General features: G+C 44.3%; 1 long non-coding RNA gene across 1 annotated transcript; it reads left to right on the forward strand.

Annotated features, from left to right (window-relative positions):
• Positions 1–8,676: 8,676 nt before the first annotated feature.
• On the forward strand, positions 8,677–47,179 carry LOC140458540 (uncharacterized). Its single transcript, XR_011953505.1, has 5 exons — positions 8,677–8,742; positions 16,482–16,588; positions 22,913–23,019; positions 25,421–25,520; positions 44,172–47,179. It is a non-coding gene; the product is annotated as an uncharacterized lncRNA (long non-coding RNA).
• The last annotated feature ends 24,910 nt before the right edge of the window (positions 47,180–72,089 follow it).

Raw genomic sequence — 72,089 nt, forward strand, 5'->3', positions numbered from 1 at the left:
CACCTTTCTCACCAGGTAATGAAGGCACACTGTCTCTGCGGATCGAGTCGTAGAACACTGTTTGAACCACCTCCTCAATAGAGCTATTTCCCTTTTGTGTGGCCAGAGGTTCTGCTTTCCTCCAAGAATGGTAAGGGTGAGCTGCCTTATTTACTGCTGCCGCTGCTGCTCCTATAGCAATGTCACAGAACAACACAGATGCATTGTTTCAGGACACAAAAACAGGTTCTCAGTATTTGTGATTTACACAGGCTTCCTTCCCAACCTAAACCCATCAACATAGTTTTCTTCGATTTCTTATATTCCAAGCTCCTCCTTGAATTCATCTGTTATTTGCTTCAATTATTCCTGATGAAGTAAGTTCTACATTCAAACCCCTTTTTGTTAAAGACTTTGTCGCCCTCTGCAAATTCCCCATTAGATTTAATAATGATTACAATTATATCCCCAGATCCAGTGGATTCTGTCATTCACAAGCAGAAACATCTTTTCCATGTCTACCCGATCAAACGTAACTGGACCATGTCACTCTTTTTCAATGAGACAACACTGCCCAATCTTACTTGATGAATTCAAACTCAGTTTGGATATAATCCCAGTAACTATTCTTTACCTTCCCCGATCCGAACTGTGTGCAGTGCTCCAAGGGTGACCTGTCCATGGTCCGACACATATCGAACACATTTCCATTCTGTCGCCCCAGAAATAAACCCATGATCTACTTCTCCATCTAACCTCACAAAACGGTGCCATTTGCTGCCAGTGACTCATTCCTATCTCCAGATCCCTCTGCCCTATTTAAGGACATATTTCCAAAGAGGAAGTGGTCTCTTTAGTCTTTTGACCACAGTGTACGACCTCACACATGGGTGGAGGTTAATCTTCCACAGCTTTGACTGCAATATTCCCTTAACCAAATCTTCCCAACAGTAAATCTTCCTAAAAACAAAACTCCAATATATTAATGTACTTAATCTCATCAACTATTTCTTATTTGAAAAGCACTAACCGTCCAGCTCAGTTTTGAACAAACATCCTCTGCCACAGTTATTAAAATGGCACAAGCTGAACTCCAACCACTATTTGTATTCATATTCATTGCAGCCCAAGAATGAGAGGTGGTATCATTGAGGGTCTATAAAATGATCAAGGGATTGACCAAGTAGATGCAGAGAAGATGATTCAATCTACAATGAGTCATCATAAGTTTACAATGAAAGGGAAAGTTGGAGGAATTACTTCTCTCAGAGGATGGTGAATCTTGGGAACTCACTACCTCAGAACAATGTGGATTCTGGGACATGAAGTAAATTTAAATAAGAGACACACGGGTTTTTTAATTAGTAATGGGTTGAAGAGTTAAGGAGAGCTGGCAGGAAAGTGGTATTCAGGCCAAGATGAGATTAACTATGTCTGTATCAAATGGCAGAGCAGGTAAAAGGGGCTGGATTAATAATCCTGCTCCTAATTATGATGCTCTAATATTCTTATTTCAAAAGGAGGAAGTAAGAGGAATGGACTAATACAAGGTGTTTAATGGGCCTGGTATTGGAAAGACTATGGTGAGAGGCTGTTTGATTTGGTGAGGTGAGGCACAATATCTCTACAGTAGTGTCAGCAGACCAGCTGAGCCCAGCACAGAGTAAAGACCATGATGTCTTTTTGGCAGCATCTTTCCCCACCTATCCGTTTCTAGCCACTACCTTATTCCTCTCTCCCTAGCTTTCACCCTGAAGCTCCTTCACCAAAAACCTTGCAGCCTCTTTCTTCAAACCCACCATCACCGAATCCCCCACCATCAACATTCTGGGGGTTTACTATTGACTAGAAATTGAAGTGGACTTTCCATATAACTACGGTAAGTAAACCACCCTCCAAATCTCTGAAGCCTGTCCACCATCTACAAGAATCAACTCAGTAGTGCAATAGGATATTCACTACTTGGCTAGGTTTGGGTGCAGCTCAAAGAACAATCAAGAAGTTTTCTCTGACACCTCGCTCCCCTTCCTGGACCTCTCCATCTCTATTCGTGACGACCGACTTGACACTGACATTTTTTACAAACCCACTGACTCCCATAGCTACCTGGATTACACCTCTTCCCACCCTATCTCTTGCAAAAATGCCATCCCGTATTCCCAATTTCTCCGCCTCCGCCGTATCTGCTCCCAGGAGGACCAGTTCCACCATAGGACACACCAGATGGCCTCCTTCTTTAGAGACTGCAATTTCCCTTCCCACGTGATTAAAGATGCCCTCCAACGCATCTCGTCCACATCCCGCACCTCCGCCCTCAGACCCCACCCCTCCAACCATAACAAGGACAGAACGCCCCGGTGCTCACCTTCCACCCTACAAACCTTCGCATCAACCAAATCATCCACCGACATTTCCGCCACCTCCAAAAAGACCCCACCACCAGGGATATATTTCCCTCCCCACCCCTTTCCGCAGACCGCAAAGACCGTTCCCTCCGTGACTACCTGGTCAGGTCCACACCCCCCAACGACACACCCTCCCATTCTGGCACTTTCCCCTGCCACCGCAGGAACTGTAAAACCTGTGCCCACACCTCCTCCCTCACCTCTGTCCAAGGCCCTAAAGGAGCCTTCCACATCCATCAAAGTTTCACCTGCACATCCACCAATATCATTTATTGTATCCGTTGCTCCCGATGTGGTCTCCTCTACATTGGGGAGACTGGGCGCCTCCTAGCAGAGCGCTTTAGGGAACATCTCCGAGACACCCGCACCAATCAACCAAACCGCCCCGTGGCCCAACATTTCAACTCCCCCTCCCACTCTGCCAAGGACATGGAGGTCCTGGGCCTCTTTCACCACCGCTCCCTCACCACCAGACGCCTGGAGGAAGAACGCCTCATCTTCCGCCTCGGAACACTTCAACCCCAGGGCATCAATGTGGACTTCAACAGCTTCCTCATTTCCCCTTCCCCCACCTCATCCTAGTTTCAAATTTTCAGCTCAGTTACTGTCTCGTTGACTTGTCTGACCTGCCTATCTTCTTTTCCACCTATCCACTCCACCCTCTCCTCCTTGACCTATCACCTTCATCTCCTCCCCCACTCACCCATTGTACTCTATGCTACTCCCTCCCCACCCCCATCCTCCTCTAGCTTATCTCTCCATGCTTCAGGCTCACTGCCTTTATTCCTGATGAAGGGCTTTTGCCCGAAACGTCGATTTTGCTGCTCGTTGGATGCTGCCTTAACTGCTGTGCTCTTCCAGCACCACTAATCCAGTATATGGTTTTCAGCATCTGCAGTCATTGTTTTTACCTCGTGTCAGGGAAAAGCAGACTGCTTGACTCGCACCACATTCACTCCCTCCTCCACTGAATCCCAGAGCAGCACTATATACTATCTTCAAGATACATTACATCAATTCATAACACTTCAATAGCATCTTCCAAACCTATGACCAATACCAAATAAAAGGAAAAGGGAAGCAGATTCATGGGAACATCACCTCCTGCAGGTTCCCTTCCAAGCCACTACCATCTGGAGTTGAAAATCTTTCAGCAGTCCTGAAGTGTCATTGAGCCAAAGTTCTGGAATTCCCTCCCAACAGCACTACCAATAGGCCTACAACCCACACGGACTGCAGTGATTCAAAAAGGGAGCTCACAACCACCTTCTCAAGGGCATTAGAATGAGGCAATAAATGTTTGCACAGCCAGTGACACCCACATTCCATAAATTCATTAATTCCTTCATGCCTCCTCCTTCCTTCCACAACACCCCACCCATAGACAGCTGCACTGCACAAACACAAAGCCTTGAGCAGCATGTGGTAACCCACAAGGAGGCCCAAGCTACATTCAAGCAGTGCTCAGACAGGGGTGGTCTTGAACGAACAATCATCCCCAGTGATTCACACACCGTAGTCAACAGTGAAACTATCAGTTGCTATCATTTTCACAAAGAGATTTGTTGCTACATGGGATAAACGGCCAGAGGAAGTGGTAGATGCAAGTACAGTTACAACATTTAAAAGACATTTGGAGAGGTACATGAATAGGATAGGTTGATGAATATGATCCAAATGCAGGCAAACCGCACTGGCATAGTTTGGGAAATTTGGTTGACATGGATGGGTTGGACCGAAGGGTTCATTTCCATGTTGATGACTATGATTCTATTCTTTTCAGTCACAGTGGCATTTTGCAATTGTCCTAAACTATGGTGTAATTGAACAAATTAATGGAGGCTTTTGACACCAGAGCCACAGTACTCTGTAGGTAAGGTGTTGAGTAGTAGCTGCAATTTAGTGGACATTTAATAAACAACATAATGAAGAAGTATAGAAAGAAATTCCTACAGATGGTGGAACCTGTACTGAAAACAGCAAATGCTGGAGCTGACAGCAGGTCAGAAAGCATCCATGGAGACCAAGCAAGCTAACGATGTGTCTCGATGACTCGATCAGAGATCTGATGTAGCATCATCTGGACTCAAAATGTTAGCTTGGTCTCTCCATCGATTTTTTCTTTTAAAAAGAAGTTCATGGGATGAGGGTGTCATTGGCTCAGCAGCATTCATTGCTCATCCCTAATTGCCCAATGGGCAGTTAAAAGTCAAGCTCATTGCTATGTGGCTGGAGTCACATGTAGCACAAACTAGGTAAGGATGGTAGCTTCTTACTTCAAGCACGTTAGTGAACCAGATGGGTTTTCCGTAACCCGACAAAGGATTCATGGTCATGAGATTCTTAATTCCAGATATTCACTGAATTCAAATTCCACCATTTCCTGTGGCACAATTCGAACCTGGTTCTCCAGAAAGTAACCTGGATCTTTGGATAAACAGTCTAGCAGTAATACCACTCAGCCATTGGCTCCCTTCTGTGATCTTCAGTATTTGTTGTTTTCAGTTCTCAAGAAATATGTTATGCATTAATTTTGAACTCTTGTAAAAGCATCCACAGTGAACACAAAAAGTCCATCTCCAGTCATGATGTTTGAGTCTGGATGACTCAGACAGACTGGCTAATGAAGCAGAGTTACGCATTTTAATATCTGGCAGTTTCTCTGCAGTTTCGGCTGGTGTTGGGCTGGTCTCATTCCTTCTGCGATGAAACAAACAAAGAGATAACAGTTGATACTCCCCACTAAATCTCTAAATTCAATTGCACCGCAACCAAAGTAATTTATTTTAATTAAAAAATGTTTCAGTTAAAGACATTCCAGCAGGTTCACCACCTCCTGTCTCAGTTTAATGGGAAATGGGATAAATTCTCTAGCACCTACTGTCCCAGTGGAAAAGGCCACTGATTTAAGCCATTGAACAGGTTATCAGCTGATCTGAATTTTCAATCTTGTTCTTTGACAGATTGCAACATGTTTTGCACAAGGGGGCATGCAGACAGGACAAACATCAATTATATTCAACACAAGAAAAGGCAATTCCATTTAAATGAGGCAGATTAATTGAGATCAGGCCTCAGGTGAAGATACAAAACAGTCATGTTTGGAATTTCCAGAGACCATCAACATTGTCCATTCAACTACTGAAGTTTGTCTCAGTATTGCTTTCGCAATCAACCTATTTCAATGCATTATGACACCTCTGGAGCAGGTGGGACAGTTCCAGGCCTTCTGGCTCAAAGTTGGAGACACGAACACAGCATCACAAGAGCACTTTGTTTTAGGCTGAGTAATTGGTGGGTTAATTTGCCCAATTATTTTACTAATCCGGAAGATACTGTTACCATCCTCATGCTGGGAAATAAGCAAGGTATTAATGGGAGCAAAGATGTTACAACAGTCTCTCTGACAAGGGACAAAATATCTTCCATCTGTTGTTTTGTTCATCCTTCGATAGTTTGAAATTTTTAAACCTTCTGGTCTACCATCATCTTTGCAGTTTTGTACATGTTTTCTTTCAATTTGATGTCACTCATAATTCCCTCACCTATGCACTGCTGTTCATCGTGCATTTCTTTTACAAGTTAATAGATATTGTTGAGAATGATAAAATAACTGAATATATTCTTCTGCTTTAACATTCTAACTAGAGTCCCATTCCAGTTTAGCGAACTACTACCTTATCCCCTTGTGATTGCCTTTAAGTTTAGATACTAGTTGAAGAACCAAATTCCTCACCCTAAAGCTAAATTCTATCATGCTGCATTGCATCTTTCCAAAATGGTCTTTTACATTGAGCTCATTAATCAATCATATTGTCAGGTCTAAAATAGCTGTTCCATGATTGGTTCCAGAGCATCTGTTCTGTGAAATTGTACAGAGCAGTCAACCTCAAACTGCTTCAGAAGGTAACATAAGCTGAGTGCACAATACTATTTTAACTAACAGAGAACCATCTGAATACCAGGATTCTATTAGATCTCCAAATTTACTCAGAGCATGAAATACTTACATTGTGGAAACAGGCCCTTCAGCCCAACAAATCCACACCAACCCTCCAAAGAGTATCCCAACCAAACCTATTCCGCAATGTTTACCCCTGATTAATGCACCGAAACTGTGCTTCGCTGGATACTGTGGCAATTTAGCATGACCAATTCACCGAACCTGCAGTTCTTCGGATTGTGGGTTTGCAGCCCTGGTTCGCAGTTGCTTCGTGAAGTCTGAATGTTGTTGCCTCTATTAGTCCAACAACACTGTCACTGACACAGGAGCTGTTCCCCCAAATCGTTTTGTGGCAGTCAGAGATCCTGCTACAACCTGCGCACATGCCAACCCAGTCATCTCAATTCGAAAGAATTAGTACAGCACAGATTCGAAGACAACTTGGATCACATTGTGCTTTTGAAATCAGAGGCTTTTGAAATGTTATAACAGTCTTTGTTACAAGGGACAAAGTATTGACCAACTAATAGGACTAAAGGCAGACAGGACCTAATGGCCTGGTTCAAACATTTTTAAGGCAACTGACAGGCATCGATTGGAATATTCCAGAATCAGGAGATACAGGAAGCATCCAGTGGATTGACGCACCTGTTCAAGAAGGGCAGGGAGACAGAAATCAGGAAACTATAGACTAGTTAGTTTAATATCTGTTTTTGTAATACGGCAGAGTCGAATATTAAAGCAATAAACAGCAGGACATTTAGAAAAGCTTATCATTAAACATGTAGACTGGGTTTTGTGAAAGAGACACGATGACAAATTTGCGACAGTTCATTGAGGAGATAACAAGCAGGGCTGATAAAGGGCAATCCAATGATGTTCTGTATTTGGATTTTAGAAATGCAAATGATCAGGTGCTACAGAAAAGTTAATTGCATAATACAGGAGCTCACTGTTTCAGGAGTGACATATTTGCATGGAGTGAGGATTGGTTAACCACACTGGCTGTTGCTGAGACCTCACTTGGAGTACTGTATGCAATGTTAGCTCCCATATTTAATAAGGGATAAACCAGTATTGGAGACCATTCAAAACAAGATTCAGCTAGCTGCTTCGAGGACAAAAAGGTTGACCTATCAAGAATAGCTAAACAGGTTAGGTCATTATACAATAGAATCTCAACAAACAGATTACATACAAGTCCAAACCGATCCGCCGAAGCACAACCCACCCAGACCCATTCCCCTACATTTACCCCTTCACCTAACACTACAGGCAATTTAGCATTGCCAATTCACCTAACCTGCACTTTTTTTTGGATTGTGGGAGGATACCGGAGCACCCAGAGGAAAGCCACGCAGACAACGTGCAAACTCCACACAGAGAGTCACGTGAGGCAGGAATTCAACCCAGGTCTCTGGCACTGTGAGACATCAGTGCTAACCACTGTGCCACCCACATAATATAAGGGGTCATCTTATGGAAACAAGATTCTGAGGAGCTTGACAGGGTACATGTTGACTAGATCTTCTAGCACCAATGAAGTCTCAAACCGGGGACATTACATAAGGGAACATTCATTTTGTAAAAAATGTAAAGAATTTTTTTCTCTCTGTGAATGGCTAGAATTTTCTAGCCCAATCAATTGTGAAAGTTAAATGTGATAGGGGAATGGATCTGGTTGGGTTACTCTTCAGAGGGTTGTGTGGCTTGTTGGGCCGAAGTGTCCTGTTTCCACACAGTAGGCAATTTATGATTCTATCTCAAGTTATTCTAAAAGAGGGCAGATAGATTTTTGAAATATTGAGCAGTTGAGGGCTATGCAGATCAAGCATAAAAAAGGTGTTGAGGTCTGGGTGGGCCCAGCCATGATTTGATAGAATGGGGGAACAAGCTGGAGGGGATGAATGCCCTTCTCCTGCTCCAATTCCTTGAGGCTCCATTTCATGCTTTTTTTATCTCCAAAGAAGAGTGTGATACAATGTGCTGAAGATCTCAGATGTTGTGAAAATGGTGTGTTTATGTACTGGTTCAGATGGCATTGTTTCATCAATCACAGCTATACAGTCATGAGTAAGAAGGCAATTCCTTCCATGAATAAAGGAAATCTACTGCAGAGCTCACACAAATGGATCCTTCCCCTCAGTAAACTCTCTCATCACATTACCCAGCATATCAGCTTAAGCAGGACGCACTGCGCATGCTCTAGCCAATAAAGGGACCCCGGGTGATTGATGTCAGCACCGGACCAATGAAAGGACGGTGGGCGGATCTGGAGGACCTGACGGGAGGTTGGTCCTCCAACCAATCAAAGTGAACTAGGGGCAGAACTAGACTAAACCACGTGATCACCCTCGCGCGCGGCGGAGAGTCGCTGTAATGGATGCTCAGGAAGTTACGGAGCGAAAGGATACGGTAAGGATAGAAATAAATAAACAGGGGGAAACGGGAGAAAAACTGTGTTGCTATGAGGGGAGAGGTCTTACAAACAAATTGTGCACGTCGGAAAACACAAATTTGAACGTCCCAGTCCCGTGTTTATAGTAAAAGGGGAATTGCCTCAGCGCAGCTTCAGGCCTGAGTGAGCGCCGCCATCTTTATTTGGGGCAACGATTCAGTGGACATGTGCGCAGCCGCCATCTTTATAGGGGGCAAGGTGCAGCCAGGCGCATGTGCAGCCTTTCTCTGGTACAGAGTCATTGGGCAGGATTTACACAGAGCACATTCAAACTCGGAGAAATGGATGTTCATTTCGGGATTTGTTTCGTCATTCATTTAAATGATTTGCTGTCGTAACTGAGTTTGCAGGTCATTCAAAATTGGAGGTATTTTGCATAGTGAAGAAGGTTACCTCCGGTTACAGTGAGATATTGATCAGATACGGATTAATTTAGATAAATGTGAGGTGCTGCATTTTGGAAAAGCAAGTCAGGGCAGGACTTATACACTAGGGGAAAGTGAAGACTGCAGATGCTGGAGATCAGAGCTGAAAAATGTGTTGCTGGAAAATCACAGCAGGTCAAGCAGCATCCAAAAATCAGGAGAATCGACATTTCGGGCATGAGCCGAATCAGGAATCAGGAATCCTGAAGTAGGGCTCATGCCCGAAACGTCGATTCTCCTGATCTTTGGATGCTGCCTGACCTGCTGTGATTTTCCAGCACCACGTTTTTCAGCCCAGGGCTTATACGCTGAATGGCAAGGCCTGGAGACACTTGCGGAACAAAGAGACCTTGGACTGCAGGTTCATCGTCCTTGCAAGTCAAGTTGCAGGTAGATAGGATGATGAAGAAGGTGTTCAGTGTGTGAGAAACAAAGCTCACACAGTTCAATAATTTCAGTCCGAGACAAGATCTGAATCAATAGTGTCATTTATTTTACACTTGCAAGTGGGTGTGATGTCCTGTGTCTAAAAGGCAGAAGACATACACACCCCAGGTTCAATTCATACATAATATTTATATGATTTAATGTCCATTGTTTTACACTGCTCCCTCCCCTGCTTACATCATCCACTTCCCTAAGACCGGCCCCCATTACCCCTGTTTGCCTCTTGCCTTATCCAGCCTTGTTTGTGATAAAATGCTTATTTCTGGCCTCACAAGGCTGTTTGACCTTACCCTGTTATAGGTCATTGTTAGGCATATCCCTTCTTCATCATTATCTACCCCCTTCATCTGTGCCTTTCCCGAGGCCGTTCTGATACCTATGACCCTTTTAATTGGGGTTTGTTCCTGTGTTTTCATAAAAGTGGGAAGCAGATGTTTATACCTACTGTTTGTACAGGCGTATCTAGCTTAACTTCATCCTCTCACAACATCTTATCTATTTGCCCACCGTGCCTACTATTGTTCATTGGCACATTTCATTCTGACATACAATTTTAGCTAATACAAAAACAATTCTACATTTCCTCTACATCGTTTCCATTCTTGTTGACTCAGCTCTTGACTAAAACAATTACCCACTGGTGTGAGTTCACCTCCTTTGTAAAATGGAATTGCAGAAGTAACACTAATCCACCTATATCCCACAATTCCCCCTCTTTCTTTTAGTTACCATTTGTTATCTTCTGCAAATGTTTTATTTTTAAGCATCGCTCCCGAAATTCGCAAGCATCATCCCGGAGATTTCATCCATCTTGGTCTCACTCATCTCCTCATTATTTAGTCGATAAAGTCCTTCAGCCTGATTCCCTTTTAGGGGCATCTGTTTCATTAAGGCTGTTTCAATCAACCTTTGGGTGAGTCCTCGTATACAGGGTATGATACAGCAGCCAATGGCTACTAATACCCCGACTACTACTATCAGGGAAGTAAGGATAGAAACCACCACCCCCTTCCATTTCCCAAACCATGATTCCAGCCATCCTGTGAGAGATGTATCTACTCCTGAATTCTCAGCCAGTTCCTCTGCTAAGGTAGTCAATCCCCTTAAGGCCCGAGTAATTGAACCATCAGGTGCAGTGTTATTAGGAATAAAGGTACAATAGCTTCCTCCTAACATCACACACACACACCCTTTTTCTGCTAAAATCATATCAAGGGCTATTCTATTTTCCCATGCCATCCTACTTGTCGCATCAAGCTGTTCTGATATTCCTTTAATCGCATCTCTTGTATAATTTATAAATCGCTGTTGATTATAGAAAATGTAATTTATCCAATCTACATTTTTATTAATTGTTACCCACCAAAAGAGAGCTGACTCAAAGCCTGCTGCAATCTGGTTACGAGCCTTAAATTCATCCGGTACTCCCCTAGGGACTCCTACCGAATCAAGATAAATCCTGTCATCGAAAGAAGTGTCTAACAGTAATCTCTTACCCCTTCCCTTTTTCCCTCCTTTGTTTTCCTTCTCAAATGCCAGGGTAAATGGAATTGCCAATTGTACAATTGCACATATCCCTCTCCAATCTGGAGGTAGCGTGGGTCTCAATATTTTGCCTCCACAGTCCCACCACAGATCCGCTCGGGGAACCTTTAATGCTGAGTAGTTCCCTCCCTTCTCCGTTTCGGTGACATTCTTAATCTCTGTACATAGTTTCAGCTCCCCCAAATCTTTCGACCGACTTGTACCTCGTCTACGCACACACGAGGTGTGATTTCCAACTGCGGCAGAAAACAGGGGGGGAACTTTTACATCTTTCTTCTCCAAGGGAGGGAACATCTGAGATAGGGAGGTACAATTCCTATCATTCCATGCAGTCTCATCCTGATACAGGGCTATCATACATTTCATGCCCTTCCTGTCTCGCTTCCACCCGAGCGGAAAGGGAACCACCTGGGCCACTGGCCGACCGGAGGCACATGCATAACAATTGCTTTTGTTCAGACTTTTCACAGTATACTTTACCCATTCAACCCAGGCATTTGCATCCCCGTACCCAGTTTCTATTTCAATGGTCTGTTTCAAGTCCTTTACCTCTATAAATTTTACTACTTTAGGATCATCGGGAGGGGTGAAAGATTGTATCTTATTACCCAGTAGTTCTACCCGTTTTCCCCGTCCTACACTAATTCGGAAACAACAGCCCAAGAAATCCTTCCCATTTGCTTTCATTTCTATCCCAAATGTTTCATTTAATTGTATCTTATAGGTGGCCCCACCCAGGATTGTTTCGTGCCATGTGGTTTTCCTTATTGTTAGGTATATTGGGTTACACTTTTTATCAGGGCAATCGCGAGCTGGTCGGAAGGGGGCCTGGTGTACTGTGACAAGACCGTTATACCAAGTACCGTCCCCAAGGCCATCCCCATAGGACTTAAGATGTATCTCAGAGCTGCGATACTGTCTCTGATTATCTACGTCCCCACAATTTACTAAGCTACATACATCAGCGTCTATTACTTGTGGGTTATCAGATTCAGGAACCGTTAATAATACATATGAAAATGATATTTGATGAAATGCCAATACTAAGAGAGCTAGCATCATAACTCTAAGCATTCCCAGTATTCTAAACATCATGCTGAAGCAGAAAAAGACTTAATATACAATCTTACAGAAATAATCCCGCGCTCGCATCGCCACTGTATAATTAGTTACTCAAAGTCTCTTTAGTCTGAGTTTCAGCGGATCTTGCGTTGATTCGGCTGTCCAGACTTCTTTCTCCACGGGAGGGTCCACTGGCCCTTTGATCCGAGTGTAGTGAGTCCAGCCTTTCTCCGCTGTCCTTATTGCTGTTTCGGTAGTCAAAAGATCCTGGTACGGCCCTTCCCAGTCCGGCTGTAATTTAGTCTCTGTCCATGATTTTACTAAGATCCAATCGCCCGGCCGGATGGAATGAACGGTGAATTCAAGGGGTGGAGTCTGTGCCAATAAACCCTGTTTCCTTAGGAAAGACAAAGAGGAGGACAAACCCAGTATGTACTTCTTTTAAAAACAAATCTTTAGTTTCGGGAATTGGCAATTCTCCATTCGTTCCCAAGTAAGGTAATCCAAATAAGATTTCATAGGGGGATAGTCCCAAGTATTTCCTTGGGGCTGTTCGTACTCGCAAGAGAGCTATAGGTAAACATTTGGTCCAAGGGTGTTTAGCTTTTATTATCAATTTAGAGAGCTGTCGTTTGAGTGTTTGGTTCATTCTCTCAACCCTTCCCGATGATGGCGGGTGACACGGAGTATGGAACTCCCAGGAAATTCCCAACCCTTTCATTACCCCCTGTAACACTTTAGAAGTAAAGTGAGTTCCTTGATCGGAATCAATATGGTTCACGAGCCCATATCGGGAATTATGTGCTCCAATATTGTTTTAGACACTCCACTTGCAGTGGCGGTAGCTAGGGGGTATGCCTCAACCCAACCAGATAAATGATCTACTATGGCCAACATATATTTTAGTCTGCCTACCCTGGGGAGTTCAGTATAATCTACTTGTATACTCTGGAAAGGTCTCAATCCTGGGTCTCTTCCTCCCGGGGTCTGTTTTCTCAAGACTTTCTTATTTACCTTTTTGCATATGATACATCCCTCACATATTTGTTTAGCAATTGTATATATTCCTTTACATCCATATTCCCTAAGAACTAAATCACACATTGCTTGTACTCCCGAATGGCTGCCTTGGTGTAGGACAGCCATAATCTCTCGCATCATCATTTTGTTCAACATTCTCCTTCCATCAGGTAACCTCCAATGCCCGTCTGCTGTTTTTACAGCCCCTAAATCTCTCAATTCATTTTCTTCGCTTTCAGTAAATATAGGAGCTTCCCGAGGACCTGGAATAGTAGGTGTTAGGGAATGAATCACCACTTCTTGTGGGTTCAGAGCTGCTTCCTTAGCCACCTCATCGGCTAATCTATTCCCCCTAACTTCTAGTTCATTTCCTTTCTGATGACCATTTACATGCACTACTGCTATTTCTCGGGGAAGTAATAGGGACTCCAAGACCCATTTAATCAATTCTTCATGTACTAATTCTTTCCCTCGGCTGTTGATAAGCCCTCGTTCCTGCCATATCTTGCCGAAAGTGTGCACAACACCAAATGCATATTTAGAGTCAGTGTATACTGTTCCCTCTTTATTCTCTAATGCTCTAAGGGCTCTTTCCAATGCATAGAGTTCACAAGTCTGAGCTGACCACCCATTTGGCAACCGTCCTGCCTCCACCACACTACTGTTTGTCCCGTCTACGACTGCATACCCATTATATCTTTTCCCTTCAATCACCCGGGATGATCCGTCTATAAAAAGTCGAACCCCTGCATGAAATGGAACATCTCTGAGGTCCATGCGGACCTTAGTTTGGTATTCTATAATGTCAAGGCAGTCGTGCTCTGGATTCTGAGGAGAGTCTCCTTCCCCTTTCCAAAGAAAGGCAGCTGGATTTAAACAATTGTCAGTGACCAACACTAGATCATCCTTTTCTATAAATATTGCCTCATATTTCAGAATCCACGAGTCTGTCAACCATCACCCAGCTTTTTGGTTTAGGATTGTTCTCACTTGGTGTGGAGTGCTTACTATTAGGGCTCCCCCAAATGTAAGCTTTCTGCTTTCCTCCACCAACAGTGCAGTGGCAGCCACAGCCTGCACACACTCAGGCCACCCCCGTGATACTGGATCCAGTAGCTTCGAAAGATATGCTCCTGGTTGTCTCATTCCTCCCCACCTCTGGGTCAATACTCCCAAAGCCGCTCCCTTATCCACGGTAACAAAGAGGTGGAAAGGTTTATCTAGAGAAGGTAAGGCTAACACGGGGGCATGGATCAAATCTCTTTTGAGTTTCTCAACTAGTTCTTTTTCCTCATCATCCCAACTTAGACATTTGGGTTTCCCCCTCTAATAGTTTGAGATATAATTTCTTAGTCTTCAGTGCATAGGAATCAATCCACAATCTGCAATAACCCGTTAGACCTAAAAATTTGCGTAACTCCCTTTTAGTGCTGGGCAGCGGCATTCCCACTATTCCCTCTATCCGTTCCGGGCTTATCTTTCGCTTTCCCTCACTAACTAAATGTCCCAAGTATTTCACTTCTCGCTCCACATATTGTAGTTTGTTTTTTGATACCCGCAGTCCCTGCTGACCCAGGAAATTCAATAATTTGTTAGTGGCTTCTACTACTCTTTCTCTTCTTTTTCCTGTTACTAAGAGGTCGTCTACATACTGCAACAGGGTAGTCCCCTTGGGACTGCTAAATTTCTCCAATACTTGTTCTAACATCTGTCCAAATAAATTCGGGGATTCCGTAAACCCCTGGGGAAGCACAGTCCATCGGTATTGCTGTTTTCGTCCTGTCTTAGGGTCTTCCCACTCAAAGGCAAACAAATTCCTACTTTCCTCTGCCAAAGGACAGGCCCAAAAGGAATCCTTTAAATCTATCACACTAAACCATTTGTGGTCATGAGGGATCTTACTTAATAAGGTATAGGGGTTTGGCACAATTCTACATTTCCTCTACATCGTTTCCATTCTTGTTGACTCAGCTCTTGACTAAAACAATTACCCACTGGTGTGAGTTCACCTCCTTTGTAAAATGGAATTGCAGAAGTAACACTAATCCACCTATATCCCACAAGTGTATTTTCCTTTATTGGCTAGAGCATTGATTATAGGATGTGGGAGGTAAAAACAATGACTGCAGATGCTGAAAACCAAATACTGGATTAGTGGTGCTGGAAGAGCACAGCAGTTCGGGCTTTTGCCCGAAACGTCGATTTCGCTGCTCGTTGGATGCTGCCTGAACTGCTGTGCTCTTCCAGCACCACTAATCCAGTAATAGGATGTGGGAGGTCATGTTGCTGTACAGGACATACGTTAGGCCACTTTTGGAATATTGTGTGTAGTTCTGGCCTGCCTCCTATCAGAAGGGTGCTGTGAAACTTGAAAGGTTTCAAAAAAGACTTACAAGGATGTTGTTAGGGTTGGAGGATTTGAGCTGCAGGGTGAGTCATAAAAGGCTGGGGCTGTTTTCCCTGGAGTGCCATAGGCTGATGTTATGGAGGTTTATACAATCATGAGGGGCATGAAGAGGGTAAATGAACAAGGTGTTTTCCCTGGAGTGGTGGTGTCCAGAAGTAGAGGGCATTGCTTTAGGGTGAACGGGGCAAAAATTCAAAGGGGGCTAAAAGGCAACTCTTTCATGCAGTGGGTGGAATGAGCTGCCAGAGGAAGTGATGGAGGCTAGTACAATTAAAACTTGTTGAAGGCACCTAAATAGACACATGATATGATTGGGAAGCATTTACAGGGATATGGGCCAAGTGCTGGCAAATGGGAATAGATTAGGTTCGGATACCTGGTTGGCATTGATGACTTAAACCGAAGGGTTTGTGTCGGTGCTATACATCTCGATGACTGTGGGATCATAACAGATTATACAGCTCTGCTTCATCTCTGGGCTCCCTTATGAGCACTTTGTCAATATCTAGCTTGCTCAGTATCGAACGATGGGTGTATTTTTGGTCTGTTTAGTATTTTACGATTACTTTTACAGACATTTTTGTAAGTTAATTTTTCTCTGCCGCCCACCCCCTGAGCATGTGCTACTTATTAATTTTTTTCTGGAAAATTTTTGACAGTCAAGAATTCATTTTTCCAATAAGTAAGTGTATTTTCCTTCCATTTCTGACGATCACATTCTGCACCATTTTCAATCCCTGTAATCTGTTTTGCATTCCCTGAAACATCAACTGTGTTTCTCCTTCCACAGAAACCAGTGATTAATGTCAAAGCCCTGTTGCCTGTGGAGACGGCGATGTTTGACTTTCTTGTACAGCTGCAGTTTGTGTGGTGAAGGTGCTCCCACAATGTGGTTAGGTAAGAGACATTAGAGTATTCATTACAGCAATAGTGATGATTTGAAGGTAATGTCCACATCAAGAACAGTTTGTAGTTTTATCATCATGCTTATAATTTCACCAAAATATTATTGGGAACTTTAGAAATAAGATCAGAGACTGATGATATTAGGTCAGGTGACCAAAACCATTGCCAAATAAGCAGGCTTTGAGGAATGTCTTAAAGGGGGAAAGCAGACCTGTGAGGTTTTGGCTGCGAATTTTAGAAAATGTTGCTTTGGCAACTGTAAAAGCAGCCATACAGGAGAAGTAATGAATTAACAGATCATTGGGAGTCTCGAACAGAATGGGTTGTCGAGGTCTTCAAGGATGTGTGATGCGGTGAGCTAGGGATGATCACAACCAGGAATTAAATCAAGGGTGAGAATTTTAAATTGAGTGATGTGGGCCGGATGCTGGCAGGTGAGACTAGATTGGGTTGGAATATCTGGTCGGCATGGACGGGTTGGATTGAAGGGTCTGGTTCCATGCTGTACATCTCTGTGGCTGTATGTGTTGGTTATGAATAGGAGCCTTTTGATGGATCAACAAGTTTTGGTACGAGGGAGCACTTGGGCAGCAGAGATTTAGTTTTTCTTAAGGTAACAGGGAGATTGAATGTGGGAAGCTGGCCAGGAGTGTGTTTGGATACTGAAGTCTGGAGATAACACAAGGTAGATGAGGGTATATGAGCTGAGACAAGGGTAGACACAGCTAGAAATAGTGGTCTTGTAGTGGGACTGGGCTGTCACCCTCACCTCCCCTCTGGGATTCACCTGGTTGTCAGGTTGTGAATCAAGGCGGTAACACAATCGGGAGCTGAATGGCCCTGGTGGTGCCTACAATGAGTGTCACTCAGCTGGCTGTTGCTGAGCAGCTGCTGCTTGGTAGCCCTGTTGATAACATCTTCCATCACTTTACTGCTGATCGAGTGTGGACTGATAGAGGGAAATTGGCTGGGTTGGATTGCCCAGTGTTTTTGTGTTGAACATCCCTGGGCAATGTTCCACATTGTCGGTAGATGCCAGTGCTGGAGCGGTACTTGGATTGGTGGGTGGCAAGTTCTGGAGCACAAACCATTAGTATTATTGCCAGAATATTGGCAGGGCCTGTAGCCTTTGCACTATTAAACCATTTCTTGATGTTATTCAAACTGAATCAAACTGGCTTAAAACTCACATCTGTGATGTTGGAAACTACTGGAGAAGGCTAAGATGGATCATCTCACTTTGCACTTCTGGCTGCAGATTGCTGCAAATGCTGTTGTCTTATCTGGTGCGTGGGTGTGTGAGGCCCCTCCATCAGTAAGGGTGGGGATATCTGTGATGCTTCCTCCAGTGAGTTGTTTAATTGTCCATCACCGTTCACAACTGGGTGTGGCAGAACTGCAGAGCTCCGATCTCTTCCATTGGTTGTTGGATCGTTTAGCTCTGTTGCTTGCTGCTGATGCTGTTTGACATGAAATAGCTTCAGGAAATGGTTTAAGTAGAATCCAAAGAGATTAAACAAATATATCACAGACAAAAGATGAACTGGACCAGAGAATAGGACCCCTTAAAGATTAACGAGGCTGCTTATGGAACTACCGGGGGTGGGAAAGATATGCAAATATTTCACGTCATTTTTACTGGAGAAAGATATGGAAGCTTGAGAGGTTGGAGAAATAAACAGAGAGAACTTGAAAAGTGTCCATGTTACAGTGGAGGTGTTACTGGATGTCTGGAATCGCATCAAGGTGGATAAAGCCCTGGGACCTGATCAGATGTATCCTGGAACTTTCTGGAAATCTAGGGAAGTGATTGTTGGGCCTCTCTTGAGGTATTTGTATCATTGATAGTGACAGGTGAGGTTCCATTATTTTAAAAAGGTGGTAAGGAGAGGCCGTGGAACAAGAGAATAGTGAGCCTGAAGTCAGTGGCAGGCAAGTTGTTGGAAGGGATTCTGAGGGACAGGATATCCATCTATTTGGAAGAGTAAGGAATAATCATTGACTGTTGTCAATGTGGCTTTGTCTGTGCACAATCGTGTCTCACTAACTTGACTGAATGTTTTGAAGTGACAAAGAAAATTGATTAAACCAGGCGGTGAACATTGTTTATATGGACATTCAGCAAGGTTCCACAAAGCAGACTGGTTAGCAAGGTTATATAACACGGAATGAAAGGAGAACAAGCCATTTGGGTACAAAACTGTCTTAATGGTAGGAGACAGAGGGTGATGATGGAGGTTTGCTTTGTGGACTGGAGGACTGTGAGCAGCAGTGTGCTACAAGGATTGATTATTGGGTCCTTAAATAAATGACTTGGATGTGAATATGAGGTATGGTTAGTAGCTTTACACAAGACACCAAAATTGGAGATGTAGTGGACAGCGAAGAAGGTTAGTTCAGAATACAACGGGATCTTGATCAGATGGGCCAGTGGAGCAAGGAATAGCAGATAGAGTTCAATTTAGATAAATGTTAGCTGTTGGATTTTGGAAAGGCAAATCAGGGCAGGACTTATACACTTACTGGTAAGGTCCTGCGCAGTGTTGCTGAACAAAGAGATCTTGGAGTGCAGGTTCATAGTTCCTTGAAAGTAGAGTCACAGGTAGGTAAGGGAGTGAATGCAGCGTTTGTTATGCTCTCCGTCATGTTGTGGCTGTACAGGACATTGATAAAGGCTCTTCTGGAATTCTGTTTTCAGTTCCAATCTCCCTGTTCCAGGAATGATCTTGTGAAACTTGAAACATTTCAGAAAATGTTTGCAAGGACTTTGCCAGAGTTGGACAGTTTGAGGGCAGTTCATGTTTGGAGTGAGCTGCCAAGTGAAGGGGTGGAGGCTAGTACAATTACAACATTTAAAAGACATTGATTAAGCCACTTCTCGTATTCTGTTTTCAGTTTGAATTTCCTTGTTCAAGGAAGGATGTTGTGAAACGTGAAAAGGTTCAGACAAGAGTTACAAAAATGTTGCCAGGTTTGGAGGATTTGGGCTACAGGGAGAGGCTGAAGAGGCTGGGGTTAATTTCCCTGGAGAGTCCAAGACTGAGAGGTGACTTCATGGAGATTTATAAAATCACGAGGGGCATGGATAAGGTGAGCAGCCGGGGTTCTTTTTCCTGAGGTGAGGTGGGTCCAAAACTAGAGCACATGGTTGAGAGGGCAACGATTTAAAAGGAATCTAAGGGCAACATTTTCAAGCTGAGTGTGGTGTGTGGATGGAATAAGCTGCCAGATGCAGTAGTGGAGGCTGATAAAATCACAACATTTAAAAGGCATCCGATTGGGTACGTGAACAGTAAGGGTTTTGATGGGTACAGGCCAATCGCTGGCAAATAGGACTCCAGTAGTTTAGGATTCCTAGTTGGCATGGACGAATTGGACCGAAGATCTGTTTCTGTGCTGTACATGTCTATGTCGTTAATAAACTAAGATGCGTTCCTCTTTTGTGGAGAGCAAGCTGCAGCACAGATAATTGTCCTTGGAGCTCAGAAAGTGAAGCAGTGATTTGGATCTGGTGCAGATTTGGTTCCAAGGTCTTGAATTTGTGGAGAGAGAGGAATTGTTAACACTGTCACAACTTTTAGTAACTACTTTCAAGTAATTGGCAAATAACATAAAGTGAAAATGTGAACATTATTGTACTTAGTAAGTTCTGAGCATCTGGAACACTCTGAACGACACAGATCCAGCAGGTATTCTGAAAGAGACTTGGAATTTTAATTTTTAATAAAAGATTTGGGGGGCTGTGGGCAAATAGGAGGGGAATTGGGACAGATTTGCAGCATCTCCAGGGGGAGAGAGTACAGCCCCAATGGGCTGAATAGCCCCCAGGCCCTGTGATGTGTGTATCTGTGATACTGACCCATTCACTGTGAATGATGAAGCTCATCCCAGGGCAGAGAGCGGGATTAGCCCTCCACTCTCATCACAATGGGGCCCGGCTGATTGACGGCAGCTCCAGACCAATGGGAGGAGAGTCTGTGTGGTCCTGCAGCCAATGGAAGTGAATGAGGGGTGTGGCCAGCATGAGCTGTGAGCTGTGCAGGTGCAGTGTCACTGTTTGGGGTTGGGAGAGACAGCAGAGACTGGGACAGAGGCTGTTGGACCTGAATTACAAACTCCCGGGAAATTAGAACCAAAAGAACTGCGGAAGATGTAAATCAGAAACAACACCCAGGAGGTTCTGGAAAAGCTCAGCAGGTCTGGCAGGATCTGTGATGATAAATCAGAGTTAACGTTTCAGATCCGGTGTCCCTTCCTCAGAACTGATACTGAGAGAAAACAATGTTGGTTTATATGCAGAAGGTAGGGTTTAGGGGAGGATGTAAGGAGTAAAGGATAGGTGGGGATAGAGCGAGAAGATGGGTTGGATACAGGAGTGGATAACAGTCTGGCTGGGGGAGGGTGACTAGCTGTTAATGGAAACTGTTAGTGGCTAACCATTGGTAGTGTGTAATGACAGGCTGTGAGAACAAGGCCTGGTGTGTGGGGTGGGGGGGCTAGGACATGGGGTTGTTAAACTATGGTCAGCCACTAACTGTCTCCGTTGTAAGCTGTTCTCCACAGACATCACTCCATGATTGGAGCTGCAGAGGACAGAGTTGCAGATGGGCGGCACGGTGGCATAGTGGTTAGCACTGCTGCCTCACAGCGCCAGAGACCCGGGTTCAATTCCCACCTCAGGCAACTGTCGATGTGGAGTTTGCACATTCTCCCAGTTTCTGCGTGGGTTTCCTCCGGGTGCTCCGGTTTCATCCCACAGTCCAAAAATGTCCAGGTTAGGTGAATTGGCCATGCTAAATTGCCCGTAGTGTTAGATGTAGGGGAATGGGTCTGGGTGAGTTGCTCTTTAGATGGTTTGTCTGATCTAAAAACCTCTTAAATGTCCTTCCCAACCCCCTCTGTACTCCTCAAAGATGTATCTTAAAGTTGTTCTCTTGAATCAATGTTTCCAGCATTCGTGAAGCACTTTAGGAGAATTGTCAGTGTGAAAGGCTCCATCCAATGCAGGTCGTTGTTGTTAATGTCCGACATTAGGAGAAACAGGAATAAACGCTCTCTTATACCTGATGAACAGCAGCAAAAGCAGGAAGCACTGAGCATGCTCCAGCCCACAAAGGGCCTCTGGTGATTGATCTCAGTGCAGGACCAATAAGAGGATGGGGACGGGGCTGGAAGACAAGGTAGTGCCGGTTGGTCTGAGTGAATGAGGGGCGTGACTACACTCAACCATGTGATAAGCTTCTGGATTAGTGGTGCTGAAAGAGCACAGCAGTTAAGGCAGCATCCAAGGAGCAGCGAAATCGACGTTTCGGGCAAAAGCCCTTCATCAGAAATAAAGTGATACCACGTGATAAGCTTCACTGTCAGCACTGTGATGTTGTGACCAAGGCATTGGAAATGTGTGAAGGTGCAGGGCATGGTTAAGGAAAGACATATTGATCAGGAAGAGAAGGAAATTTTAATGGAACGGGCTGAGAGGTTTTACAGAACTTAGTGCACATCGGAAAACACAAATTTGAAAATTCCAGGCCCGTGTTTGTGGCAAACAGGAAAATGCTTCAAATGGTGGAAGGCGTGAATGATCGCCGCCATCTTTATTGGGGGCAGTGATCCACGGGACACGTGTGTGGCCGCCAACTTTGAGAGGTGCAAGCTGTAGGGGGACGCATGCGCAGCCTTCCTTGGCAGGGATTGATAGGGCAGGATTTACACAGTGTCAGAGTCAGGATGTTTTCAATGTCAAACAGTGTGATGCTAGAAAAGCGCAGCACGTCAGGCAGCAGCCAATTGGTGGGAAGGAAGATGGAAACGTAGGACAGCTCAAAAGGGCAGTGCCGAGTTGGAAGGCTGGATCTGGGATAAGGTGGGTGGAGTGGAAATGAGGAAACTGGTGAAATCCACGTTGATCCCATGTGGTTGGAGGATCTGAACGCAGATGATGAGGCGTTCTTCGTCCAGGCATCAGATGCCTGGGATTTGGCGGTGGAGGTGGCCCAGGACCTGCATATCTTTGGTGGAGCGGGAAGGGGAGTTAAAGTCTTTGGGCACAGGCTGTTTGGCTTGTTTAGTGTTTTACTGTTACTTTCACAGACCTTTTGGAAATTAATTTTCCTCTGCTGCCCAACCCCTGACTATGTGCAGCTCTCTAAACGGACTAAATTTTCCACAGTATCTTTGACAGTGAATAATTCTTTTTTTTCAACAAAAGAGTGCATTTTCCTTCCATTTCTGACCATCAAATTCTGCAACATTCTCACTCCCTGTAATGCATTTAGCACTCCCTGAAATATCAACTATGTGTTTCTCTCTCCACAGACACCAGTGATTAATGCCAGAGTCCCATTGCCTGTGGAGAGGGTGATGTTTGACTTCCTTGTACAGCTGCAGTTTGTGTGGTGAAGGTGCTCCCACAATGTTCTTGGGTAAGAGATGTTCTAGGTTATTCATTCAGCGACAGTGAAGAGTTGACAATGTGTGCAAATCAACAACAGTTTGTATTTTTATCATTTTTATAATTTCACAGAAATTGAGAATTTCTGACATAAGGCCACAGATGGGGATATTAGGTCAGGTGATCAAAAATATTGTCAAATAAGCAGGTTTTCAGGAATACCTTAAAGGAGGAAAGCAGGTCTGAGAGGGTCAGGAAGCGAATTCCAGACCGTGTTGCCTTGGCAACTGTCGAAACAGTGAAGCAATGAATAAACTCATCGTTGGGAGTCTGAAAGAAAATGAGTTGTCGAGGTCTCACAGGTTGTGTGGTGCAGGGAGACAGGGATGTTCACAGCCAGGAATTACATCAAGGGAGAGAATTTTAAATTGTTGCTTGTTAATAGGAGCCTTTTGATGGATCAACAAGTTTTGGTCCAAGTGAGCACTTGGGCAGTAGGGTTTTAGATACTCTCGAGATTACATGGAAGTTGAATGTGGGAGGCTTGCCAGGAGTGTGTATGGATAATGAAGTCTGGAGATAACACAGGGATGGACGAGTATTTCAGCAAATGGGCTGAGACTAGGGTGGAGTTGGGTGATGTCACTGATGTAGGAATAGTGCTTTAGGAGTTGGGCTGCTCCTCATCATCACTCCCCCTCCCCAATTCACAGATATTGTTCCTTGTTCTATCTGTCTTTTCTGGTTATGTCCTTCTCTCCAATTCTGCTAAGAACTAATATTTGATGTCAAGGTCCTGCTCCATCTCCACTCTCCCTTTCCTTTCTGAATTCCTCATATGTGGTGTCCATCAGGATCTATCTTTGTGCCCTCCTGTATCTCACCTACACACTGCCAGGAGGTGACATCGTATTGGTTTCCCATGTACACTGACAATGCCCAGCTCTCTCTCCCGATCATCCCTCTCCATTGCTCCACTGTCACTCATTCATCAAACTGCTTACCACTCGATTGGCTGCAATTTCCTCCAATGAAACACTGCAATGGTTAAACCCATTGCCTTCAGTTGCTATTACAAATTCCTTTCCCTTACTGCTGAGCCCCTCCCTCTCACTGGGAAATGCCTGAGGCAGATCTACACTCTTCACAATATTACTCTCATATTCTGATCCCAAGGTGATCTTCTGATCAGACATCTACACAATCGCAAACACCAGGAACTCCAATCTCTAAAATGTTGTTTTTCTCCACCTCACCCCAGCTCCATTGCTATTGAAACACCTTACCCATGACTGTGTTGCATTAAAGTTGACAAATCTAAAACCGAACCCTTGATTCTGCAACTGACCCAGAGACTGGTTCCAGGTTCCCTCATGATGGGACACATCCTCTCAGTATTTACCCTGTCATACCCCTTAATAAGCCTATATGTTTCAATAAGATCCCCTCTCATTCTCCCCCAAATCCAGTGAGTCGAGTCCCAACTTCTTCAGCCTTTTCTTAAGAGAGTCCCTGCAAACCAGGGATCATCCCAGTCAATCTTCTCTAAATGCCTCCGATGAAGTGATGTCTTTCCTTAAATAAAGGTACCAAAACGTCTCTCATTACTCCATATGTGGTCTCACTCGCAATTTATAAAGTTGCTCTCAGGTATATACTCCAAACTCTTATACTGCAAATCCCTTCAAACAAGGAACAACGTTTCATCTCCCTTCCTGATGACCTGTTGTAACTGTGTGCTGGCTTTCTGTGTTTCCTGCACAATTACCTCCTGGTCTCTTTTGTGTTGCAGGTTTCTACAGTTTCAACCATTTAAATAGTCCTCTGTTCTTTTATTAACTCCTCCAAAATGAACAACTTCACATTATCCCAAGTTATGCTCCATTTGCCATCTTGGTGTCCACTTCTCCAACGAATCCCTCTCTGTAAACAGTTTATAATCCTTTTGGACGTTTACTGGTCTGCATTTTCTCGGAGATTTCCCCCTCATTCTTCTAAACCTTTCCAGGGAGCATCGGACAGTGGGAAGCATGCTGAGTTGCTGTCTTTTCAGAGAGACTCTTTGGAATGACTGGGAGGATCTTGCTGGCCATTGGTCAGAACTTGCCCATCAAGCTGCATGAGCCTTTCACTCCCCATGTCTTATTGATGAGGCACAGCGGCAGCACGGAAGGAAAGAAAAGGAAGAAAATCCTGCTGTCCGCATCTCACTGACTCTTGGAATATTCTGTCCCATGTGTCAAAGATCTGTCCTGTTCAGTCACATGAAGTCCCAAGTTGGAAACTCATAGAAACCCACATAGATTTCCCCCTGAACTGACTGCTGGTCTCCACAAGGGGTAATGTGTACAGTCATCCTGGACCAGGAGGAGGGAATGGTGTGAGTTTCTAACCTGACCTGACAGTGACAGATTTATAAACTTGTATTACAGGATACTACAGGTGGATATTCAGATGGCAATCTCAGTAATTGTAACGCCAAACTCTGATTGAATTACTCCATTCATCAGGACCTGGGTATTTGCACTGTGTGTGAGTATTTTGTTCAAGCTCAATTCCATTTTCTGCATAAAAATTCTCCTTTGAATCAAACCGTCCTGTCAATAGATCTCCCCAAAATCTTCAATATATGTCCAGTAATCCTTTTATGATGAGTTGATGAGTGTAAGGTTTAACATCATGATGTATATGTTTTGTAAGCACTTGTCTCTCAGCTCCCCTCAATTTCCTTTGCTCCAAGGAGAACAATCTCAGTTTTCCCAAACCCCTGATTCCCCAATGTCTGTTTGCTCTCTATAAGGCACACATCAGGATCGTGTTGGAACATTCTCCACTTGCCTGCATCAGTGCAGCCCTCAACAGTATTAAAGAAAGCGAACATCCTCCAGGACAAAGCACTGTGCCTGAGTGGTGTCCCATCCACCACCTTCAGCATTCCCTCTCTCCACCCCCGATGCACAGTGGCATCACTGTGTAAAAGGTAAAGTCAGTATTGTCCTACCAGACCATAGGGCTGCTCTCTCATTAGGGAGAGATGTCTGGTGGTGGTTTAACCTGAAGGTTACCACAGCCCAGGCAAGGGGAGAGGTTGAGAATGAGAGTCCATCTATTCTCGATGAATATTCTTGATATGTATTAACAACACCCATGTCCCTGCAACTAAAATCCCCCATTCCTTGAACCATCCTGGTAACTCTCCTGTGCCCCCTCTCAGGGACCCTGCCATCCTTCCCAATGTGTGGGCGATCTCTGGTTTGCACAGACCCAGCTGCTCTGTGTTCCTGTGGGTGATGTCATCATCGAGCAACAGTTGCACTAAACCTCACTGTCAGTGAGGGTGGGAGACACAAATCCCCAAAACATTTGAGATGTATTTAGTGTGCACTTGCTATGCCATGATAGATGACACTTTTCCACAAGTACTGGAAAATAGATGAGGATAGTAGTATGGTGGTAGTTTTCTTTCTCACAGACTTGATGGACCACCAGAGCGTTTTTCTGTTCTGTTTACCGCTGAGATGTTTATTATAGGAATATGACAGGCTCCATTGGACATCAGGTCAGAAAAGGTGATACTAGAATAGATGACACGTGATTGGTCGATATTTTTGGAAGGAAAGTGAGACACAGAGGTTTAAAAGCAAATTCAGAAGCTCAGCGCAGGAATTGTAAAGGGCAATCATCAAGTGAAAAATAAACATTGGGCATCCTGAAAGCTGGAAATAAAGAAAGGCACATATAGCAGAGCTTTGAGAGACTGGAGGGGATTAGACATGGGGAGGATAATGAAGCTGGAGGAGATGCAAGTTGGAAAGGATTGTGAGGATGGAGGATGTTACAGAGATAGAAATATTTGTGATAGGGGATTTTTGATTTTGAGGCTGGAAAGGAATTATAGAGATGAGGAGGATTTGTAAGGCTGGATGAGATGGCACTGATAGGGAGAGTTCCAAGCACAGAGGAATTTACAGAGGTAACAAGTCATAAAGTTATACGGCATCGACACAGACCCCTGTGGTCCAACCAGTCCGTGTCGACCATAAATTTGAACTGAACTAATCGCATCTGCCTCCACTTGGTCCAAGTCCATCCTAGCATTCCCTGTGGGTCCAAATATATGGGTCCAAATGTTTTTTTCCTATTAGAATCCCATTCCCCTACCATTTTGCTCTACATTTACACCTGACTAATTCACTCAACCCAATCATCCCTGAACACTATGGGCAATTGAGCACGGCCAGTTCACCTACCCTGTACATCTGTGGATTGTGGGAGGAAACGGCAGCACCTGGAGGAACCCACGCTGACATGGGGAGAATATGCAAACTCCACATGGACAGTCACCCAATACAGGAATTGAGCCTGTGTCCCTGGCGCTGAGAGGTAGCAGTGCTAACCGTTGAGCCACTGTGCCACTGTGCCACTCTGAAATTGTAATTGTATTCACAGCTACCATGTCCTCTGCAAGTTTATTCCACGTGTGAACCACTCTCTGTGCAGAAACAAAAAATAAAATCCAGAACTTCTTTTTAAAGCCTTCCTTTTCTCACTTTAAAAAGTATGTCCCCAATCTTGAATCGCACCCCCTCCTGGAAAGGGCATCTGCTGTTCACAATACTGAAACTCTTCAGGATTTTATAAACCTCTAATAAGGTCACCCCTCAGCCTCCTGTGCTCCAGTGAAAAAGGACCCAGCCTATCCAGACTCTGCTTATAATTCAATCCCTCCGTTCCCATTACCATCCTGGTAAATCTCTTCTGAACCTGCTCCAATTTAATAATATCCTTCCTATAACAACACAAACAGAACTGGGCACAGTATTCCAGAAGAGGCCTCCCCAACATCTTGTACAACCTCATCATAATGTCCCAACTCCTATATTCAAAGATCTGAGCAATGAAGGCAAATGTGCTAAAGCCCTTCTGAACCACCCTGTCTGCATGTGACACATAGTTCAAAGATCTGAACCCCTCGGTCTCTTTGTTTCAAATCACTGTCCGAGGCCCAACTTTTAATCAGTGTAATTCCTGCCCTCGTTAGTTTTACCAAGATGTAATATTTTGCATTTATTCCAGTCCAAAAATCACAAACATCCTTCGAGTATAAAGGCAAGAGGAGCATACTTCAGAGTAAAATCATTAAGGCAAAAAGGGGACAGGACACCGCTTTGGTGAATAGGGCGGTTTGGACAAACCCGGGAACTACAGACGCTGTGCTAGACTCTGTGTTGGAGGGAGCCCTGAGCGACAGGATTTGCGTGTATTTGGAAAAGCACAGACTGATTAGGGATAGTCAGCATAACTTTCTGTATGGGAAATCATGTGTCACATACTCGATCTGGTTTCTAAGAAGTAACAAAGAGGATTGAGGAGGGCAGAGCAGTCGATGTGATCTATATGGACTTCAGTAAGGAGTTCGACAAGGTTCCCCATGGGAGACTGGTTAGCAAGGTTAGATCTCACGGAAGTAGCCATTTGGATATAGAACTGGCTCAAAGGCAGAAGACAGAGGGTGGTGGTGATGGATGATTATTTTTCAGACTGGAGGCCTGTGACTAGTGGAGTGCCACAAGGATCGGTGCTGGGTCCACTACTTCGCATCATTTATATAAATGAATTGGATATGAACACAGGAGGGATAGTTAGTAAGTTTGTAGATGGCACCAAAATTGGAGGTGTAGTGGACAGTGAAGAAGGTTACCTCAGATTTCAATGGGATTTTGATCAGATGGGCAAATGGGCTGAGGAGTGGCAGATGGAGTTCAATTCAGATAAGTGCGAGGTGCTGCATTTTGGAAAAGCAAAGCTTAGCAGGACTGATACACATCATGGTCAGGTCCTGGGGAGTGTTGCTGAACAAAGGGACCTTGTTGTACAGGTTCACAGCTCCTTGAAAGTAGAGGTGCAGGTAGATAGGATAGTGAAGGTGTTTGGTATGATTTCCTTTATTGGTCAGAGTATTGAGTAAGAGAGTTGGGAGGTCATGTTGCAGCTGTTGAGGACATTGGTTTGGTCACTCTTGCAATATTGTGCACAATTCTGTTCTCCACCTATCACAAGGATGTTGTGTAACTTGAAAGGTTCACAAAAGATTTATCAGGATATTGCCAGGGTTGGAGGGTTTGAGATATAGGGAGAGGCTGTATAGGCTGGGGCTGTTTTCTCTGGAGCGTCAGAGGCTAAGGAGTGATCTCAGACGTTTTTAAAATCATGAGCATGGATCAGATAGATAGACAAGGTATTTTCACTGGAGTGAGGGAGTCTAGAACTAGGGGGCATAGATTTAGCATGAGGGAAAAGATATAAAAGGGACCTAAGAGGCAACTTTTTCATGCGACGGTGTTGCGTTTATGGAATGAGCTGCCAGAGGGAGTTGTGAAGGCTGGTACAATTGCAACATTTATTAGGCATCTGGATGGGTATTTGAATAGGAAGGGTTTAGAGGGATATTGACCAAGTGCTGGCAAATGGGACGAGATTAGGTTCGGATATCTGGTCGGTATGGACGAGTTTGATTGAAGGGTCTGTTTCTGTGCTGTATGTCTGTGACTCACAGCCGGGGATCAGCTCAGTGGGTTTCAGTCTCTTCAAAGGCAAATCTTACTCTGCCTTACTTTTTAAAATCCGCAACATTCAGTAGGGTGAGTGTTTACTAGTTTAAGTGCCTCTGTTATGATCTTTTGGTTGAATGTTTTAAATATAAAATACAGGTACCAATGTATTCGAGAGTAGTCTTTTGTAAAGCTGTAAGACTCTGCCTTTTTCTGGGTCTACAGATTAAGGTGCAGAGATGGCCATTCGTACAGTGATGTGCACTTCCTGGAGGAGAGTAGGGGGAGTTTGAATGATCCTGATGATAGCCTGCAGGAAGTGATGCAAATCCTCTTGGATCACATGGATCAGATGGAGCGGTGCTTAATGGTAATGAAGAATTTACAAGAGTCAGGGTGTGTGATAGGTGGCAGTTTCAGGCCGGAAAACTGCAGATACAGTCAGGTAGATGGGTTACCTCTCGGAAAGGTAGGAGAGGGAGGTAGGTAGAGCAGGAGTCTCCTGTGGAGAAAGTGAGGACTGCAGATGCTGGAGAACAGAGCTGAAAAATGTTTTGCTAGAAAAGGGCTTATAACCGAAACGTCGATTCTCCTGCTCCTTCAATGCTGCCTGACCTGCTGCGCTTTTCCAGCAACACATTTTTTTCAGCCATGAGTCTCCTGTGGCTCTCCCCATCTCAAACAAGTTTACTGTTTTGGATAATGTAGGTGGTCATAGACTTTCAGGGAATGTTGCACTGACGGCCAAGTTACTGGTACTGAGATTGGCTCCACTATAATGAGAGGTATATCAGATTCCAAACGCTCAAGGATGATAAGGGACTTTCTAGTTGGGCACAGACTGCTGTTTCTGCAGCTGACAGTGAGACATCAGAATGGGGTGGTACCTCCCTGGTGCCAGGGTCAAGGATGTTTCGAACAGGTAGCAGAATATTCTCAAAGGAAAGAATGACCAGTGGGAGGTCATTGTACATTGGTACCAATGACATAAGAAGGGGAAAAGATAAAGTCCTGATGAGAGAATATAGCAAATTAGCCTGGAATATAATAAACCAGGTCCTCGGTCATAATATGTGGATTACTCCAGGTGCTACATGCTCGTGAGACTAGGAATAGCAGGATGGAGGAGATGAATTTTTGGCTAAGGAGCTGGTGTTAGGGCAGAAGGATTCACATATTTTGATCATTGTAATCTCCTCTTGAGTAGAGTTGATGTGTATAAGAAGGATGGATTGTACCTGAATTGGAAGGTGTCTGATATCCAGGCAGGGAGACTTGCTCGTGCTACTCAGGAGTCAGTAAACCAGTGAGGGAGTGTGGGTAAACTCAAAGAGATAGTGAGAAAAGAGGTAAGGATGAGGCTGGTACAGTTCAGAAGTCAGACAGTCAAGGCAGGCAAGGGCAAGGCACAGAACCAGGTAGATCTGACAAGATACACTGCATTTACTTCAATGCAAGAGGCCTGACAGGGAAGGCAGATGTGCTCAGGGTATGGTTTTGAATGTGGCACTGGGATATCATGAGTATTACAGAAACGTTGCTCAGAGATGGGTAGGACTGGCAGCGTAATGTTCCAGGGTATCGATGCAAGAGGAAGGATAGAAAGGGGGAGATGAGAGGAGGTGGAGTGGCCTTTTTGATTAGGGGTAGCATTACAGTTGTGCTGAGGGAGGATGTTCTGAGATTACGTCCAGCGAAGTTATTTAGGTTGACCGGGGAAATAAGAAAGGGATGATCACCTTGTTGTTATTACCTGCGTGGGTTTCGTCTGTTTGCTGTGGTTTCCTCCCACTATCTAAAGATATACAGGTTGTGTGGATATTCCAGACTGAATTGCCCATATTGTTCAGGGATGTGCAGGCTAGATGGATTAGCCGTGGGAAATGCAGCGTTACAGGTTTAAGGTAGGAGGCTTTGAGGGTCAGTGTGGATGTGATGGGCCGAATGGCCTGCTTCCATACTCTCAGGATTCTCTGATAATTCTACTAGTTTTAAAATAGTTACAGAAAATAATAAACCACATCTAAACGGTGTTCTAAATTGGACAAAGGCGAATTTTGACGGTACAAGGCGAGAACTTTCAATATTCCTTTGCTATTCCCAGGTAAAGGGACAGCTGGAAAGTGGGAAAATAAGAACAGAAGGAAGAGGAGCAGGAGTAGGCCATCTGGCCCCTCAAGCCTGCTCTGCCATTCAATAAGCTCAGGGCTGATCTTTTCATGGCCTCAGCTCCACTGTCCTGTTCTCTCACCATAACCCTTAATTCCTTTCCTGTTCATAAATCTACCTTTTGACCTAACGATTGTCAAGTTGATAACGTCAACTGCTGCACTCAGCAGCAAATTCCACAGATTCACAGTTTTATCTGAAGAAGTCCATCCTGAACTCAGTCCTAAATCTGATATCCCCTTATTTTGACTCTCTGCTCCCTAGTTTGCTCCGTCCCCAGTGGAAATCACATCCCTTCATAATTTCAACTTTTTTCCTATCCAACCCCCCATACTTCGAAATTTCAATGAGTATAGAACTAGTTTTCTCAATCTCTCCGCATACGTCAACCCTCTTTAATCCTGACTCAAACTAGTGATCCTCCACTGCACCCTCTCCAGTGCCAGTACATCCTTCCTGAAGTAAGGAGACCAAACCTGTACACAGTACTCCAGGTGTGGCCCCTCCAGCACCCTGTATAGCTGCAGCATAACCATCCGTCGAGCAATGAAGGACAATATTCCCTTCACTGTCTTATTTACCTGCTGCACCTGCAAACCAACTTCCTGTGATTCATGCACAAGGAAACCCAGCTCCCTCTGCACAGCAGCCTGCTGCAAGTTTTCACCATTTCATCAGTTCGCTGTTAGTCCGACCAAAATGGATGACCTCATATTTCCCAACATTGTCCTCCATCTGTTCGACCCTTACCCACTCACTTAACCTATCCACATCCCTCTGCAGACTTACATTGGCCTCTGCACACATTGCTCTACCACTCAGCTTAGTGTTGTCTACATTTCATGAATCGATGCTGTGTCTGCTCTGAGACAATTTCTATCCAGCTAGCTCACTATTTCTTCCTTGAGCGATCGAGCATTTCCCCCACTACAGAAGTTATGCTAACAGGTCCATTTTAAAATATTGGCATCACATTTGCAGCTATCTAATCTGTCAGAACCGTCCCAGAGTCCAGCACATTTTAGTGAATTATTACGAGTGCGTTTGCTATTTAGCCTCTGCCATCTGTTATATTCCCCTGGGATGCACTCCATCACAGCCAGACGACCCATCTACCTTTAGGCTGTTATCTTTCCCAACACCATCTCTTTACTGAGAATGATTACTTCTCTGTCCTCATCTGCCATTGCATCCATAGACCTGCAACAACGAGAGTACACAGACAGTATGTTCCTGTTAAGGTCAAGGCTGGTAGGTGTAAGGAATGCTGCCTGTCGAGAGAAATTGAGGGCCTGGTCAAGACAATGAAGGAGGGATATGGCAGGTACAGACAGCTGGGTTTGCGTGAATCCCTCCAGGAGTGAAAGGGCAGCAGGAGTATAGTTGAGGGAAACCATGACGGCTAAAAGGGGACATGAGATAGCTTTGGGAAATAGGTTTAAGGAGAACCGAAAGAGATTCAACAAATACACCTCGGACAAAAGAGTAACCAGGCAGAGATTAGGGACCCTCAAAGATCAGCAAGGCTGTCTGTGGAACCATCGGAGGTGGGAGGATTTCATGTCAGCTTTTACTTAGAGGATGTGGAAGTGAGACAGTTTGGAAAAATAAATAGTGATAACTTGACAAGTTTCCATATTACAGAGAATGAGGTACTGGATATCTTATAATACATAAAGCTGAATAAATCCCTGGGACCTGATCAGGTGTGTCCCAGAACTTTGTGGGAAGTTAGGGAAGTGATTGCCGGGCCCCTCGCTGAGATATTTGTATTACCAATAGCCACAGGTGAGGTACTGTAAGACGGGCGCCATTATTTGAGAAAGGTGGTGAGGAAAGTCCAGGGAACAATACACCGGTGAGCCTGAATTCAGGCAAGTTGTTGGAAGGGCTTCTCAGGGAAAGGATTTGGATGTAAATGGAAAGGCAAGAAATAATTAGGGATAGTCAGCATGGCTTTGTTCATGGAAATCACTAACTTGGTCTTCAGAAAGATGTTCAACAGGTTCAACATAAAAGACTGGTTAACAAATTAGACAAAATTGGCTGGAAAATTGGAGACAGAGAATAGTGGTGAAGGGTTGCTTTTCGGACTGGATGCCTGTGATGAGCAATATGGTGTAAGGATTGGTGTTGGGTCCACTGCTTTTCATCATTTATATAAATGATTTCTGTGTGAATATAGGAGCTATGATTAGTGACTTTACATAGACACCAAAATTGGAGATGCAGTGGACAGGGAAGAAAGTTACCTCCGAGTACAATGAGACTTCAATCAACTGGGCTGAGGAGTGGCAGATGGAGTGGAATTCAGATAAATGTGAGGTGCTGCATTTTGGAAAAACAAATCAGGGAAGGGCCTGGGGAGTGTTGCTGAACAAAGAGATGTTGAGGTGCAGGTTCATAGTTCTTTGAAAGTGGAATAGGCAGGGTGGTGAAGAAGGCATTTGGTTAACTTGCCTTTATTGGTCTGTGCATTGAGTATAGGAGTTGCGACATTATTTTGCAGCTGTACAGGATATTGATTCAGCCATTTCTGGAATTCTGCTTTCAGTCCTGGTCTCCCTGCTATCGGAATGATATTATAAAGCTTGAAAGGATTCAGAAAAGATGTGCAAAGATGTTTCCAGGGTTGAGGGTTTGACCCATACAGAGAGGCTGAATAGGCTCGGGCTGTTTTCACTGGAGCATCGGATGCTGAAAGGTGACCTTCGAGGTTGATATATCGTGAAGGACATGGTTAGGGTGAACAGCCAGGGTCTTATTCCCAGGTTAGGGGAGTCCAAAACCAGAGAGCACAGACGGGAGGTGTGAGGGAAAAGATTTAAATGCGATCTAAAGAGCAATGTTTTCAAGCTGAATATGGTACGTGTATGGAATGAGCTGCCAGAGGAAGTGTGGAGGCTGATACGATTACATTTAAAAGGCATCTGATTGGGTACGTGTTTAGGAAACTTTTAGAAGGATATGGGCCAAGTGTTGGCAAATGGGAGGAGATTAATTTAGGATAGCTGGGCGGCATTGATGAGTTGGACCGAAGTGTCTGTTTCTGTGCTGTGCATCTCTATGACACTAATAAATTCAAATTAAAATAGATTTCTCTTTTATGGAGAGTTAGCAAAAGACCTGACAATTCTCCTTGGAGCTGAGAAGGTTAATCAGTGATTTCAACCAGAAACAGATTTGTTTCCAGGATATTTAATTTACAGAGACACTGAGAGAAATTATTGTCACAAATTTTAAAAATGTGAAGGTTATTTTACTCAGTAGGTTCTGAGCATCTGGAACAGTTTGAACCACAGCTGGATGCAGCTTTTGTTATTGTCAAAACAGATTTGGAATTTAACTATTTGAGGATGAATGTGAAGGGATACTGGTAAATGGGAGTGGAGTAAGGGCAGATTGGCAGCATCTCCAGAGGAAGAAAGTACAGCCCCAATGGGCTGAATAGCCCCCAGCCCCTGTGCTCTGTGATACTGCCCCATTCACTGAATAATGAAGCTCATCCCAGGGCAGAGCCACAGTCATGTACAGCAAGGAAACAGACCCTTTAGTCAAACTCGTCCACACCGACCAGTTATCCCAACCTAATCTAGTCCGATATGACAGCAGTTGGCTCATATCACTCTACGCCTTTCCTATTCATATACCCATCCAGCTGCCTTTCAAATGGTGGAACTTTACCAGCTGTCACCACTTCCCTGACAGTAGATTCCATACAGGCACATGAAAAAAGTTGCCCCTTGGGTCTCTTTTATATCGTTCTCCTCTCACCTTAAACCTATGCCCCCTCGTTCTGGACTTCCTAACCCCAGGGAAAAGGCCTTGTCTCTGTATCCCATCCACGCCCCTCATGATTTTATAAACCTCTGAGGTCACCCTTCAGCCTCCTACCACTCAAGTCACAATGGGACCTGGCTGATTGATGGCAGCTTCAGACCAATAGGGGAGTTGGTGTAATCCTCCCGCCAATGGGAGTGAATGAGGGGTGTGGCCAGCAGGCCAACACGTGACCATGAGCTGTGCAGGTGCAATGTCACAGTGAGGAGGGACCCAGTGAGTGTGAAGAGAGTGGGAGAGACAGCAGAGACTAGGAGAGAAATTGAGTTTGTGTACTAGGTGGGTTGATAAACACACGATGTCGGCTACTAGACCTGAATTACAAACTCCCAGTAAATGAAAACCAAAGGAATTGTGGATGCTGGAAATCAGAAACAACAACTAGAAGATCCTGAAAATGCTCAGCAGGTCTGGCAGCATCTGTGAAGAGAAGTCAAAGTTAACATTTCTGATCCAATGACCCTTCGTCAGAACTGATGTTCCTGAGAAACAATGTTGGTTTATATGCAGAAGGTAGGGGTTAAGGAGTAAATGATAGGTGGTGATAGATTCCAAAGAACACGATGGGAGCAGTTGGACAAAGGAGTGGATAACGATCTGGCTGGGGGAGGGTGAATAGCTGTTTTTGGAGACTGTTAGTAACTAACCATAGGTCGTGTGTAATTGCAGGCGATGTAATAACAGGGCCTGGTCTATGGGATGGGGGCTAGGACACTAGTACGTAGGAGACTTAGGACTTAAAATTATGGAATCCAGTGTTGAGGCCAGAGGGCTTAAGGGTCCCCAGGTACAAGATGAGGTGATGTTCTTCCAGCTTGTGTTAAAGTGTGGCGCTGGATGTGCACAGCAGGTCAGGCAGTATGCAAGGAGCAGGCGAATTGACATATTGGGCCTAAGCACTTATTCAGGAATGTGAGGGTGGGGAAGAGGACAGATAATAGGATGGGTGTGTAAGGCTGGTGGGAATATAGTTGGGAAGGCGATAGGAAAATGCAGGTGGGGGTAATGCTGAGAGGGTGGAGTGGATAATTGGGAAGGAAGATGGGCAGATGGGACAGTTTGAGGGCGGTGCTGAGTTGGAGGGTTGGATCTGAGATAAGGTCGGGGAGAGAGATGAGTAAATGTTGCCATGTTGTTGAAGGGTCGCTCCATCCCACCTATTATTTACTCTTTTACCCCTATCTCCTGCAGTCCAAAGATGTGTAGGTTAGGTGAATTGGCCAAGCTAAATTTCCCGTCATGTTCAGGGATGTGAAGGTGAGATGCGTTGTTCAGGAGAAATTTCGAATAATAGAGTAGCGGAATGGGTCTGAGTGGGATACTCTTCAGAGGGTCAGTGTGGATTTGTTGGACCAAATGGCCTGTTTCCACACTGTAGGGAGTCTAATTTTCCCAGCTGCCATCGGTTCTGAGGAAGGGTCACTGGACCCGAAATGGCCCTTGGTGTGTGCAGGAGCTGGAAACTGGGAAGGGGGAGTTCCAATGGAAACCGGGAGAAAATGATTCAGTTTAGACTGGGAGGTTTTATTTACACGTCTGGACAGGATGTTAGTCCTGAATTAGAAACCCTTGGTCCCATGTTTACAGCAAATGGGAAAACGGCTGTGGGCCTCAGTCAGTGATAGGTCCTGGGTTATGGCCGCCATTTTTATTGGGGGCACGGTACAGCAAGGTGCATGGACATGTCCTCTTCCTGGGTGGGGGAGGGGTGATTTGAAAGAGGAGCATTTACACATCAGACACATACCAGAGAAATATTTGTCTTTCCGATTCATCCTGCACTGGCTGAGATTTGTTTTGTGAATTCTCTTTATGGGATATTAAATGAGAATAATTGAGGACAGGATCTCAAAAAAGCAGATTTCTGCAAACGGCGGAGTTATCAGGATCTGAATATCATTAGCATTTTACTGTGGAAGGAGAAAGGGTTGTCTGTTCTGTCTCTGGGAAAATATCTTCAATACTTTTGTAAAGCAAAATGCAGAAAGATGATCAAATGTGTGGTTGAATCCCCCATGGGCGATTTGGCCTGAGTGGGAGCACAGACTTATCCAGATTATACCTAGTCTCTTTGCAGGAAGTGTCAGATTTAGTCCCAATCACTCACTTCATGATGTTAACCTGTAAACTCCTCATATTCAACTTCCTGCAAAATTCTCATTAAAATCCTTTGTGAACTCAAATTCCAGCACATTTTCAGGAGGAATGTTCCAGGTTCTGACAACTGTCTGTTCATCCAGAAACTGCTGAGGTCCATGTTGACTCTGGGGTTACAAAGGGCTGAGCTGAAAGATGAGGTGCTGTCCCTGAGCTCCCATTGTGATGCATTGGAACAGTACAGGAGGCTAGGGCAGTGTAGGTGTGAGCAGACAATGAAAATGACAGGGCTGCACTGAGTGTTGCTTGACTCAATGAGTGTGTTTTGGAGTTGGGTGAAAACAGAGGGAAGTGAGACAGGGAGAAGTTGAAGCTGAAACTCTGGTTTAGTTCAGGCCATTGAGAAATTCACATGGTCCCAATGGGAACAGCCAATTTGTAAGTGATACCTGCAGAGTATTTGTTAAGTTTTTAAAATATAATGTATCAGCTTAAGTAAAGATTGGGGCTTTTGATATATAATGGAAATGTTTGAAGTGAAGGAAGGTTGAAAGCTCTTTTAAATTCTCTTAATGGGAGTAATTAGCTGAATCTAGAGAGACGTTGTGACAGGGGTCCTCAGACCCGTGGTGTGCTCCTCTTGTACAATGTGGGAAATAAGGGATACTTGCATTGTCCCTGACGGCTATGTGTGCAGGAAGTGGGCCCACCTACAGCTGCTGGGAAACTGCTTTTCAGACCTGGAGGTATGAGTGGACTCACTGTGGAGCATCTGAGAATGTTATGGACAGCACATTTAGTGAGTTCGTCACACTGCAAGGTGAGGGTTACACGGGCAGAAAGGGAATGGGTGACCATCAAACCAAATATTAGGCTCAGGAAGGCAGTGCAGGAATCCCCAGTGATCATCCACTTCTCAAAAAGATACTGAATCCTGCTTGGGATTCTGTTGGGGGTGAATGCGTGGAGTGGCTTCTCGGGAAATCAGCAACAGCCAGGTTCATGATACCACAGATAGCTCTGCTGCACAGAACCGGAGGAAAGACAGTGGCAGGGCTATAGTGACAGGGGATTCAATGGTCAGGGGTACAGGCAGGCACTTCTGTGGCCACAGACATGAATCCAGGATGGTATGTTACCTCCCTAGTGCCAGGATCCGGGATTATCATGGAGCAGCTGCAGGATATTCTGGAGCTGGAGGGTAAAGCCAGTGGTTGTGGAACACACCGATACCAATGACATCACTAAACAAAGGGATGAGGTCCTGAAAGCTGGATATAGGGAGATCAGGGATACAGTAAAATGTAGCTCCTGAAATAAAATAATGTCAGACTTACTCACAGTGCCATGTGCTAGTAAGAGCAGGAATAAGAGGATAGATCAGCTGGACGTGTGACTGGCGAAATGGTGTACCAGAGAAGGGTTTAGATTCTTCAGGCACTGGGACCGTTTCTGGGTGGGTCCTGTATCAGTCTGACTGGTTACCGCTGGGCAGAGCTGGGAGAAATCTCCTGGTGGAGGCTTTTGCCAGTCCCCTTGGTGTCGTTTTAACTAGTCAAACAGGGGGATGGGAACTAAAGTGTAGGCTTAGATGGGTCAGATTCAGGACAGGGAATCGGAGGTAGAATATTAGTGATGTAGTCAGCGGCTCAGAAAGCCAAAGGAAAGGAGGATTAAATGAGGATTGAGTCCCTCTTCATCCATCAGTCCTGACATCCCAGGAATTATAGTCAGCAAAATATGGAGCTGTACAGCTCTCTGACTCTTTAAGTGCTTGAACAAAATGGGGGAAATCCACAATAAAAACAAAAAGTGCTGGAGATCCTCAGCAGGTCGGGCAGCATCTGAAATGGTGACAGATGCAGGAAACATTGCAGCCTTGAAGAAGTGTTGAGATGATCACACCAGGTACTACAATATCGGTTACACGCTGAGTGCCAGAACGTGGGACTAGAATTAATAGGTGCTTGATGACCAGCATGAATACGATGGGGCTAGAAAGGTGACATTTCGGGTCAGGACTATTCATCAGGGCTGACAAAGGGTTCCGACCCAAAACATCAACCTTCCTGCTCCTGTGATGCAGCCTGGCCTGCTGCAGTTCCCCAGATCCACATTGTATGGACTCTGACTTCCAGCATCTGCAGCCCATAACTATCACCACATCCCAGGACTCAGGCTGGTGACCCTCCTTTACACTCTCAATAACCAGGAGAGCCTTCCTTGGGAAAGGGGAACAGAGGTATACACAGTACTCCAGGTGTGGTCTCGCCAAGGCCCTTCCAGAAAGGGATCCCTGCTCCTGTACACGAATCCTCTCACTGGGAAGGTCACCCATCATTTACATTCTCCACAGCTTCCCACTCCTGCCTGCTTCCGAAAAAGAGGGAATCGCAGAGAAACATGGAATCAAGTGAGGTCAGAGTCTCTGGTATGAAACTGTTGAACACAATGCCCCCATCTTCTACATACTGGCCATCAAGCGCACGTGCCTGGTGTGATCATCTAACCACTTCTTTAAGGCTGCAATGTTTCCTGCATCTGTCACCATTTCAGATGCTGCCAGACCTGCTGAGGATTTCCAGCACCTGCTGTTTTCTCTGCTGTAGAGTACTGAAAGGGGGGATTTGTAGTTGAGAAATTCAAATTGAACTTCATGTTCAGTTTTGATGGTTACTTGATCCGTGCCGATCTGAATATCATTGGCCTTTTCATCTGGATGGAAAGGTGTGCATTCTGCCCCTGGACGAATATTTCAAATCTCAGTGTGATTGGGGAAAAGTACTGAGACAGCGAAGTCCATGTCAGCGTGGGGACTGTGGAGAGAGATTTCATTGGTTTTAAAAGTCTAAAAAATCATGGCACATTTCCCAGGAACAGTTAAGCCACTGGATTTGTATGAGGACAATTAACCATGAAACCAGAAAGACAAAAGGATTCCTGCATCATGGAAAAGCTATGAAAATGGGATTGTTGTAATGGGGGAAATTATCGATCATTTATTGTAATCCATTGGCGTTGTCATGTCTGTTCCAACGCCGTGGGGAAACACTGGAAATGTGATGAATGCAATGTAGGTTTCAGTTATTCAACTGGAAAAGGTGCAGAAGAAATTTACAGGGATGATGCCAAGGCTCAGGGGTCTGAGTTACAGGGAGAGGTTGGACAAGTGAGGGCTTTTTTTGTTCAGAGCAGAGGAAACCGAGGGGGAATATTTTATAGAAGTGTATATGATCATGAGAGGCGTGGGTAAGGTGAATGCACTCAGTCTTTTTCCCAGGGAACCAAGGACTGGAGGGCATCAGTTTAAGTTTAGAGGAGAAAGAATAAAAGGGAAGCTGAGGGGCAACTGTTTTACACAGAGGGTGGTACGTATATGGAATGAGCTGCCAGTGGAAGTGGTTGAGGCGGGTACACTAACAACATGTAAAAGGCATTTGGACAAATACATAGATAGCAAAGTTTCAGAAGCAGATGAGCCAAGTGCAGGGAAATGGGGTTAGCATGGATGGACATTCTGATCAGCATGGGCCATTTTGGGCCAAAGGGCCAGTCTCTGCTGTTCCATGCTGTAACTAAGTGTATTTGCTATTTCTCCCACGAACTCTGTTGGTATCCTGGGATATATTCCATCAGGGCAATGAGACTTGTGTACCTTTAACTCCATTAGCTTGCCCAGCTCGAACTCTTTCACGATAATGGTTATTATCTAGGTCCTCACCTTCCTCAGTCTCCTTATCAATTACTGGCATGATCTTCGTATCCTCCACTGTGACGACTGACTGCTGTGTACCCATCTTCCTGAACCCTGCTGGATAGGAATTACTAGGCACAGAACTCTGAGAGGTCTTCTTTAGGTATTTATTGATGAGACATGGTAGTTACCTGGGTATTTTACGTGCAAAACGCCTTTAGGCAGCATCAAGTCCGATGTACGGCTCCCATTCTTCTACCTTTGTGATTTGTGACTTTGCATAGAGACTGTCTCTCAGGATTATCTCCATGGCAACAACAGTTTAAAAAGTCTAGTTCAGTTCAACTCTGTGGTTAAACCACACACCACACCCCCCCCCCTCCCCACACACCCCAGTGGCTCCCTCAAGTACATGACAGGCGCTTCAGTTTCAGTGGGGCTGTCTATCAGGATTCTGATGTGCAGGAGCTGGAGTTGGAGCTGGGGTTGGGGTGGGGTGGACAAAGTTAAAAACCACACAACACCAGGTTATAGTCCGACAGGTTTATTTGGAAGTACAAGCTTTTGGAGTGTGCTGTGATTTTTAACTTGATCAGGATTATCTCTCTGGTAACTGTTAAATGCTTCAACAATTACAGAGGCCATATGTTCCCCAAACAATAGGTTTCCCTCTAGCAGTGTAAACTGCTATTCTGTCCTTGGGCATTGCTACACATCACTTTCAGTTGACCTTTGAAGTTTTTCTAATCTCCTAGTTTCTCCTTGGTCTTTGCCAATTTGTATGCCTTCTATTTCAATTTGATAGACTCCCTTATTTCCTCAGACACCCATGGTAGATTACCCCTTTTCCTACAGTCCTTCCTTTTCCCTGATATATACTTTTGCTGAGCACTTCGAAAAATTGCTTTGATATTCCTCCACTGTCCGACAACTTTCCCACCATAAAGTCTTTGCTCCCAGTCGACATTACCAACCCCTGCCTCATCCTATTGTAGTCTTCTTTGTTTAAGCACAGGATCTTCGGACTGGATTTAATCTACCCGCTTTCCATCTGTGTTCTAAATTCAACCAGATTTATCACGTGTCTTTTATCAGATTACGAAGTGAGGCGATGTTTCCTGGGTGTTTTGGTTTTCATTATCAGTGACCTTGGCTTTGTAATAAATTATAGAATAGATATTCACAACAAGAGTATTCTGGACAGTGTGAATGTACCACACAGTCTATAACCATAAATCACTGTTACCCCCTCAGTTTAAAATTGCAAAATCATTATCTTCTACACACTTACTCACTATCTCAGTTTTGAATACTATTCCACTTGACTATCCTACATTTTCCGAAAATCTCCTTTGGTGAAGGTGGTGAGTTTTGGATTCAGCTTTCCAGTTATTACCGTAAGAAGATAAGCCCTGGGCACAGGGGAGGCAATGCAACCCTTCGAATCAACTCCACCATTTAATACCATGATGATTGAGCTCACCCCGGTCTCAGCTGGATTTTCCCGCCTGCACGCTCTCTCTCTCTCACCCTTCAGCTCATTGCAAATTAAAAATCTGTATCTGTCCATTAAATTTGCTCATTGTCTTGGCATCCACTGCGTTTTGAATAGGGAATTCTACAGATTCACAACACATCGAGATAGGTACATTCTTCTTCATGAGAATAGAATAGAATCCCTACAGTGCAGAAGCAGGGTATTCATCCATCGAGTCCACACCAATCCTATAATTCAGACTCACCCATTCCCAGTAATTCCCATGGTTAATGGCTTAACCTGCACATGCATGGACACTGTGGTTTAGCATGGCGAATCCACCTAACCTGCACATCTTTGCACTTTGGGAAGAAACTGGAACACCGAAAAAAACCATGCCGCCACTGGGAGAACGTGTAAACTCCATACGGTCACCTAAGGCTTGAATCAAACAAGGGTCTCTGAAGCTGTGAGGCAGAGGTGCTAGCCACTGAGCCACCTCTGCCTAAAAATGCTTCCCCTTATTGACCCCTCCACCCCGCAATTGACTGAATCTATATTCCTTACGTCAAAAATTGGGTTGTCTAACCAGATGTCTCAGTCAAACCCAGTGACAAGCCATATGTCCTGTCTGTCTGAATGGGGATCCTATACACAACACCTTCCACCCCAAACGTTTCATTGACTTTCCAGAGACAGGGCTCCAGTGACTTCATGGGGACTGCGACTCCCACAATCCCTGAGGCAGGGACCACAGGTGTGTGGGGAAACCCGGCACTGTACATGTGCAGAATATGGGCGGGTTTTGGAGCACGTGTTTTGGGGGTAATTCGGGGAAAGTATTTCAAACTGTGATTGGCTAGAGGAGGAACGTATCTGCTTGTAGTATTGATCAGTTGGAGGGTCAAAGTGTCACTACACCCACGTGGGACCACTCTCCATCCCCAATTCTTTGTAATACTGGGAATAAACTAATGGGAAACTAGGAAGAATCTGATCCATTCTCCCAGACTGAAGGTTCCTCTTCTGTCCAGGATCTGCCACCTCCCTTTCTGTTTTATTTTGTTTCATTCTGCTGTTACATTATTGACTTGCAGCAACTGAAGGGAAAGGAAGTGAACCCAGAAAGGGTGCAGAGTCTAACCAGGGACGGGAAGTGGTGGCATGGATCTGTTTCTCAGTAACTTCATGAGAATGAGGAGGGTGTACATTAGGGGCAGCAGAGTCAGAATGGTGGGAGAGAGTAAGTGGGCTGGAGGGTTACAGCTTTGGGGGAAGAAAGGGTAAAAAGATATTCCAGAGAAACTAGAATAGTCTGTTCTGAATTTCTAATCTGTACACATTCCTTTATACAGGGTGCTAGATGGTGAAGATTTGCAGACTGAAATCTCAAAATCATGTGCAGATTGTGATTAAGTTAACCAGCATTTGAAGAACCAAAGATGGAGAATCACTCAGACAAAACCCTACAACACTCTCCCTCCCAGCATTGTCGGTCTCTCTGCGCCAAATGGACTGTGAATGGTTCGAGACAGCAGCTCACTACCATCTTCTCAATGGTACCTAGTGATGGGGTATAAATGCTGGCTGAGCCAGTGATGCCCATATCCTGGAAATGGTTTCTATCTTTATTTGCTGAAACCCTGTTGATGTTATTGCAGGATGATGAGGGACGCTGAGTGTGTCCTCCAGGAGGCAGCACCATCACATTACCCCTGCCTACACCCAGCAATAACACAGCAACATCACTGGTATAAAAGGCAGTGAAGCCCAAGGAGGACTGAAATATAGTGCTTCGTGGTAAAGTCATCAAAGCTGATTGGAACAGAGCAGGAACAGTATACTGAGCTGGATGGTCAGCTGTTTCCCATTGAATGGTGGAGCCAGATTCAAAGGCCAAATGGCCTTCTCCTGCTGTTATCTCCCAGGTATATATATATAGCCATGGAGCACGGGTAGGAAGAAGTAGTCAGGGCAGGGATTCTGCAGGAGATTGCACTTCCACCTCTGTTTTCAGTGAGGGATGGTTTGATGGATTTTATTTAACATCTGTCTTTAACGCAAGCTTTGTGAATTTGTTTTTTTTTTAAATACAAGTTTATTCCACAATAAGTAAAACTTAAAGAATCGAAACTATCTGCATATAAGTTTTTAAAATTTCAAATGCTCTTTTAACAAATTCCTGTTTACTCCTGGACCCCATCACTCTTCAGTTACTCAAACTCCAGGGAAATATTCCTTCCCTCTTTGAACATTTGGTTTGATTTAACTACTTTCAGTACTTGTTCTGTGAGCTGTGAAGCATTTTTCTCCCATTTCTCCTACCCTGAAGTGTTATCTCACCCAGCTGAGCAACCTTCCCACCATCGACATCATTATTCCATTATTATGCTTTTTGTTAACATATAATCACCAGCAGTAGCACAGCAGTGTCATCAGTTGAATATTTACAAACAAAGCCCATTATGGGCAAAGCAAACCAGTACAAGTGACAGAGTGGGAAGGGACTTAATCAAAGTAGAGTTGGGCGTGAGGGGGTGGCGGTGGCGGTGGAGATAAAGCACTGTGTCCCCTGTGGTGCCCACCTCTATCTAATGGCATCGAGAGCATTGATACACACCACATGCTCCTTTTCCAAGGAGACCCTGAGAATATTCTTTATCCTCAATCATAGAATATAATCCCTACAGTGTGGAAGGAGAGCATTGGTCCATCAAATCCCACCAACCATCCCTGTAACACTGCATTTCCCATGGCTGATCCACTTAGTCTGCAAATTCTGAACACTGTGGACAATTTATGACGACCGATCCACCTAACCTGCATATCTTTGAATTGTGGGAGAAAACCAGCGCACATGGAGGGGACCCACACTATTATGGGGAGAATATGGATACCCCACATAGGTGTTTGACCAAGGCTTGACTCCAACCTTTTACCTGGTGCTGTGAGACAGCAGTGCTATGATCACAATTTAAATCAATACAGATGAACCCTGCTCCTTGTCACATTGCTGTTTGTGGTGACCTACTGCCCAGAGAGGCATCCTGAGGTTCAGAAAGTGGCAATATAAATTCATTCAACTCCAGCCCAGTTAATGTGGTTAACAACAACAACATCAATACTCCAGCAATGTCATCATGAACAAGGTCCACTCCTGACTCTGATGGACAGTAACTGCAGAATCTGCGTCCTGCAGTGATGTGTGAACTCTCCACCACACGGAGCAGGGGGATGACCACTTCCCTGTGTGCACTCACTGGGCTCTCAGTCGTGTTGAGTCTCAGCAAATCCCTTGTCACACAGTGAAGGAAACAGCTCCTACCCAGTGTGAACCCGCCAGTGTCTCATGGAGTCAGGATGAATCACTGAATCCCCTGTCACACACTGACCATCTGAATGGCCTCTCCCCTGTGTGGGCTCACTGGGGTCTCAGGGAGTCAGGATGAATCACTGAATCCCCTCTCACACACTGACCATCTGAATGGACTCTCCCCTGTGTGGGCTCACTGGGGTCTCAGGGGGTCAGGATGAATCACTGAATCCCCTCTCACACCCTGACCATCTGAATGGCCTCTCCCCCTGTGTGGGCTCACTGGGGTCTCAGGGAGTCAGGATGAATCACTGAATCCCCTCTCACACACTGACCATGACCTCCCCCCCTGTGTGGGCTCACTGGGGTCTCAGCAGGTGGTGCATTTGAGTGAATCTCTCCCCACATTGGGAGCGAGTGAATGGTCATTCTCCAGAGTGAGCTCGCTGGTGTTTCAGCAGATCAGAGGACTGAGTGAATCCTTTCCCACACATGGAGCAGGTGAAGGATCTAAATCCATTGTGCCCCCTCTGTTGCCTCAGCAGATTGTAAGATCGAGTCAATCCCTTCCCATACGTGAGGCAGGTGAACAGGCTCTCCCCAGTGTGACTGTGTCAGTGAGTGTCCCACTGGGAGGGGTAAGTAAATTTCTTCACATTTACACAGCTTCGCCCTGTTCCCGTTACATTGGCGTCTTCCCAGATCACATGACCGGTTAAATATTCGACTAGTTGCCTAACATGGGAATGATTTCTCTGAGCTAGGAATGCTGCTTTCCCCTTTTATATTACTGATAAGGATCAGGACCTGCAGAATTGGGCGACTCTGCAGTTGATGTGATGTTAAAGCTGAGTTTTCCATCTGTGAACTCTCTCTCTCTGTGAAACAAGTTTTTCCCTATCATTACTACAACTGCCAACACCAGCTCTCCCTTCAGCTCTCCTGAATTTCTAAGTTTGGACTAATGCAAAGACCTCAGGAATGTGCTTTTCTCTCACTTGTTTCTGAAAGTAAATTGGAGCCATTTTGAATAAATTTATACCAGCAGAACTCATGCCTACTCTGTCATTTACGATTTGTAACCCCTGGGAAATTTGTTACCATCTTCGATGACCGTTATAATGCTCTGCCCACTTCTCTGGAGCCAGGATAAGTCAATTCTAACAATTACCAATAGATTGTATCTGAACGGGATGCCCCCACAACAGTAGGCACTCTGACACTCAGTGCCCATCATTTAAGTTCTTTTTCTTAAAACCCCTCGTGTCTGGTAATCTGGCAATACAATTGAAGATATTTTATACAGTAACCTTTCAGTCTCAATTGCCAATTCCAGTCCTTGAAGCAGCCAGTAACACGCCATAGTGACTTGAATTCTAAAAGCAGCATTGCCTTGGTAGGAGAGATTGAGGAGAATGAAGCTGTCTTCTCTGGACTATCTAAACATGAAACACTTCAAATGAACAAAAATCTTAAAGAGATCAATATGGTAGATACAGCAAGGGTGTGTGCCCTGGCTGGTGTGTCTGGAATGAAATAAGCACTAACTGTGGTATCTTTACCCAGCATCCCGTTTAGCTGCACAAATGGTTAAGATTTATTTGCTGCTCTAATTCCACTCTCTTGATCACTCCCATTTGTAACTGCTGTAATGTTGGCAGCCGTGCAAATTGATAACATTTGATTTGATCCATCCCAAAACCTCTCTGTATCTGGCTCTCACATTTGTTCACTGAGACCCTCAGTCAATCTGACCACTTTACAAACCCTGCCCTGATATTTCCTCAGAGGGCTCAGAATGAAATGTTCACAGAATTGTTAATGCGGAAAGGAGGCGGCTTAACTCATCAGCTCTCCAAAGATAAGAGGGCTGAGAGGTAAATAAGAGGGGTGTGTGGGGTTGGTGGGATGGGAACTCGGAAGGCAATAGGTGGATGTAGAGGCGAGGTTGGAATGGATAATTGGGAAGGAAAATGGACAGGTGGGACAGTTCAAGAGGCCAGTGTCGAGTTGGAGGGTTGGATCTGAGGGAAGGTGGGGGGAGGGGAGATGAGCAAACATTGATGCCGTGTGGTTGAAGGGTCCCAAGGTGGAAGATAAGGTGTTATTCCACCAGGCGTCGTGTGGCTGGGATTTGGCAATGGAGGCAGCCCAGAACCTGCATGTCCTTGGTGGAGTGGGAGAGGGTGTTGAAGTGGTTGGCCACAGGGTGGTGGAGTTGTTTGGTGCATGTGTTCCAGAAATGTTCTCTGAATCAAGTTGGCGTCCTGACTCCCCAGTGTAGAGGAGACCACATCGAGAGCAAAGGATAAAATAGGTGAGGTATCTGGACGTGCAGGGAAATCTCTGCTGGATGTGGGAGGATCCTTTGGTGCCATGAATTGACGTGAGGGGAAGGTGTGGGCACAGGTTTTACACCTCTTGAACTGGCAATCAAAGGTGCTGGGAGTGGAGGGTGGGTTGGTGGGGAACATGGATCTAATGAGGGAGTTGCAGAGGAAATGGTCTTTGTGGAATGCTGAAAGGGGTGGGAAGAGAAATATATCTCTGATTTTGCGGTCTGATCGAAGGTGGTGGAACTGGCAGAGGATGATGTGTTGTATCTGGGTGGAAGGTGAGGACTAGGGAGTTCTATCCTTGTTGCGGTTGGATGTGTCGGGTTCAAGAGTAGAGGTGCAGGAAGTGGAGGAGATACACTGGAGAGCATTGTTGACCACATGGGAGGGGAAATTGTGAATCCTTGAAAGAGGAGGCAATTTGGTATTTTCTGGAGTGTTCTGCCAGCTTGCATCAAGTTTCACTGGAACATTGCAGTAAGCTTGAGACAGAGATGTTGACCAGGGAACAGTCTTGTGTGTTAAAGAGCAGGCAACTGGAAGCTCAGGGTCTTTTTTCAGCAGAACGTAGATCATCAGCCACCATTTCCACCACCTCCACTGAGATGCTGCCAGACACAGGTTCCTGTCCCCTCCATTAACAGCGATGCACCCTCCCAGCAAGATCATTATACACTCCTTTGTCTTTCCAAATATTCCTGTCTCTCTTTCCACTCCATCTCAACCTATTATTTACTCTTTATCCCCTATCTCCTGCAGTCTAAAGATATGCAGGTTCAGTAAATTGGCCAAGCTACATTTCCCGTAGTGTTCTGGGATGCACAGTTTAGGTGCATTAGTCAGGGGAAATGTAGAGTAATAGGGTCGGGGAATGGGTTTGGGTGGGATCATCATCGGAGGGTGGGTGTGAGCTTGTTGGGCCGATGGCCGATGGTTGGGAAAATTTAGAATTCCTACAATCCTAAGGAAGTGTCACAGGTACCAGAATGACCCTTGGTGTGTGAAGGAGGTGGAAACGGGAAAGGGGGAGTGGCAGCGGAAACCGAATTAAATATATCAGTTTAGACTGGGAGGGGTTTAATTACACTCTGTTCAGGTCGCTAGTCCTGAATTGGAAACTCCTGCTCCCACGTTTGCAGCAAATGGGAAAATGTCTGTGGCCCTCAGGCAATGATATGCCCTGGGTTCTAGCCGCCATCTTTATTGGGGGCAAGGTACAGCGAGGCGCATGGACATGTCCTCTTCCTGGGTGGGGGCGGGGCGATTTGAAGAGGAGCATTTACACATCAGACACATATCAGGGAAATATTTGTCTTTAATATTCATCTTGCACTGACTGTGAGCTTTGTCTTGTGAATTTTTTTATCAGATATTAATTGAGAATAATTGAGACTGGGATCTCAAAATCATGCTTCTACAGTCAGCGGAGTCATCAGGATCTAAATATCATTGGCATTTAACTGTGGAACGAGAAAGGTTTGTCTGTTCTGTCTGTCGAAAAGTAGCTCATATTTTTAGGTAAAAACAATGTCCTGTGGCCCAACATTTCAACTCCCCTCCCACTCAGCAAGGACATGGAGGTCCTTGGCCTCCTTCACCGCCGCTCACTCACCACCCGACGCCTGGAGGAAGAACGCCTCATCTTCCGCCTTTGAACACTTCAACCCCAGGGCATCAATGTAGACTTCACCAGTTTCCTCATTTCCCCTTCCCCCACCTCACCCCAGTTCCAAACTTCCAGCTCAGCACTGTCCCATGACTTGTCCTACCTGCCTATCTTCCTTTCCACCTATCCACTCCACCCTCCTCTCTGACCCATCACCTTCAGCATCACCCCACTCACCTATTGTAGTCTTTCCTACATTTTCCCCACCCTCACCCTCCTCTCATTTATCTCTCCACACTGCAGGCACCCTGTCTCTATTCCTGATGAAGGGCTTTTGCCCGAAACGTCGATTTTACTGCTCCTCAGATGCTGCCTGAACTGCTGTGCTTTTCCAGAACCACCCTATTCCAGACTCTCATATTTTTGTCAAGCAAATAGCAGAAACACATACAAATTCATGGTTGGATCACCCTTGGGGTATGTGCTCTGTTCTGGGCCGTGCAGCCCAGGAAGGCGATATTGGTCTGAGAGGGAACATAGATTTATCCAAACTTCACCTCGACTCTTTGCAGGAACTTTCATGTTTAGACCCAGTCAACCACTTCATGACTTTCACCTGTGAACTCCTTACTTTCAATTCCCTGTAAATTTCCCATTAAAATTTCTTATGGACTCAAATTCCAGTAACTTTTCAGGTGGAATTTTACAGATTCTGACAATTATCTGTTCATCCAGAAATTGCTGAAGTCCATGTTGACGCTGAGTGCTGCTTGGCTCAATGAGAATGTTTTGGAGTTGCGTGAAAACAGAGGGAGATGAGACAGGGAGAAGGTGACGCTGAAACTCAGTTTTAGTTCAGGCCATTCAGAATTTCGCATGGTCCCAATGGGAACAGCCAATTTGTAAGCGACACTGTGGAGTATTTGTTAACAGTTTTTAAAGTATAATCTATCAGTTTAAGTAAAGATTGGGGCTATTGATTATAATGGACATGTTTGAAGTGAAGGAGGGTTGAAAGCTCTTTTAAATTCTCTCAATGGGAGTAACTAGCTGAATCGAGAGAGACATTGAGACAGGAACCCTCAGACCTGTGGCGGGCTCCTCTTGTACAATGTGGGAAGTAAGGGACGCCTCTAGTGTCCCTGACGGCGATGTGTGTAGGAAGTGTGTCCATCTGCGCTACTGGGAAACTGCTTTTCAGACCTGGAGCTGTGAGTGGACTCACTGTGGACCATCTATGATACTGAGAATGTTATGGACAGCACGTTTAGTGAGTTCGTCACACTCCAGGTGAGGGTTACACAGGCACAAAGGGAATGGGTGACCATCACATCAAGTTCAAGGCTCAGCAAGGGAGTGCAGGAGTCCCCAGTGATCATCCCCTTCTCAAACAGATACTGTATACCGATTGGAATTCTGTTGGGGGTGAATGGGTGGGGTGGTCTCTCGGGGAAATCAGCAACAGCCAGGGTCATGACACCACAGATAGCTCTGCTGCACCGAACAGGAGGAAAGACAGTTGCAGGGCTATAGTAACATGGGATCAATGGTCAGAGTAAGGGCAGGTACTTCTGTGGCCACAGACATGAATCAAGGATGGCATGTTACCTCCCTGGTGCTAGGATCCGTAATAGCATGGAGTGGCTACAGTGAGTTCTGCAGCTGGAGGGTAAATAACCAATGGTTGTGGACCACACAGATACCAACGACATCGCGAAACAAAAGGATGAGGGCCTGAAATATGTATAAGGAAAAATCAGAGATATATTAAAATGAAAAGTAATAATGTCAGGCTTACACCCAGTGCCATGTGCTCGTGAGAGCAGGAACAAGATGAACAACAGCTGGATGTGTGGTTGGAGAAATGGTGTACCAGAGAAGGGTTTAGATTTTCCAGGCACTGCGACCGTTTCTGGGCTAGGTGAGACTTGTACCAGCCTGACTGGTTACCCCTTGGCAGGGCTGGGAGAAATCTCTTGGTGGGGTGATTGGCAGTTCCATTGGTGAGATTGTAACTAGTCTGGCAGGGGGTTGGGAGCTAAAGAGTGGCTTAGATGGGCCAGATTCAGGTCAGGGAATGGGAGTTAGAGTATTCGTGATGCAGGAAACAGCTCAGAAAGACAAAGGAAAGGAGAATTAAACGAAGATTGAGTCCTCTTCATCCATCAGTCCTGCCATCCCAGGGGTGAGAGTCAACAAAATATGAAGCCTTTAAAATGTCTATGACTCTAAGTGCCTCAGCAAAATCGTGGAAATCTGAAATAAAACCAAAAAAAAATTGCTGGAGATCCTCAGCAGGTCTGGCAGCATCTGAAATGGTGACAGTTGCAGGAAACATTGCAGTTTTGAAGACGTTGTATAATGCCATCCCACAACGTCCACTATCCAGGCAAAATGTCCTCAGTCCTTATGGTTCACATGTTTCAATACTGGCAGCACCCTTATAAATCTCTTCTGGACTTTTTCAGGTTTCCCAACATCTTTCCTATAGCAGGGAGACTAGAATGTAAAGCAGTCTGTGCATTCCAAAAGTGGCTGAGCCAATAAACTGTACAACCGAACCATGATCTCCCAACTCCTATACTCAATGCACTGTCCAATAACAGCTAGCATACCAAACACCACCTTCACCGACCTGTCTACCTTCAGCCCCACTTTCAAGGAACTATCAAACCACTCTGCACAGTGTATTTATTCGTCAACACTTTCCAGGAAATTGTTATTATGGGGCTGAGTCCTATCTTGCTGAAATCAGGGAGACTAGAATTGAATGTAGTATTCTAAAACTGGCCTCACCAATGCCCTGTACAGCCACAACGTGACCTCCTAACTCTTATACTCAGTGACAGAATCCATACAGTGTGGAAGCAGCCCATTCAGCCCATGAGACCTTACCAACCATCGGAATACCATCCCACCTGAACTATGTAACCCAGCATTACCCACAGTTAATCCACCTAACCTGCACCTCTTTGGATTTTTTGAGGAAACCAGAGCGCCCAGAGGATGCCCGTGCAAACACACAGAGGGAGAATGTGCAAACACGACACAGAGTGGAATCGAACCCAGGTCCCTTTATTGATGAGTGCACAGACCAATAAAGGTCAGCATGCCAAATGCAGTCTTCAGCACCCAGTTTCCCTGAAACTCGACTTTCCAGGAACTATGCAGTTCTGACCTCTTCAGTGCGATTGAAAGTGAGGAGGAGAAAACAGGAACAGGGTTGAGTTGTAGATCTATAAAATAATTCTCTGTTCCCCCCTCTCTGTTTCCCTCCCCCTCTGTTCCACTCCTCGTTCTCTGATTCTCCCCTGCCTCTGCCTGTCCTCCCCTGCCCCCATCACTGTCCTCACCTGTGCCACCTCTCTCAATCCCCACATCCTCTCTTTCCCCCCACCCTCAGCCCCCCTCTCTGCCTACTCTCCCTTCCCTCTCACCTAGTTCTGTATACCCTAACCACAGGGAAAGGACCTTGTGTATTTGCCCTACCCATGACCGGCTGATTTTCTAAATCTCTATCAGGTCACCCCTCAGTCTCCGACGCTGCAGGGAAAAACAGCCTATCCAACTCTGGCAACATCCTTGTAATTCTTTTCTGACCCCTTTCAAGTTTGAGAACATCCTTCCTATAAGAAGGAGACCAGAATTGCTGGAATATTTCAAAAGTTGCCGATTCAATGTCCTGTACAGACACAATACGACATCCCGACACCTATACTACATTCTCTGACCAATAAAGGAAAGCATACCAACTGCCTTCTTCACTATCCTATCCACCTGTGACTCTACTTTCGAGGAACTCTGAACCTGCACTCCAAGGTCTCTTTGTTTCGCAACACTCCCCAGGAACTTACTATTAACTGCAAAAGTCCTGCTAAGGTTTGCTTTCCTAAAATGCAGCATCTCACATTTTTGTAAACTGAACGCCTCAGCCCATTCGCCCATCTGATCCAGATCCCATTGTACTCTGAGGTAATCTTTTTCACTGTCCACTACACTGCCAATTTTGGTGTCATCTGCAAACATGCTAACAATCCCTCTTATGTTCACATTGATATAAATGGCAAACAGTAGTGGATTCAGCACCGATCTTTGTGAAATTGCATTGGTCACAGGCCTCCAGCCTGAAAAGCATCACTCCATCACCACTCTCTGTCTTCGACCTTCGAACCAGTTCTATATTCAAATGGCTAGTTCTCCCAGTATTCCATGAGATCTAACCTTGCGAACCAATCTCCCATGAGGAACCTTGTCGAACACCTTACTGAAGTCCATGAAGATCATGTTCACCGCTCTGCCCTCATAAATCCGCTTTGTTACTTCTTCAGTAAACTCAGTCCAGTTCATGAGACATGATTTCCCACGCACAAGGCTGATATTGATTTCCAGGACTTAACTCTGTACATCGGGGTCTCCGTTGCCCAGTTATAGGAGTTAATATTCTGGATAACGTTCACGTACACCAGCTTTGTGCTGGTGAATGTATATTGAGTCTGGTTAATAACACCAACAGAGGTGAATTCCTTTTGAAAGGCAGTCCCTATATCCCTACCCCCTCCCACCTGCTCTGTCTCCTCCATCTCCACCGTAGACAGTAAGTACGAGGAGCTCATGGAGTTTCCATGTGAGTGAGGTTGAGCAAATCTTCCTTTCTTTCCACCACCCCACTATGAAATGGTGGTAGTGTCCTTTCCTCTGGACCAAGAGGATCGGGTTCAGAGTTTGGTAACAGTGGCTTTGAAGAGGATGATTAGAAAACATGCCCAAGCCACCAGGCCATACTGTCTCCCAGCTGCCCCTGCCTGAGTCTCTAAACAGAACCATCCTGTATTTTCTCTCCTGTCAGACTCTCCCATTACTCAGTTTCTCCAGTATTCCCTCCTACTGCTGCACTAATACTGTCCCTCACTGACCTGTCAATCCCCCAGTGTCCTCCACATTCATTCATTGTTTACAATCCTATTATTTCCCGTTACTCCAGCCCCGCCCCCTCCACTCTATTGGGCAGCAGCTGATATCAATCCTCCAGGCACCTGTGTGATCGAGAGCATGTTCCATAGGAAGGGAGATCAGTGCACGGGTGCAGTGCTGGCCAGTTGTTGGCGTATGTGCAGGGCGGGTCAGTGCCAGGGAGGGAGGCTGTGGATGTGTGGGATTAATCTGTCGTTACCAGCTCCCTTCCTTCTTTCTTCTGAGGACACGACCCAGGGGAATAGCCCTTTGCCTGGTGTCCTGACGAGTGGTCAAAGTATCAGTGGGGGAGCATTTTGCAGCAAGTTGTCAGAACTCTTATGAATAGTCAGGATTGTTATGGAAAATGACAAGGATGGGCCTCCAATTAGAGTTCTAATTTGGTTAATTTTAGTTCAACCAGATATGATTTGGCCAGTGTGTGCAGAATGGTTCTCATCAGAGAATGGGGTTTCTGGGAGATGGGGGGAGGATTCACCAACACCCTGGAGGCTCCAAGTCAAACTCATTGATTTGGTTCTTAGTCTGCAGACAGCAGCTCGGAAACTGAATTCAAGGCGAGGAGAGAGATTGTGAGAACTGGGTGTGGAGGAAAGGAGGAATGAGATTGGTTTGGATTTTAGTTAACAAGATTGAGAAATTGTGAGACTGAGATTTAAAGCTTTGGGTGAACAAGGAAACTACAATTTAATACTATCATTGTCTTATAAAGTTCCATCCTGTATTAACAATGGTGACTTGCTTTTTTTCTGTTGTAGGGTACGGAAAGGGTGGATTTGCGGATGAGAAATACAAATTGAACTTCATGGTCAGATCTGATAGTTACTTGATCCGTGCGATCTGAAAATCATTGGCCTTTTCATCTGGATGGAAAGGTGTGCATTCTATCCGTGGACGAATATTTCAAATGTCAGTGTGACTGGAAAAAGTACTGAGACACAGCCATGTCCATGTCAACGTGCTTTGTGGCTTTGAATGGAGGCTGGTTGTCAGGATTATCTCCGTGGCAACGGCAGTTTAAAAAGTCTAGTTCAGTTCAGCACTTTGTGTTTAAACAACACACCCCTCCCCAACACCTCCGTGGCTCAGTCAAGTACTTGACAGGTGCTTCAGTTTCGGTGGGGTTGTCTGTCAGGATTCTCATGTGGAGGAACCGGTGTTGGAATGGGGTGGACAAAGTTAAAAATCACACGACACTAGGTTATATTCCAACAGGTTTATTAGGAAGCACTCGCTTTCCAAGCACGATGTAATTTTTAACTTCATCAGGTTCATCTCTATGGTGACAGGCTTCTTCAGATAAGTCCTTCAACAATTAAATAGGCCATATGTTCCCCACGCAATAGGTTTCCTTGAGCAGTGTAAACTGATATTCTTGCCCTAGGGATAATTACTCATTTGTATACCCAGTCAAAATCCCATCAAGCTTTTTGTTGATCTTTAAAGTTTATCTAATCTCCTAGTTTCTCCTTGGACTTTGCCAATTTGTATGCCTTCTATTTCAATTTGATAGACTCCCTTATTTCCTTAGACACAAATGGCAGATTACTCCTTTTCCTACAGTCCTTCCTTTTCACTAATATATATAATTTTGCTGTGCACTTTGAAAAATTACTGCCTCATCCTGTTGTAATCTACTTTGTTTAAGCACAGGATCTTGGGATTGGACTTAATCTTCCAGCTTGCCATCTATGTTATAAATTCAACCAGATTTCTCACATATTCTTAAAGTACCTCTTTGGATTCATCCTAATCTTCTCAGCTAAGGTTCATTCATGTCCACTTTGTCGCCCTCCTGTTTTCCATCAAAAGTAAACTCCTATATCCCTTATTGTGCGCCAGGCACTCCCTTGATCCCCGTTGCCTGTGCCTGAGCCACGCATCCCTCTTTTTTCCAGTCAATGCCTAAATATCTCTTGTCATCCTGGGTTCCCCAATCCTGCCAACCTTGCCCTTCACCGTCACAGAAACATGTAGACCTTGAACTCTAGCTATCTCACGTTTAAAGGCTTCCCACTAGCCAGCGGGCCATTTACCTGCAAACAAATTACTCCAGTCGACCCCTGCAAGATCCTGCCCAATCCCATCAACATTCCCCTTGTCCCAATTTAGAACTTGAACCTGTGGACCAGCTGTTTCCCTCTCCATAGCTATTTGTAAATTAATAGGACGATGGTCACTGGTCCCAAAGTGTTCCCCCACTGTCACCTCAGTCACCTGTCCTGCTCTGTTTCCCAAGAGTTGTTCGAGTTTTGCCCCTTCCCAAGTAGGACCCTCTACACACTGCTGGAGGAAACTTTCCTGAATTCACTTATCGGATTGCACTCCATCAAATCCCTTCACGCTCTGGCAGTCTCAGTCTGTTACAAAAATTAAAATCCACTCTTATGACAACCATATTGCTCCTGCATGTCTCCCTTCTCCCTGCATATTTGTTACTCAAATTCACGTTGACTATTTGGAGGCCTGTAGTTTCACCCCAGTGACATCATCATCCACTTCCGACTTCTTAGCTCCACCCGCGAAGCCTCACTGGATGATTGGTCAGTTATTTTATCTCTGATTACTGCTGTGATAATCACTTAATCAGAAATTCAACTCCTCCTCCCCTCCTTCCACCATCCCTGTCCCTCCTAAAACACCTGTATCTTGATGCGTGAAGCTGCCAGTCCTGACCCTCGCTTAGCCATGTTTCTATAAAGGCTATATTATCCCAATCCCATGTTCCTATCCACACCATTAGTTTATTAGGCTTACCTGCCAGCCCTCTTGCACCGAAATAAAAGTAATTTAATCCAACAGGCATTCCTTACTCCTTATCATGTTCCAGCCTGACCTGTCTCTTCACTGTATTGTTTCTGATTACTGTATCTCTTACCAGCCTTGTACTTGCCTCCCTGATCATGACGGTATTGCTCCTCACCAATATTGTTTAAATCCTCCATTGTAGCATGAACAAAATTCGCCAACAAGATACTGGTCCCCTTCCCAGTGCATGCACCATCTGTCCCTCCTGATCAGGTCAACTCTGTCACAGAAAAGACAACAATGATGTAAAAATCTGAATCTCTCTGCCCCCCACCCCCGCACCGATTCTTTAGTTACTTATTTATCTGCCATATCCTCCTGTTCTTACCTTCATTAGCTCATTACAATGGAAGTAATCAGGAGATTAACACCATCAAGGTCCTGGTTTTTAACTTTTCTCCCAGCTCTCACTAATCACTCTGTACGACCTCATTCCTTCATCTACCTGTGTCATTTGTGCCAACGTGCATAATGATTTCTGGCTGCTCCCCCTCCCCCTTGAGAATGTTCTGCAGCCGCTCGGAGACATCCTGGACCCTGGCACCTGGGCGGTAACTCAACATTCTGGATTCCCATTTGAGGCTACAAAATCTCCGATCTGTCCCTCTAACAATCGACTCTCCTATCTCTAAGGTCCTGTTAACTGTTACCTTTTCCCACTGTGCCCCAGAGTCAATGGTAGTGCCACCAACCTGGCTACTGCTGCTTTCCCCTGGAATGTATTTCCGCTGAACAGTATCCAAAACGGTGTACTTGTTTTCGCGGGAAATTGCCACAGGGGATTCCTGCATTCTCTGCCTACTCCGTTCGCCATTCCAGGTGGTCGCCACCCTCCTCTCTGTCTTGAACACAACAGGGAGCAAGGACTCCTGTTGGATTAAATTGCCTTTATTTAAATGCAACAGGACAGATAGGTAAGCCTGATGTACTCATAGCATGGATCTTAACGCGGGACTGGGATATTATAGTCATTAATGAAACATGATTGGGGAGAGTCTTGGGTGTGACCACAACACGAAAGCTCTTATCTATGAAGTTCTGAATATCTCAGATGATGCATCCAGCTCCATCTCCCAACACGGTCTCCCAGGAGTTGCAGCTGGGTACATTTTCCACATGTGTAGTTACCAGGGACTGTGAGAATTTCCCTGAGCTCCCCACATCCCGTAGGAGGAACATTCAACAGTCCTAACTGCCATCTCCATTGCTGCAAGACTAAAGTTGAAAGGACTTTATTTGAGCTTGCCTGTACTTTTCGCTGAGCTGCTGCTGTCCAAAACCTATGGAGCCAAACATTACTACTGACTCTGCTACCAACTGCATGTCTCTCTACCCCTTCACAATTAGTTTTGGTTTGGGAAGGAAGGAGACACTGCAGTGATGTAGCACTTGGGCATTAAGCACTCCTTGACACCTGGCCACTGACTACCTGCTCTCCATCCAAGATCACTGATTGGCCTTGGAATATGTCTTACTGAGATTTTCCTTCTGGTCGTGCTAACTGCGCTGATGCTAATCTTCACCCCGACAGCCAATCTGCATTGTCACAATCCCTTGGTCCATTCTGTCCAATAGTACTGCATTTATTAATTCCTTGAATCCATCGACTGCATTCCAAACTGTGTCTCACTCCACAGCGAGAGAGGTTGATGTTCCAGTGAATACAAGGCTATTGTAAAAATGATACAATTCGACATAGGGACAACAGTATGTCTATCCACTCACTGAGTCTGCTTTTCCACTCAATTCGGTGAGATCGATTTCGATAATCCCCCATTCCACTTGTCTGCATTTTCCCCATAAACCTTGTATGAAAATCAGTCTGCCTCAATCCTAAAGATATTTAATGAGCCAGCCTCAACAGCCCGAAGAATTTTCGAAAATGATTTCCCTCTCACTGATGTGAGACTTGGTAGTCTTTAACCCCATGCGGTATTTCTAGCACTCTGTTTGAAAGTTGTATCAATATTAGATGTTATCCTGTCCTATCACACATTCTCTGTGGCCAGAGGCAAAACAAAAATGAAAAGTTAACAGACTGCAATCTCCTCACGTCAGCCTAAGATAAAGCTCATCCTGGTCTGTGCATTTGCCTACTCTCTATCCCGCAAAAACTTCCAATTCTTTGTCAGCTTCTGTATCAATTCACTCAAGGATCACACGGTCACTCTCCTTGAATCCAGGAACTCCTTCTTCAAACTGAAGACCGAAAGAAAGTCAGTGTTTAACATATTCTCTGGCTCCGTGTACAGGCTGCCCCCTTGGTCCTTAATACTCCCCATTCTCTCCCGCGTTATCCTCTTCCCCTTAATATCCCGAAAAAAATGCCTTTGAATTCTTGCTAATCTCTACCCTCGAATGTTTTACCTCCCTGCCACCACTTCTGCTCTTCTACTGACTTTTTAAGTTTTGCCGTACACTTTCTATATTCTTTTCGAACCTCCGTTGACCTGCTCACTTTGTAACTGCTTTAAGCTTCTTTTTCCTTTTAAATTCTGTTCGGAAATGTGTCCACACCCAAGGTTCTCTGGGCTTGTATTCCTAAAATTCATCTTTGGAGTAACATGCTGGGCCGACACTGTCATCAATTACATTTTATGACCCCCTAACTCACGCCCCACGCTGTTCTGCTACAGTTGCGCCCAGAAGCATCTGCACTTTGGCCAGGTCCTGTCATATTTTTTCATAAAATCGTTCTCCCAAATCCAAAAAGCTATTATTTTTCAAACATTTTTGGGTCTTTTCCTTAGCAAACTCAAGATATAGGAGTCACGGTCACTGGTCCTTTCATGCTCAACCCAACCCTGCCTGCAACATCTGACTGGCTTCGTTCCCCACGGTGAGGCCCAGCACAGCCCCGCCCATTGTTGTATCTGCTACACGTTGACATAACAAGCTCCCAGGAATACATTTCAAGGCATCTGTCCCCTCTTAAAAATGTTATCACTGCCCGAATGAATGTTTGGAATCGAAATGCCTGAATATAATGATCCTATTGTTGTATTAGCAAACCTTAGTAAATTGGTTCTATATCAGCTCCTGTACTTTCTTTTGTTTGGGAGTCTATAATATATCCCCAGCGGTGTGTCTTCATGGTTTTGATCCTGAGCTCTAACCACCAAGCCTCATTAGATCATTCTTACTGCAGTAACTAACTCCACAATTAGTAATGCAACCCCACTTCCTCTTTTACCACCTCTCCTGTGGTGCTTCTAGATCTTGTACCACAGGACATTGAGTTGTCAGCCCTGACCTCCCTCAAACACATCTCTGTGATGGCAAAAATGTCACACTTCCCCATTTCACCTCATTCCGTTATCACATTTGTTTACCCGATAATATTCCCAGCATTAAGGTAAACGACATCCAGCCTGGAATATAACACCTGGAATACTCTATAACGCGTAGATCTTTCGTCATTCATTGTTCTCAAGCTACCCAATTAATGAACCAAAACTGTAACTCTGGGAATGAATGAATATTTGTTGAATTGTAATTTCTCTTTTAATAAATATATTCATCAAATGTAACTTTCCAGAAGTAAACAGTCAGCTCCACATGCAATGAGTTTCTGCTGATTAATTCCCTGTTCAGTGTGCAGAGGGGAGAGCTCGAAGTAATGGAGAAAATGAGAACTGCAGGTACTGGGGATCAGAGACGAAACGTGGAGCGCTGGCAAAGCACAGCCAGTGGGGCAGCATCTGAGGAACAGTAGAGTCAAAGCTTTGGGCATCAGCAGTTCATCAGGATCTGCAGTTCTCACTTTCTCCATTACTTAGTTCTGGAAAGTTGCATTTGATGAATACAAAGAAGTATGAGAGATGACTTGATAGAGGTGTATAAGATGACGAGAGGCAAAGATAGAGTGGATAGCCAGATACTTTTTCCCATGGTGCAAATATCTATCACAAGGGAGAAAAACCTAAAGGTAAGTGGAGGAAGGTTGAATGGAGATGTCAGAGGTAGGTTCCTTTCATAGAGAATGGTGGATGGTTGGAATGTACTGCTGGCAACTGTCGTAGAGTCAGCTGCATTGGGGATATATTAAGAGACGATTGGATAGGCAATTGAATGATACTATAATGAAGGGTATGTAGGTTAGTCTGATGTTAGAGTAGGATAAAGAGTCGGCAGGACGTCAAGGCCAAAGGGTCTGCACTGTACTGTTCTATGTTTCACTCAGCATGTGGATTCTTTTCAATTGTTGAATGTGTGAGGGAGTGATGTGTGTGAGATCAGGAAGCTCTGTAGGGGCGTTAGGCCAAGACGTCCACTTCTGGGGTGCATTCTTAAAGTCACCTGAGTACCAGTACAATATGTGTGTGATGACCTACACCAGACAGAATCCGTCAAGTTCTGTTATTAAGGTGATTCTGGACTTGTCATTTGCTGCTGTTTTCTTCAGATAGATTTTGTTGGTTGACCCATGTATTATTTTGTGTCCAACAACAGAGATGTACAATTTTATTTTTATACTGGTGAATGTGAAGGTGACATTTATTGGACACGGTTTTGGAGCTTTCTTTGCGAGACACAATGTGCTGCAGAATACTGTCAACTTGTCTTTACCCAGTGTCTGGTCCAGATAGCAGATGCTTGGAGTCTGGGGGGCAGGCCAGATATCATCACCATAATTAACTAGTGCAATATGGTTCTGACACTCCATGTCCATTCATCTGCCCCCAGTCAAGGCTCAGACCAAAGATGGAGTCGAAATAATTTGTTGTGAAGTAATTTTGAATGACTGCCCTGACCCAGGTGGAAGCTCTCTGGATTCATTTAAGAGCAGACAAATGTCTTACCCAGTATCACTGGCAGCTGTGTCTGAATTCAAATCTTTTAAAGTCTTTTTTCAATGTAAGTTATGATTGCAATCTGATCTGAAAAAAATCAGATATTTGCTATGTTCGTGAATTGTGATTCACAAAAGTGTGAAATATCATTATTCAACCAAACAATAATTGCATCAGCTCTGAAAACAATTAGGTCGATGTTATATTTATGGAACTAATATATACTTTCCTGCTGACATTTTATGATACAAAAATAAAGATTGTATATTTTATTTAATACCGAACAAAGAACATGTTTTCTGACTGTAGTGGTGATCACAATTACATGCTTTTGCATACATGAACATAAAGTAACCACAAAAATACATCATCCTCTCTCACTAGTATTCTCACATACGGATGAGGAAGGACACCACTTCAACTGGGACAACACATCCATCATGGGACAAACCAAATAGAGGCATGCACGAGAATTCCTAGAAACATGGCATTTCATCCAGAACTCGATCAACAAAAACACCGAGTTAGAGCTCAACTATCACTCCTGAGAAAAGGAACAGGACGTGACTTCACCACAGGAAATAACATCTCCACAGGAAATGACATCACCAACTCAAAGAAACTCAAACATATAAATAGAAAGCAGGAATTTTCAGCGTTGGTTCCCCTGAGGCCCACTGAAGATGAAGATGGTAAAACATCTCGAAATGAACCTCCCAGATCAGCGAAGAACCCTACATCCAAAACTTCAACCGGAGCTACAAATCTTCTCAAAACTCGCTACAATTACATACTCATTGTCAGTATTCAAATGAATACATCATTGCTCCAACATTTGGAAGGTCGTTGGCGTCTGAATGATTGTATTTTTCGAGTGAGAAAACGATTGAACAGTCATATAGAAATTGCGTTCTTACATATTTATACATAATCGATCAGTTTAATTTTTCACTAACTGTGCGAGCTTCAGTTCTTTACCAACAACTGAAAAATGACAATTTGAACAGAGAATATTAGATTAAATAAACGATTTGTGTTATTAAATTGAAGTGAACAACAATTTGAAACCTTGAAATTTTCAGAATGAATGGTATTTAATGTGAAATGTGAAAAAGAATGAAGAACATACATCCGAGTGAGTGAACAGTCAAACATTTTCAAAAGAGTTTTGTAGCAAAGCAAAGGAAATATTTGTTTTATTTGTTGGGATACAAAATTTAAAATATTCGTGTGCTGAGTACTAATTAGACTTCATCATCAAGCTGAACATGCAATACTTGCATTATAAATGGTTATGCTGCAGCAAAATGATCAGATATTTGCTAGCATTTACAACTGGAAATAATCTGATACTGGCTTTGACTTGCATCTGTACATGATAGAGTGCAGGACTTTAATGTACACAAGGAGGCTATTGGGCCACTGTGTATGCATTAGCTTGTGAAGTATCTTCCATATCCTCCCATTTGCCACCTCTATCACTGTTGCCCTTTAATTTGGGATCATTATAATATATATCCAGTTCCCTCTTGAGTCTTCATTCACAAATCTCCCAGGTAGGGCATTCCAAATCCTAACAACTCTCTTAATAAAGAACCTTTGCTTTCTCTCACTCCAAGGTCTTGTGCCGACGATCCTGAAACTGGGATGTTATTATGCCAGCTAACAGAAGCGAAGTATTCTTATTTTACCTTTTTTTCCATAATTTTGATCACTGCAATAAGTTCACATCCTAGTCTGTTCTGATCAATCAGGAGTAATTTCATTACTCTAATTTCTCGCATCCTACCTTTAACTAATTTCTTCATTCCACTTATCATTCTGATTATTTATAAGGTTCCAGGTATTCTTCTTCAAAGTAATGAAGGGTGTGTGTGTGTGTGAGTGTGTGTCTGTGTGTATGTGTGTGTGAGAGAGAGAGAAAAAAGAGAGAGTGAGAGACAAAACAATTCTCTGTTATGTCTGAATTACACCAAGTGCCTCGTATAAAAGGGGTAAAGATTAGGTAACGATTAACATGTTGTAAAAGAGCTAGTTCAGGGGCGACAGTTTCAGATTTCTGGATCATTGGGCCCTCTTCCAGGACAGGTGGAGGCTTTAAGAAATGGAGAGATTTCATCTTAACTGGATGAGCACCAACATCCTAGTGGGGAGGTTTTCTCGTGCAAATTGGATGGATTTAAACTAATAAACCAGCAGGCTGTGAAACAAAGCAGCAAGTCAGGAACTGAGTAGAATGTAGAGGTGAGTAGGACATCAGGCACGGCCAGTCTCATGACCATGCTGCGAGAAGGAATCAAATCAGTCCAAAATGTGAGTTGGAGATTGGAATAAATGATAGAGATGTATGTCAGCGATTAACAAATGAAGATGAGATTCGTCAAGGAGTGAGGTGTGTGAGATCAGGAAGCTCGTACTCAAGAAACTATTAAAGGGGAAAAATAAATCGAAAAAATCTTATTTAAAATCCTTAGGTCTAAAAGCACGCAGTATTTGGAATAAAATTGATGATCTGGCAGTAGATACAGAGATAAATGGGTATGACCTGGTAAGGATGATTGTAACATGGTTACAGGAAGATCAGGACTGGACAGTGAACTGTCCATGGGTACTCGGGATTCCGAAAGGATAGACATGAAGGTAAAGGAGGGGGAATTGGTGTGTTGGTTAAGGATGATATCAAGGCTATATTAAGAAATGATATTGGCAAGAGGGAACAAAATTAAAATCAGTCCAGGTGCAAATAAAAAGCAATTGAAGAAACCTCTTTGAAAGGTAATCTTCAGCCACCGTCTCCCTAAAATATTTCTGAGGTCGGAAATGATGAGAGTTCGTGACAAGATAACAACGGTGGGATAAACGTGCATATTGAATCAATTAATCAACTTGACAAAGGGTAGGCTCCAAGTACGAGTCGTAGAGTATATGAAGGATTGTTTCTCAGAACACATGTCATGGATCCAACCAGAGAGCAGGGTACGTTAGATTTGATATAAGCAAGGAATGAAAAACGATCTTGCAGGAAAGGATCCTCTTGGAAAGAATGACCACAACATACTGTAGTTTCAAATTTAGATTGAAAGAGTGAGGACAGAGTCACATACGAGAGCTTTAGTGTTGGGTAATAATACTTACAGTGGCCTAAGGAAGGTGTTGGTGGGGGGTGAGGGAACAGTCAAAGGCAGGACAGATGAAGAAATTTGGCAAATACTTAAGGGGATACTAAATACCTCTCAATTAAAGTATATTTGTGAGAGAAGAGGAATTGCATGACAGAGAAAATTTATCCATGTCTAGATAAGGAATTCAATGACAGCGTGAGGGCAAAAACTAGGGCAAATCATACTGCACAAGTTAGTCACGCTCGGAGGGATTGGGTAAGGCAGTGGCCTAGTGCATTACAGCTGAACTGCTCATCGAGAGACCCAGATAATGCTCTGGGGAGCTGGATTCGCAACCTTCCATGGCAAATGGTGGAATTTGAATTCAAATTTGGGATTAACAAACTGGTGGTGAACATGAATAGATTGTCAGGAGAAGCTCACCTGTTTCACTAATGTCCTATGGGGAAGGAAACTGCCATCCTTACCTGGTCTGGCCGATTTGTGACTCTAGACCCACAGCAATGTCGATAACTCCTAACTGCCCTCTGGGAAATCAAGGATGGGCAATAAATGCCGGCCTGTGCAGCAATGACCACTTCCTGTGAATTAATGAAAACAAAAAAAATAAGCAAAGGGTTAACACACAACATTAAAAGAAGCTATGACAGGAAATGAACGGAAACATAAATACTGATACCATTAGCTTTCACTAGTCATAAAAATGAATCGCAGAGTGAAACTAAATGATGGCTCTTTGCAGGATGAAACTGACAAGATAACGGTGAAAACCTCAAAAATGGCAAAGGCACAAAAGCATTGTTTTCTGTTTTCACAGACTACATTAAAAACTGTAGTTCCTACAGAGGAAGTTGTTGGGATTACTGCTGATTGTCATTTTAATAAATTACCTAGATGAGGGCATAAAATGATGTGTTAGTAAATTTTAATGATGATAATAAGGTTGATGAAGTATGGATAGTGCTAAAGGATGTTGCAGGTTACAGAGGGACATAGATAAGCTACAGAGCTGGGCTGAGAGGTGGCCACTTCAGTTTAATGTGCAAGAGTGTGAGGTGATTGATTTTGGAAGTAGCAAAATGAATAAAGACTACTGGGCCAATGGCAAGATTCTTGGCAGTGTCCATGAGCAGAGAGATCTCGGTGTCAATGTATGTAGATCACTGAATGTTGCCAATCTGTTTAATAGGCTTGTTAAGAAGGCGTAAAGCATGTTAGCTTTTATTGGAAGAGGGATAGAATTTTGGAGCCACATGATCATACTGCAGGTGCACAAAAGTCCGATGTGGCCACACATGGAGTACTGTATATTTCTGCTTGCTACATTACAGGAAGGACGTGGAACGTTTGGAAAGGGTTCAAAAGAGATTACAAGAATGTTGCCTGATTTTGAGGGGAAGTCTTATAAGGAAAGTCTGAGGTCGTTGCCGCTGTTTTCATTCGAGAGAAGAAGGATGAGAGCTGTCTGAATTGATCTAGAAAAGATAGTCAGAGGGTTAGATAGGATGGACAGTGTTATGAATTTATAAGTGTACTATACCTTCAAGAGAGTTGAAAGGCTGGCCAGAGTACTAGAAAAATTAAAAATGCAATATTTGGTCAAACAGCTAGCAGTTTCTGGGTTGCTATGAGACAAATTCAAATTCAAATTCAGCCAATCAGTTTAAATAATGTGCCAAGATGCCATACGCTAATCAAGTTTATATATAGTGTTTTGACAATATTAAAACCTATGAAAAAACCAATCTTTTGAGGTATAAATATCAAACATTTTGAACAGTTGGTCAGAGCGGCAAAGAGCAGCAAGCTGCTCACAAGTCCAGCCGGGCAGCAGAAAGATCTGCTCTCTGACAGGGACCTTTATCAACCAAAGACCTGGGAAGTAGAATCCCAAAGAATAAGGAAAGAAGACAGGAATATGGAGAAGAATCGACAGCTGCCTGGTTTTGAAATAAGAGTTTTTAAAAAATCTTCATCAGGATTTTTTGATCGGACTATTATTATAGAGGGGGAGGTATTAGTGTGTATATCAGTCTATTGGTGAGTAAAAACGGCGAACTTGCAAATTTTTGGGCAATACCATGATGACCTTTGACAAGGTAAGGTGCTTTTCGGTGATTAAACAGAAGAACAAATGTCTGTGGGTAAGCAGTTTGCAGGTGCCCAAATTGACAGAATGGATCAAACCCCGTTCAGTTTTCAGGCCCAAGCAGCATTTCTATCCAGGCAACAGTTCAAATGCTGCCAATTAACTTAAAACGACACTTGGAGATTTAGGATCCATTTTAGCGTTAACAATATGAAACCAATCATATACTAAGAATTTCTTGTGTCAAGGAGATATATGTAACAGAGAGGCAATTGCACAGAGGGGGAGAGTCCACTGCCAGTTAAAAAAACGATGACAGGGAAGAGTCATCTGTGAAAGAAATATTGGGGTCTCACAAAAAAATCTCCATGTTCTGCCTAAAAAGCTCTATCCATCAATAAAGGTACACAACACGGTGAGCAAATATTCTTGAAACCAGAAAACAACTGAGAAGGCATTTCAGACAGAGAATGACAAGGGAATAAGATACAGAAATTTCAAGACAGTCCATACTGGATGAAGTTTGAGAAAATATGTTTTAATTTTACTCTTAGTAATAATGGATTTATGAGTGGAATCCGCATTAGTAAAACCGCATATCAGGAAAATCTTGTTTTTTTTTCTGGAAAACGTAATTAGTTACAGAGAGATTGTTCAGTTTGTTCGTGATTTGTTCACTGTTAAAGTTAGAATCATAGAATACGTAGAGTAGGGATACAGGTCCTTCGGACGAATAAGGATCACACTGACCCTCCAAAGAGTAAACCACTCAAATGCATTCCTCTACAATATTGACTATATTTACCCCTGACTAACGCACCGAACTTACACATCCGTGAACACTATGGGCAATTTGGCATGCCCAATTCAAGTAACCTGCACGTCATTGGATTGTGAGAGGAAACAGGAGCACGTGTTTTAGCCCACACAAACACGAGTAAAATGTGATAACTCCACATAGACAGTTGCCCGAGGTTGGAATCAACCCTGGGTCTTTGGCACTATGAGGCAGCAGTGCTAGCCCCTGAGCCACGGTGTCACCCCTAGACAAGCAAATAGTACATGTTAATTACAGAATGCGTGAAAGGATTCCATTTCATTGAACCATTCCTTTATAACAAACTGGGTTGTCAACAAGGAGGTGGGTTACATCACTTGTCACATTCTCTTCGCTGGGTGCATTGCTTTTAATTATCCGATGGATGTTGACTTCCACTTCATTATATTATAGAGAGTTCGAAGTGGGTCAAGTGAATGATATATTGGTATATGGGGCATAGCAGGAAACATGTGTCTGTGTTTGAATAGATTGGTGGTTTGAAGGAAAAACAGTGCATTAATCCAATGGAGAGATTGCAAAGCTGAGGCACAGAGGAATCAGGCATCTGGATCACACACAAAAAAAAAACACGTTGCGTGCACATCATAGGGAGGCAATATAAATTTTCAAACCTTTTGAAAGAGAATGCATTCAGGAGTAGGGAAGATATCCTACAGTTTTGTAGGGTATGGTGAAACCACATTAGGAGAGCTGAGGGCCCAATGACATGAAAAGCTGTCCAGAGAAGATTCACTCAACTGATTCCTGTGAGGAGCATTTATCTCAGGAAGAACTTTGTCAGATTGGCCTTGGATCAGTTGGGGGTTTAGGCAAATGACGCATGATCCCTTTTAAACCCATAATATTCTGAGTAGTCTATTCAAGTTGAATGCTGAAACAATATTTCAATTTGTGCGAGAGATTTCCAGAAATGGGTGGACTCCTGGAAACTGGAGGATATCCCAGTGAAGGAGTTGGTGATTGTTTTAACCATCTCAAAGGGTTCTGCGGCTGTGGGAACTTCCCTCCCAGAGAGTGATGAAAGGTAAGACAATGAATATTCTAAGACACAGTCAGACAGTCTATCGGCTATGAATTATGAATTAAAGTTAAAGGGCATAGCCACAATCAGATCATCCATGATCTTATCACATGGCAGACTTGGTTCAAATTGTGCAATCACTTACTCCTGATCTTAGTTTCTTTGTTGCTATTGCCTTTAGATACTGACAAATAATTAAAGCATTCTCAATTGCAAAAAGGCTCTCCCTTTCAGAATGATGAGCACAACTTGCAAATGTGATTTTTAATCAGCATTGCGAAAGCACTCGTGGAAGTTTCATGGAGTTACAGAAAGATCAGATGTTTAGGTCAAAGTAAAAGCCTCATTAAAACTGCGTTAGAAGTCTGATAGGTTAGAATGGATGCCTTTAATAGAGCAGATTCCTGTCAATTGTTCTTGTAAGGTGAATTCCGTTAGCAAGACCAGCATTTATTGCCTATGTCTAATTTCCATTCAGAATATGGTGGTGAACCCCAGTGATCCTCGTGGTGCAGGGACACTAACTGATATGTTTCAAAGAGAGCCACAGAATTCTAAACAAGTGACAGTGAAGGGACAATGATATTGATTCAAGCCAGGATGCTGTGTAACCTTGGAGATTGTATCCCTCACCACATGCTGCTCACAGCGATGGAAATAGTGGGACAATCTCTTGCTGTTCTTATTTTGGGGAATTTACAGAGTGATGTTGTTAAGGTCATTTCTGAGTGAGCCTGAAGTAGCATTTTGAGCACAGAGCTGAACTCTCCTTTTCCGTACGCTCTACCAGCTCTGCATGTTTTATTTATAAACTTTGTGAATAATTTAGGATGAAAATGTGTTGCTGAAAACGTGCAGCAGGTCAGGCAGCATCCAAGGAGCAGGAGAATCGACGTTTCAGGCATGAGCCCTTCTTCAGGAATGAGGAAAGTGTGCCAAGCAGGCTAAGATAAAAAGTAGGGAGGAGTGACTTGGGGGAGGGGCGTTGGAAATGCGATAGGTGGAAGGAGGTTAAGGTGAGGGTGAGAGGCCAGAGTGTGGGTGGGGGTGGAGAGGTCAGGAAGAAGATCACAGTTTAGGAGGGTGGTGCTGAGTTCGAGGGCTGGGACTGAAACAAGGTGGGGTGAGGGGAAATATAGGAAACTGGAGAAATCTGAGTTCATCCCTTGTGGTTGGAGGGTTCCCAATGGAAGATGAAGCGCTCTTCCTCCAGCCGTCGTATTGCCATGGTCTGGCGATGGAGGAGTCCAAGGACCTGCATGTCCTTGGTGGAGTAGGAGGGGTAGTTGAAGTGTTGAGCTACGGGGTTGTTGGGTTGGTTGGTCCGGGTGTCCCAGAGGTGTTCTCTGAAATGTTCCTCAAGTAGGTGGCCTGTCTCCCCAATATAGAGGAGGCCACATCGGGTGCAGCGGATGCAGTAAATGATATGTGTGGAGGTGCAGGTGAATTTGTGGCGGATATGGAAGGATCCCTTGGGGCCTAGCAATTAGACTTTCTCATTGCTCGGACTAAATCTAAAGTTGCCCAATCTCTAATGGATTGTGCTATGTTAAATTTAAACTGAGGAGTTGTGGGAGATATTAATTGCACATTCCCACTTTTGAACTTATGTTGGAGGGAAGGACATTGATGAAGCAGCTGGAGATGGCTTGGCCTGGGATACTTCTCTGCAGAACTGGGCCCTTGTAATGCAGTACTTGGAGGTGCAGAGTAAAATAGGGCTGAGTCAGCATGACTTCGTCAAGGAGAGGTCTCGCTGACATGTCTGCCAGAATTCTTTCAGATGATAATGTGCAAGTTTGACAAGGAAGGATGTGATTTGATTGGCTAATTGGGACTCTGCGAAATATGAATCTGCCTTAAATTGAATTTTGTTCATCTATTGGTTACAAGTTCCATAAGTAGAGATAGAAAAACATTTAAAAATTAAAAAAAAATCAGCACTAGCTAAATACAATAACGATGGTGGGTCGGGGGGTGTGTTATTTCTGCATCATGTGGTAGCTGGAGACATTCACTGTCTCGCTCAGCAATCTACCCTGCGGTGTGAGCAGTTCACTAAATGTGCTATCCACTCCCTCCTCAGCATCGCGGATGCTCCACAGTGAGTTCATCCGCAGCTCCAGAGCCATCATGCGGTCAAACAACAGCTGCAGCTGGACACATTTCTTGCAAGTGTAAGAGTTAGGAACGTCAGACACGTTCCTAAGCTCCCACATCAAGCAATAGTCACATGGCACACGTCTGAGGGCCCCTGCCATTGTAAGCTTAACTTTATATGAACTAACTAAAACCAAACAATGCGTTTAAATAAATGAAAAAGATGGATAAGATATAAAAGCCTTACCTTACAGGATCGTTTTCTTCTGGTTA

The sequence above is a fragment of the Chiloscyllium punctatum genome, chromosome 33, assembly GCF_047496795.1.
Source record: "Chiloscyllium punctatum isolate Juve2018m chromosome 33, sChiPun1.3, whole genome shotgun sequence".
Classification (NCBI taxonomy): Eukaryota; Metazoa; Chordata; class Chondrichthyes; order Orectolobiformes; family Hemiscylliidae; genus Chiloscyllium; species Chiloscyllium punctatum.